The following is a 72,089-nucleotide window of genomic DNA, read 5'->3' on the forward strand; positions in this document are numbered from 1 at the left end:
GCTCCTTTGTTTACTCTTACTTAACATTTCTTACACTTCTTGTGTTTCCCATACAGTTGGATAATAATATTTCAAACACTTGCCATTGATTTTCTTGGGATGCACATATCCATTTAGATTTCTCAGATGGTATGCTCCCCCTGGCAAGACTCTATGAACTTGATATTGTCCTTCCCAATTAGGTGACCATTTGCCAAATTTATGGCCCTTGATTACTATTGGCAGTATTGTCTTCCATACCAAATCTCCTTCATTAAAGTGGATGTGCTCGACTTTCTTGTTATAGCTTCTAGTTGCCTTTTTCTTTTAGAAGAGGATATTGTTTAATGCCAAAATTCTGGCCTCATCCACTTGTTCAATCTCCAAGAACATGCTTTGATGATATTTCTTAGTAGGTAACTGGTCTTGACATTTTACCCCCAAGGATTTAATGTTAATTTCTGCAGGCAACACTACATCATGTCCTTATACTAAGGCACAAGAAGTGATCCCTATACTTGACCTTGGAGAAGTCCTATAAGTCCATAGCACATCTAACAACAAGTTATGCCAATCCCTGGGATTATCTTCCATAACTCTTTGTATTCCTTTTTTCAAAGACTTGTTAGATGATTCAACTTGACCATTTGCTTGTGCATAATAGGGAGTGGAATTGATAAAACTAATTCCAAATTCTGCTACGAAAGATTTCACCGTTTTTCCATCAAACACAGTCCCATTATCTACAGTTATGGTCTGAGGGATGCTAAACCTATGGATTAATTCTCTAATAAATCCAATAACCTCAGTCTGATCCATAGCCTTTTAAGGCTTAGCTTCGACCCATTTAGTGAAGTAATTTGTGGCCACTAGAATGAAACAATGATGCTTCGAAGAGGGTGGATATATTTTTTCTATCATATCCATTGCCCATCCTCTAAATTGCCATGGCTTCACTACGGCATGCAAATCAACTATTTGCACATGTCTTATCATGCCATGCTTTTGGCATGCCGGGCATCATTTTGCATACTCTATGCAATTCTTAAGAATGGTTGGCCAATAGTAAGAATGCTTTCGAAGCAAACATCCCATCTTCATACCAAGTTGATGGGCACCACGAATACCTTGATGCACCTCAACTATAGCAGTCAATGCTTCTTTTGGCCCTAAATATTCCAGCAGCAATCCATTTGCTCCCTTTTTGTAAAGAGCATTGCCATATACTATATATTGCATGGACTATAATTTAAGTTTTCTACTGGCCTTCGAAGAAGGGCCAGTTAAATATTGAATGATTAGATGTCTCCAATCATGCTCTTCTAAGTTATTCTTTTTAACTTCTACCATGATACCCCTTTTAGCCAAAGGTGGTATTAACTTTTGGTATGTTGCTTGACTTATGTCCACTTGGGTGCCATCATTTCTTCTGAAATTTGAGGCCTTCTAGGCTACATCATTGGCCTTGTGATTCATGAATCTTCGGATATAAGTCAAATTGGCTATCTGGAACTGAGAAAGCAAATCCAATGCATCAACATAATATAGTAACATGCTTGCACTTTGACCTTTAAAAATCCCCTTTACTTGGTTGATTACCAATTGAGAATCCCCAAATATATCAACTACATGAGCCTGTAATCCAATAAGTATCTCAAGTCCTATTATTAAAGCTTTATACTCAGCATGGTTATTGGAACAAGTAGTTTCATCAACTCTAAAACCATGTGTGGTTTCTACCCCCTGTGGTGATTTAATTACAACACCAATTCCAACCAAACCATTGGCTTTTGATCCATCGAAATACATTTGCCATGGCTCAACATTGACCATACCAAGGTCTATTATCTCTTGGCTTTCTATTTGACATGGATGATCTGCCAAAAAGTTAGCCAAAACTTGTCCTATTACTACCTTTTGGGGGGACATATTCTAAATGAAATTCTGATATAGCTAATATCAATTTACCAATTCTTCCTCTTGGTATAGGTCTAGATAACATGTATTTAACCAAGTCTGTGGTTGCAATTACCAAGACAATAGTAGGCAAAAGATAATATCTTAATTTTATTGCTACAAAGTACAATACTAGACACAGCTTTTCTACAACTAAGTATTTACATTCACAAGAAGTTAAAAACCTACTAAGGTAATAAACTGCTTGTTCCTTGCCTTCTTCATTGTCCTGAGCTAGAAAAACTCCCAATGAATCTTCTGTTGCAACAATGTATAACTTTAAGGGTTTATCCCTCCTTGGTGGCATCAACACGGGAGGCTTGGCCAAGTAGGCTTTAATTCCTTTGAAAGCAGCTTGATGCTTAGCTATCCACACAAACTGTTCTTCATTTTTTTAGCTTTAACAAAGAAGAAAATACTTTAGTTTTCCCTATAGTATTAGAAATAAATCTTCGAAGGAAATTAACCTGAGCAAGGAATTTTTGTAATTCTTTCTTACTTGATGGAGGTTTGGCCTCAATAATGGCTTTGGCTTTATTCTGATCAATCTGTATTCCCTTCTTATGCACTACATACCTCAAGAAATTTCCAGCTGATACACCAAAAGCACATTTGAGAGGATTAAGTTTCAACTTGAACTTTCTCATTCTTTCGAAAGCTGCTGTCAAGTGAACCAGGTGTTCCTCCATAGATTGGACTTTACAACAATATCATCAATGTAACACTCTAGGTATCCTCCAATGAGATCATGAAAGATAGTATTCATTGCCCTCTGATATGTTGCCCCAACATTCTTTAAACCAAATGGCATTTTAACCCATTCAAAGGTGCTAATATTCCCAAGACACCTAAATGTTGTCTTGTGGACATCCTCATATGCAATGCAGATTGGGTTGTAGCCAGAATGCCCATCCATCATAGACAAAATCCTGTGCCCTCTGAACTGTCCACCAATAGATCAACTATAGGCATAGGGTATTCATCTTTTAAAGTTGCCAAATTCATATTTCTAAAATCGACGCATACCCTTATCTTGCCATTCTTTTTAACCACATGCACAATATTAGACAACCATTCAACATACCTAGCTGTTCTAATGAAGCCTGCCTTAAGGAGCCTAAGAATCTCCTCTTTCACTTTTTAAACCACTTATGGGCTCATCTGTCTTGGTTTCTACTTGCGTGGCTTGAAATTAGGCTTCATAAGGAGCCTATGTTCCACTAATCACATGTCCAGTCCAGGCAGTTCATTATAAGACCACGTAAAATAATCCTTATATTGCTTTAGGACTACCAACAACTGGCTCTTGTCAATGGGACTTAGCCAGGCACCGATGTATGTGGGCTGCTATGCAAAACCTTCCCCTAGTTGTCTTCAATTATGTCTCTCATTGTCCTTTCAATACCCTCCATTTTGGTCATTTTTTTAACAACCAATTATTTAAAACTTGTCTTTTTTTAGAATGAGAATTGTTATGAAGAATTATTAAAGTTTGCATGGACAGGATATTGTGGTGTTGTTAATTTGATTTTTATTGATAAAACGGTTAATTATTTTTACAAAATTACAATAAATCATAGAATTTCATTGATTAAAAGAAATTCTACTCTTAAATAAATAACTTCGACAACAAAATCTTAAAACCTAGCTGTAAAAGATTTATTTGCTGCGAATTATTGCCCATTACCCAGTATGAGTTTTCTCTTATTAGTTCCAAAAAAAAAAAATGAAAATAAAGATAGATGGCAGGTGACCACTTTTTAGTAAAACAAAAATTGTATTTTAGAAAAATAAAGATTAAGGTTATGCTTGTTTAGGGATTGAGGAGTTTGTTGGATTGTTAATCTGTGAGATAACCCAATCTTAGGTTAGTAAAGTCACAGTTACTCTATTGACTCGAATTTTAAACCTTTGAATTTCTTGTAATCTCAAGAGATAGTCACATGAATCACTGACCAACTATCCTATACAGATAACAAACTAATTTAGATAACAACATAACACCCTACTTGATTTTAGCGATAGATTATGAAAAACATCACTAAATGTCACTTTTTTTTACGATTTTTTGATCTATACAAACACTTGTGAGATTTAATGGTATACATGTTCTTCTAATAATTAAACCATCGATTGATTTGATTTTTTAAGGGGTTGTTTGGAGTAAACTAAATAAGTCAATTTTATTTTTTTGATTTTTTTTTCTATATTGATTTTTTTTTCTAATTTGTCTTCTGTAGATGAATTTATAAAGTAAAAAAAAAAATTAAAAAATGGTTTGCTATTTTTTATTTATCTTTTTCAATTTTAGATTTTTTATAAAATGTTTTCATTTTCTATTCGTTTTGTCAAGCCAAATCTAGAAATTTAAAATTTTTTGAATTAAAAAAAAAACAGTAAAAAGTCTTGGTTTTTATGTCAGTAAATTTTAATTTTGCTTGTTTCCCAATTCAACCTTTAATTATTGCGGTTCACATTGATGTTCAAAGTAAATTACTAGTTATTGTGTTGAATAAAGTTTGTGTGTGTGGTTATGATGATGGTGTGTTCAGATGTTTTCAATTTATACTTGAATTTTCCTTTGTTGTTAAAGTATACATTCTTCAGTTGTTCTAGCTTCCACCAATGTAAAGTGAAATTGATTATCAGCTTTATGTTCCATGACATTTAGCATCACAATCACGCAGCTATGGGAGATTTGGAATATAACCCAACCAAGTCTGAATTTTTATACCATTTTTAGTGCAGAATGTTACATAATGTGGGTTTTAAACTATGATCTTAAAAGCATTACCTGGAACGATCCCATTACACTGGGGTGTGCTGAGATGGGGGGTAGACTAGGTTTAGCTCTTACCTTTATATGATTTGCAGAGAGTGGCTTCCATTGGAATTAGACTTGCAATCTCATATGCTTAGTAAATTGACATGTTCTTTTCAATTTTATTATTTAATTTTGACCATCTACTGGTTAAAATAATTATTAGCCATGTCATGCTAATACTGCTAAATGCTAATACTACTTGGTTAATCCTTGATTATAACTTTAATTTGAAATGTGTTGGAGAGCAGCTCAGAAACTCATACACCACTAGAAGATTCTCAGAGGAGATCACATAAGAAAAAGAGAGAGGATTATTTTCCTCTTTGTACCTGTATGGCTCTATTCTCCGCCTTGTTCTCATCTTAAATGAATGTTTCCCTCTCTTAATTTGCAGGTGATGGCAACCAGGGGTAAAGATAGAGGTGGGACTGGAGTTGTTAAGCATGTCATTCGCTCTCAAAATTGTTTGATTATTGAGGGGGAAAATCAGGTGAGTGGCACCTTCCTAAGCTGCTCGATTATATTTAACTTTTGTCTTGTAGACATATGGATGAGGTTAATATACGCACAATAAAATTTTAAATTTCATTATATTCAAATAACATCTTCGACAAACTTGCTACCCAACCATATGCATATTGAAAAGTTACTTCTCTCTTCATTCTTCTTTCATTGATTTTACTTTCTAGTACTTTCACTTTCCATAATTTTTTTGCCTTTCTAAGGCAGTAACCTGTCAACATGGGTTTTGTGTTGATTTTGCACCCGTTGTGTATGTTGTGATTTCTTGACTGCATATTGCCAGGGCTCACGTGTATAGTTCAAACAGTTCTATCAGTTATGAGAGCATTCAAAACATTCTCTTTGTTTATCATATTTAGTTTAGTTGGAAAATAAAAAGGCCATAGTTTCTGTTGGGCATGTCTGAAACTTAAGAGAATATTTGGAAGATGAGTAACTTTTGGATGGAATTCAATTTTGATACTGTCTCTGAATAGCTTCCACTCAATTGGAAACCTTTAGTATGGTCCTTGCTAACTTCTTGAAGGCCCCCAGTAGCTACTTATTTTGAAATTGTTCTTAAATTATAGTTTCTTGTTAGAGTACAAAATAATTGCTAGACTTTTTTTTGAGTATATAATTGTTTGACACTTGAATTTAAAAGTAGCCCTTGTTGTCATTTGTTCAAATCTAATTTTCATTGAAGGTCTAATGTGATGTGGTGGCTGGTTTTTGTTTATTTTTTCAGTTGGCCCCAAGGATCCTCCGATGGATCTGGTGTTGGAAAAGACATATGTCGCCAAAACGGGAAAGGGCATGCCTGATCCTATAAATCTTCTCTTCAATTTTATTGGAGACATTTAACATGGTGTAAAAATGTTGGAGATGAGTGCCTGTCGGGTGTTATAGAAGAATTCTTAAACACATTTATGTTATTTGAGTTTCAGTAAATGAAAAAAGGGATTGGTCTCTCTCTCTCTCAAACCATTTACATGTATTGATGAAGATTGCATATGTGAAAAAGCATGACTAAAAACAAAGATCAATTTTGTTTTTATGATTCAAATTTTCTAATTCAACTTAAAATAGAAGGGATTGAGAATAGTTATATTCATTTTTTTCATTAATGTGTAATAATTTTTTAAAATTTACAATTGAACAGTAATTTCACCCTGTTTTTCTTTTTCTTTTTCTTTTTCTTTTCTTTTTCTTTTTCTGTTTTCTTTTTTCTTGGACCCTCCATCCATAAAAAATTATCATATGAGTTAGAAATATCATAGTGTTCACAACTAATGAAGATGCAAAAATAGTTGACACAGAGTCACTACTTCAAATACACTATGTTTGGATTTATGGATTTTGATATAGGGATTTAAAAAACAAAAGGGAAATGGAGAAAAAATTTAGTTTATGTTTCATTCGCATCTCCCTCATCTTTTTCCTTTTCTTTTCAAAATCCTTACTCAAATCGATCATCCAAACACAGCCTTAGAGATTATTTTGTGAATGACTTTTGTTATACATGAATTGAAGGGGGTTAGGAATTCAAAATTGTAAAATAGAGTTTTGGGGGTCTAGGGTGGGCATTAATATTGTCTATGTTAGCATGAGAGTTGTTTCTGAGAGATTTTTCAGATTCCACCTTTATCCCTTTCTTAAATCTTTCACATCTCATAAAAAAAACAAAAAAAAAAACAAAAAAAACAAAACAAAACAAAAAAAAACAAAACAAAACAAAACAAAACAAAAAACAAAAACAAAACCCTTTTAGTAAGAAGAAAATACCCAACAAACCACAGATTCAGAATGACATGTTTATCTAATTATTCATATTTGTATAAAATTGAGAATAGTGTATTTTTCATCCCTTAAAACTATCAAATTACGACACGATATTCATTTTGGTCTATATGGTCATGAGGACTATAATTCATTCTCCAACCCCAAATTACTTGTAAAGAGTCTAAACTTTCGTAACTCCAAATTTATTTAATGGGAAAAACAAACACAAATGCACGCAAACTTGAAGGGCAGCAACCCTTTTTGTATGTGTGTTTTTTTTACAGGTGATCTTGCTATGTTCTCTTATTTTCCCTATTGTTTTTGTTGATTGTAATGCATTTCATTACTATCCATCAATAAAATTGCTCTTTTACATTGCTAATAATTTTTTTTTTTAAAAGAGGTACAAAAAAGAAAAACCTAATCCGTACCTTAGACAAGTTGAAACCTACCAACTCACAAAAAGAAAAAATTTAAAATCAAAATTAAAAATAAAACCAAAAAAATCAACAAAGCTAAACAACAAGACCCAACAAGATAAAAAAGAAGAGTGCTTTACTGATAAGTAGCATTTCTCTAAAAAAAACACACTTTGAATCCCAGTGGTACATATACACACCACAACTATTACCAACATTCCAAACAATAACCACCATGTTTCTATCAAGGAAGAGTCTTGTCACCATTTGGCAGTAATAAATTCAAGTCCTCCAGAGAAAAATGTAAGTTTTCATCGTAGAATGGTTCTTCAAATGATGTTGTAGTTGTTGCACTTGCTTACTGAAGCGCCACTTTTGAAAGAAGAGAGTCAGAGACAGAGGCAGAGATAGAGTCAAATTTTTCAAGAGTGGCCAATAGGACCCTCACTTGCCAATCTCATAAGTCAAGAACTTGCGTTGATTGACACTATTATCATTAATGAATTAGCACCAACTTTAATGATCTCACCACCATATATGATCGAGTCCCTGAATATATATGACTCAATGTTCTATAAGAAGTTGTTGGGGAATAAGATTTTAAACGCAAGTTAATTATAAAGTATCACACCTAGGATATCAAAACGAATTGCCTTTTAATCTATATAAGTCATGGCAACTCTTCACCACAGAGTTCATATCCTCTAGGACAGCGAAGAATGGATGATTAAGTGAAGTATGTTTAGTTTGAGACACTAATCGACCGAGAAATACAACATTTATTGATAACACTCTAGTACACAAAACACTTTGTAACGCCCTCAAAATAACAACATTAATCCCATCAATATAGACATGCATTGATATATAAAAGTTCCACGTTCTTCCACTTATCAGAGTTTCATTACAAAAAGTATTACATGTTAACGACAAAAGCAAATGCCCTAAAGGCTTATAGCTTTCCAAGTTAACACTTGATTACAACAAAAGAGTACTAACTCATTTACACATTAAGCCCTTGGCTTGAATTTACATGTAATACATCAAAAATAAAACGACAAAAGTGTGTCCGCCTCTAGCCTCCCAAGCTATGTCCTTGGAGGTGGCATGCTACCTGTACCTGGAAATGATATTCCCATATAGAGTGAGCCACAGCCCAGTAGAAATACACTAAACCAAATATGAACAATCACGAAAAGATTAGCAGTTGATAGATGGCCAACATTGATACTTTCTCTTATCACACTTTACAGTTTCATGACATGCAAGTCCATGTTACAATTCATTTTCCAATTCCTTTCAATTCTCATTTTAAAACCATGGCTCAGAACCTGGCCAAACAACTCATATCAGACAATAACTCATATCAAGCACTTCCCCATTTCATAATAGATAAGCATACTAGCTATATCACAAACCAACAGATAAGCATACAAGCTATATCATCAATTCCACAGATATGCATATGAGCACTATCACACTTCTAATGACAAGCATATGAGCTCTGTCAATACATCACTAGATAAGCATATGAGCTCTATCTACGGAGTCCATCCCCTATCTCCTCCCAGCAACATCCGGTTTAGAGGTCCATCCCCTATCTTCCCCTAAACCGTGGAGTACATCCCCTATCTCCTCCAACACAACACAATGCATATAAACAATAATTATACACATCATCACACAACACATAAATTTAACGTGTTCTATCAATCATCATACTCAATGACTCATTCCAGTGATTAGTTTCCGTTTGCCTAATCCTCATGCATTGTCTACAACAATCAAGACTATCCTCCACCGATAGCCCAAAGTAGTTATTTCTATATAGAAAATAAATGCAACAATGGATATATAATCAACATTTCAACTAGGTGAGCGATAAATAATCCAACTACATCCTTTAACCCCTTCCCTTTCCAATTTCCACATTCTCAATTCAATTCCTCATTTCCAACAATTAATTATACAAATTAATCAATCAATGTAATTAGGGCATTTTCCATAATTAACATTACAACCTTAGGTTCCATTTTCATTAATGTTTTATCATTAATTTCACTTTTTCCATGCCAAACATGCATCTAGGCTTTATTTAGCTAAAACCCCAACCTTTGTAAATTTACACCAAAGCCCCAAATTTTCACCAAATTACCAAACCAACCCCAACATCTCAAAATACTAAAATTTAAAGACAAAGCCCATAGAAAGGAGTAGGATATCCCTACCTCAAAGTTTGAGCTCCAATGGAGATGAAGACCAAAACCAAAATGCTTCAAATTCTGAAATTTTCAGATTAAAAAGTAGCCCTCGACGATCAACGCAACTTTCGTAAAGACCAAAAGTGAGCAAACAACTCTTACTAGATCAAATCTAAGAGAGAAGGGCCGGTTTTAGAGTGAGAAGCTCTGAAAATGGCTTTTTTGAAAAGTAAGAGAGAGAAAAGATCTTGAAAAAGTGATCCAAAAGTCAGATCTCGGATTTATATAAAAGTCACCCCGCTCGAGCGGCACTCACAAACTCCCGCTCGAGCGGCCAATCCCCCGCTCGAGCTCCGGATGCACACTCCCAGAACTTTTGCAGACAGGTCTCCCGCTCGAGCGTCCAACTCCCCGCTCGAGCGGCCAATCCCACGCTCGAGCGTCCAACACTGCACAGGAAATACTGGATGGGTGAACTTCCCGTTCGAGCGCCAAAACCCCCGCTCGAGCAGACAGGTCAAAACCTGGGCAACTAGTTTTGGTTTCTAAACTCAACCAACCTGTAACAAACCTGCCCAACACATCCTATAACCCAAATACAAAGTAAGAAAGGATGTACACCAGGTAATAATCAACTACTATCATCCACGGACACATGTCCGGATCACTGTACAACAAGGGTAAACCCGGGATCGCTATAACCTCCCCCCCTTAAAGAATTTCGTCCCCGAAATTTGGCACAAGTTCAAAAATAGATTTTGCCCATGTCCAACAATATTACAACATGGTATTTAAACATTTTGACCCATCACCGGTCAATTCCATCCCTTTTTAAGGGGTATCTCATAATGTATATTATAAGTGCATTATCAGCATGCGTCACCCTTCCATTTCCAACCATTTCTAGCATACATGGTTCACAATTCATATCATAATCAATATACATGATACAACTCCATTTCTACAATATAGCCAACATATGCAATATTATAATCAGCTCCCATATCAGGGTAAGTTATACAACATATTTCCATTAAACCAAAACATTATCAATGTTTTACAACTTAAGGCATATATAAAGCTCTTAAGTCCAACAATACTACAAAGTATAAATACAAGATTACACATCAATAAACATGTCCGGATATTTCTCGTGGACCTCCAACTCACGTTCCCAAGTGGCCTCCTCCACTCCATGATGTTTCCACAAAACCTTCACTAAAGGGATGGTCTTGCCACGCAGGACTTGATCCTGTCTATCCAAGACCCGAACTGGTCTCTCCTCATACGAGGCATCCTCATCTACCTCTAAGTCGGTCCAATCTAACACATGCGATGGATCCGGCTCGTACTTCTGAAGCATACTAACATGAAAGACGTCATGCACTCCGGACAATTGCGGTGGCAAAGCCAAACGATAAGTAACCTCGCCAATCCTCTCAAGGATCTCAAAAGGTCCAATAAACCGAGGGGATAACTTCCCACTCTTCCCGAACCTCATCAAACCTCGCCTAGGTGATATTTTCAAGAAAACATGATCACCTACCTCAAACACCAAAGGCCTCCTCCTACGGTCGGCATAAGATTTCTGACGACTCTGGGCTGTAACCAGCCTCCTACGGATAAGTTCAACTTTCTCCGTCGTCTCTCTAACCAACTCCGCACCCAACAAAGGTGCGTCAGCCACCTCGGCCCAACAAACTGGAGACCTACACGGCTGGCCATACAAGGCCTCAAACGGTGCCATACCGATACTAGACTGAAAGCTGTTGTTGTAGGCAAACTCCACCAATGGTAAGTGCCTCTCCCACGTCCCACTAAAGTCAAGGACACAACCCCGAAGCATATCCTCAAGGATCTGAATAGTACGCTCGGACTGCCCGTCAGTCTGCGGATGATAAGCTATACTAAAGGTCAACTTAGTGCCCAAGGCACTCTGCAAACTCTGCCACAACCTAGCAGTAAAACGAGGATCTCTATCTGAGACGATCGTCACTGGGACCCCGTGCAGTCTCACTATGTCCCGAACATATAAGTCGGCGAGATGGTCTACCGAATCTCTCACGCGTATAGGAATGAAGTGCGCCGACTTAGTCAACCGGTCTACAACCACCCAAATGGCATCACTACCCCGCTGAGTCCTCGGAAGACCTACAACGAAGTCCATAGTGATATGCTCCCACTTCCACTCGGCAATAGGCAGGGGTTGCAACAAACCCGCTGGCCTCTGATGCTCGGCCTTCACTTGCTGGCAAGTAAGGCACTTCGATACGAAAACAGCCACATCTCTCTTCATACCTCGCTACCAAAACTGGTGACCCAAATCCCGATACATCTTAGTGCCTCCTGGATGCACCGCAAGACGTGAATGGTGAAACTCTCAGAGTACTTCCTCTCGGCAAGACTCAAGCACAAACAAACGGGCTCGGTATCTCACACTCAGGTCGGGATACATCGTCAAACCCTTCTCAACCTTCCCACCTGAGATCTTCTCTCGGAGGGATTCTACCTCAAGGTCACCTCTCTGTGCCTCCAACACTCTAGTCACAAGTGTAGGCTGCGCAACAACAGAAAACAAGGCCGCAGCCTCAACGGATTCGCCCAATAGCACATCAAACTCACCAAGTGCACCCATCATCTCTCATTCCCGGATGGCAATACAAGCTACATCACTAATGGATTTCCTACTAAGGGCATCGGCCACAACATTGGCCTTTCCCGGGTGATAGTGTAACTCAAAGTCATAATCCTCAATGAACTCCATCCATCTCCTCTGCCTCAAATTCAAGTCTCTCTGTGTAAACAGATACTTCAAACTCTTGTGGTCTGAGAACACCTCGAACCTCTCACCATAAAGGTAGTGCCTCCAGATTTTCAAGGCAAAGATCACTGCTGCTAACTCTAGGTCGTGTGTAGGGTAATTCTTCTCGTGAATTTTCAACTGACGTGAGCCATAAGCAACTACTTTCCCTTCTTGCATCAACACACAACCCAAACCCTCTCGCGAGGCATCACAATAAACCGCATAACCCAACCCTCTCTCCGGAATAATCAAAACCGGAGCGGTGGTCAATCTAACCTTCAACTCTTGGAATGACCTTTCACAAGTCTCACTCCATACAAACTTGACCCCTTTCCTTGTCAATCTAGTCAACGGCGAAGCTAGCCTGGAGAAATCTTTCACAAACCGACGGTAATACCCAGCTAATCCCAGAAAACTACGGATCTCAAACACACTCTTAGGCTGTGCCCAATCTTGCACTGCCTCAGTCTTGGATGTATCAACAGACACCCCTTCCCCGGATACTACGTGGCCTAAGAATTTGACTTCCCTCAGCCAGAACTCACACTTCCCAAACTTGGCATACAGCCTATGGGCTCTAAGCAACTCAAGCACCACTCTCAAGTGTTCCTCGTGCTCCTCCTCTGAAGGCGAGTAAATCAGGATGTCATCCACGAAAAGGACTACAAAACGGTCTAAAAATTCCCGGAAGATCCGGTTCATCAAGTCCATAAAGACTGCCGGTGCATTGGTAAGCCCAAATGGCATCACCAGAAACTCATAATGGCCATACCATGTACGGAATGCCGTCTTAGGAATATCCTCCTCCCTGACCCTCAACTGGTGGTAACCCGATCTCAAGTCTATCTTAGAGAAACAACGGGAACCCTTCAACTGGTCAAACAGATCATCTATATGGGGTATAGGGTACTTATTCTTGACTGTAGCCCGATTCAACTTCCGGTAGTCGATACACAATCTCAAGGCACCATCTTTCTTTTTAGCAAAGAGGGCCGATGCTCCCCACGGCGAAACACTAGGGCGAACAAAACCCTTATCTAACAACTCCTGAAGCTGAGTCTTCAACTCACTCAACTCGGCTGGGGCAAAACGATAAGGTGCCATAGAAATCGGCGCCGTGGCGGGTACTAAATCAATAGAGAACTCTATCTCTCGATGGGGTGGCAAACTAACAAGGTCCTCGGGAAAGACATCCGAATACTCACAAACCACCCTCGGCAATACAATCTGGGTCTCATCACACTCACCACTCTCAAAGCTAGCAAGTAGACCACTAAGCTCACTCCGCCCTCGCGGATCGTACGTCGGTGGCAACACACTACCAACCCGATCCCCCAAGAAATGGAAACACTCCTCGCTCAAGGTACAAACCGTGACCCTCTGGCGGTAGCAATCAATAACAATTCGGTATGACGATAGCCAGTCCATACCCAAAATAACATCAAAGCCCTTCATGGGCATGACAACAAACGGAAAAGGAAGCCTATGGTCGGCGACCTCTATATCACAACCTCTAACACCTTGTTTCAAGATCAGTTCACCCCCAAGAGGTGACACTACACAAATAGGAGATGCTAATTGTGCTAACTCCAACTCCAAAACAGATGCAAATGCAGCAGATATAAAAGAATGAGATGCACCTGTGTCAATCAACACACTAGCAACCGAGTTGCAAAACAGAAAAGTACCTCTCACCACTGATGGAGCCGGTACTAAATCCTGCGCGGTAACAGCATACACGCGCCCCGTAGGCCCCTGGTCTACCTGCTCACCTCTAGGAGCAAAAGACTGCTGCACAGACTAGGATGACGAAGCTCCCGGATTGGCCCTCGAGGCCTGCACAGACTGAGCTGGCTGAAATCCCTGTGTCTGTCTAGAACCAGACGCTCCCGAAGTAGCACTCAACTGTGGGCAATACCTCTTCAGGTGCCCAGGCTGACCACACTGATAGCAAGACAAAGGCTGGCCCCTGCCCTGACTCTGGCCCTGAGGTCTAGCTGAAGAAGAAGCAGCTCGCTGACCCCCTCCCTTCTGCGGGCAAACCGAAGACTTGTGACCCAGTTGGCCACACGCAAAACAAGTCTGGCCTCCCTGACTACCTCTCCCCGAACCTGCACTCGGCACCGGAAAGGTCGATCTAGAAACTCCACCCTTTGACTGCTGAGGGTTATAACCCCCTTTGTGTCCTACCATCACCCTGACCATCTTGGCTCCTCTTAGAGCCTCTCTGCCCCTCATCCTCCTCCTGCATCATGAGCTCCATATGAGCTGCAGCATCTACTAAATGTCTATACTCTCGGATGTAAGACCCACCAACTCTCAGCTTGAGGCCCCGCCTCAACTTCCGCTCAAACTCATAGCAACGGCGTTCTTCGGACGCCACCAACTCAGGTGCAAACCTGGACAAACTAGTGAAAGTGGCCTCGAACTCTGCCACAGACATACCCTGCTGATTAAGCCGGCTAAACTGATCCCTCAACTTCTCCCTAGCAACTGCAGATAGGAACCTCTCCTGGAAAGCATTCACAAACGCTTCCCAAGTACCACCAACACGAGCCTTATCGTACTTCCACCATTGACCCGCATCTCCCTTCAGCTGGAAGGATGCCAAGGTCACTTTCAGTGCCCCGTCCTCAATGCCAAGCATCTCGAACGTCTTACTCATCTGTTCTAACCACTCGTCAGCCTTCAGTGGCTCCTTTGGATCTCCAACAAATTCGTCCGGATTAAACCGGAAGAATTCCCTCTTCAAGAAAGAAGGCCCTGCCTCAGCTGCCTGATTTCCTGCTCTGAGAATACCCAAAGCCCTTGCTACCTCTCGTGCCAAGGTACTCATAGCCTGTTGACCCACTGGCTCGGCCACATTGGCTTGGCCAACTCCCTCCTGCACTGCCGGAATATCATCCGGTAAGGGTACTTCCTACCTCGCAGGCCTACCACGCCTAGCACCTCTTCCTCGTCCTGACATCCTAATAAAGGTAATACTGAACATTAGAACATTCACAATGTGCCAAAACCAAACACTCACGTCCTAATGCATGGACAACAGTAATTCACTCCACGTAAGCACATAAACACATAAGCACTTACGAATTTCATTTCCGGATAATGACAGTCCCGAGGCGTTACTAGAGTTCCTGTTAGAAACAGCATTGATCAAGTGCCTTTCCAACAAGACTCATAGAAACCCAAGGATCCAATCAACATCCTAGAACTTAAATCCCATACCCACATAGTCACATAAGCATGTTATCAATTAAGCACATAGCATATGACACTACATCTAAGTCTCTATCAAGCGAGACAAACCCATTGTGATCCTAATCACTTCCCACGTTCCCAAAGTATTCGAACCCGGTACGCTCTGATACCAAGTTGTAATGCCCTCAAAATAACAACATTAAACCCATCAATATAGACATGCATTGATATATAAAAGTTCCACGTTCTTCCACTTATCAGAGTTTCATTACAAAAAGTATTACATGTTAACGACAAAAGCAAATGCCCTAAAGGCTTACAGCTTTCCAAGTTAACACTTGGTTACAACAAAAGAGTACTAACTCATTTACACATTAAGCCCTTGGTTTGAATTTACATGTAATACATCAAAAATAAAACAACAAAAGTGTGTCCGCCTCTAGCCTCCCAAGCTATGTCCTTGGAGGTGGCATGCTACCTGTACCTGGAGATGATATTCCCATATAGGGTGAGCCACAGCCCAGTAGAAATACACTAAACCAAATATGAACAATCACGAAAAGATTAGCAGTTGATAGATGGCCAACACTGATACTTTCTCTTATCACACTTTACAGTTTCATTTTCCAATTCCTTTTAATTCTCATTTTAAAACCATGGCTCAGAACCTAGCCAAACAACTCATATCAGACAATAACTCATATCAAGCACTTCCCCATTTCATAATAGATAAGCATACTAGCTATATCACAAACCAACAGATAAGCTTACAAGCTATATCATCAATTCCACAGATATGCATATGAGCACTATCACACTTCCAATGACAAGCATATGAGCTCTGTCAATACATCACTAGATAAGCTTATGAGCTCTATCTATGGAGTCCATCCCCTATCTCCTCCCAACAACATCTGGTTTAGAGGTCCATCCCCTATCTTCCCCTAAACCGTGGAGTACATCCCCTATCTCCTCCAACACAACACAATGCATATAAACAATAATTATGCACATCATCACACAACACATAAATTTAACGTGTTCTTTCAATCATCATACTCAATGACTCATTCTAGTGATTAGTTTCCGTTTGCCTAATCCTCATGCATTGTCTACAACAATCAAGACTATCCTCCACCGATAGCCCAAAGTAGTTATTTCTATATAGAAAATAAATGCAACAATGGATATATAATCAACATTTCAACTAGGTGAGCGATAAATAATCCAACTACACCTTTTAACCCCTTCCCTTTCCAATTTCCACATTCTCAATTCAATTCCTCATTTCCAACAATTAACTATACAAATTAATCAATCAATGTAATTAGGGCATTTTCCATAATTAACATTACAACCCTTAGGTTCCATTTTCATTAATGTTTTATCATTAATTTCACTTTTTCCATGCCAAACATGCATCTAGGCTTTATTTATCTAAAACCCCAACCTTTGTAAATTTACACCAAAGCCTCAAATTTTCACCAAATTACCAAACCAACCCCAACATCTCAAAATACTAAAATTTAAAGACAAAGCTCATAGAAAGGAGTAGGATATCCCTACCTCAAAGTTTGAGCTCCAATGGAGATGAAGACCAAAACCAAAATGCTTCAAATTCTAAAATTTTTAGATTAAAAAGTAGCCCTCGACGATCAACACAACTTTCGTAAAGACCAAAAGTGAGCAAACAACTCTTACTAGATCAAATCTAAGAGAGAAGGGCTGGTTATAGAGTGAGAAGCTCTGAAAATGGCTTTTTTGAAAAGTAAGAGAGAGAAAAGATCTTGAAAAAGTGATCCAAAAGTCAGATCTCGGATTTATATAAAAGTCGCCCCGCTCGAGCGTCAAACTCCCCGCTCGAGCGGCACTCACAGACTCCCGCTCAAGCGGCCAATCCCCCGCTCGAGCTCCGAATGCACACTCCCAGAACTTTTGCAGACAGGTCTCCCGCTCGAGCGTCCAACTCCCCGCTCGAGCGGCAGTCACACAAACCCGCTCGAGCGGCCAATCCCACGCTCGAGCGTCCAACACTGCACAGGAAATACTGGATGGGTGAACTTCCCGCTCGAGCGCCAAAACCCCCGTTCGAGCGGACAGGTCAAAATCTGGGCAACTAGTTTTGGTTTCTAAACTCAACCAACCTGTAACAAACCTGCCCAACACATCCTATAACCCAAATACAAAGTAAGAAAGGATGTACACCAGGTAATAATCAACTACTATCATCCACGAACACATGTCCGAATCACTGTACAACAAGGGTAAACCCGGGATCGCTATACACTTGTACACAATCACACACTAATACACTTCACTTATCCACTCACACGTACATTCAAGTACTCACACTTTGTGTCTTCCCCACACAAGACCTTGAGACACCGTACACTAGATAGTGCTTGACAACTCACTTTGGACTCACTCTTCTTTCACTCAATTGTCCAATTGTCCATTTGCTTAGTACATGCACTCATCTCATATTTATACTAGTTGAAGAACTTTGTTTATAGAATACACTCATATTTTCCCTACACTCTAGAACAATCTAGATTACTTTAGTACATATTAGAGCTTTCTATTCTTCTCTAAAATATTCTATAACCTTCCGAAACTTTCTAGATTTCTCTAGTTTTCTCCAAACTTCTTTAATGTTCCGAAACCTTCTAGGATATTATAGAATCTTCCGGATTTCTCTAGGTCTTTCCAGAATTTTCTAGATCTTTCCAGAGTATTCTAGATTCATGTGGAAACTTCTAGAATATTCTAGAGAGAAGATTCTAGAGAGTGAGGAGAGTTAGTGATGACTCTCAACAAAGCATGCACCCAATTTCAATCACAACACCATTGAAGCATTGTAAAATAAAAAAAATGGAAGATGATAAGTGCCATAACGTTACATATTTAGCCCGCTAATATACACTTTATTAGTCTGATAACGAGTTTTATTTTATAATTTTGTGTGATTTTGAGTGTTTTTATATATTTTGAGTGTTGTATACAAATTATTATAAATGATATATTTTCTTATATATATATATATATACTATAATCTATATAATAAGGGAAGAGTGTTTTTGAATTTATCCTAGAGACAATTGTCCCACTAGGACATTTTAACGGTCACGATTTATTTATGTATTTAGATGGACAGTTGAGATGAAAACCTTCTCTCTCACTCTACCTGAACTTCCCGCCCAAGAGCCACAAACTTTGCAACCACCCATTCTCATTTTTCGCACCTCACCTTTTCAAATTTTAAATTTCAAAACACACCCATTCGCTCCCTACGGAAGAGAGACCCATGCTCATGGAACTCTCTCTATAAACTCTCCTCTTTTTTTTTTTTTTCTTTTAGTGTCACTCCCAATTTTCAAGTTTCAAAACACCCACGCTCATCAAACTCTCTATAAAGTCTCCTCTCTTTATCTTTTAGTCTCACTCCCAATTTTCAAATTTTAAAACACCCGCCCTCTCTCTCTCTCTCTCTCTACCTTACTTCCCTCTCCGACGGTGATACATCTCTTTCCGACGACTCCCTCACGACCTAGCCATGGTGTTGCTCATCACCTCCTCCAGTCATCGCCACTGCACAATGCCACTTCCTCCAGTCATCTCTACCTCTGCTGTTCATCACCACTACCACCGCTCATCATCGTCGTTGCTATGGATGGATCGACATCAGGCTACTGCCAACATTTCTGGAGAGCTTCCCACTCTCCTCCCTGCCTTTTTAACTCTCCCTTCTTTCCCTACACACTGTCACACTGACTTGGAGAGAGAGAAATCACATCCACTGTGTTGTGTGGCTGTTTGATGCATTTGGGTCACTTATTTGAGTGTTGAGACATCTTTGATCACTGGAAGGACTATACCAATGTTTTGTGAACTGGGTTTCTGAGAGAAAGAGAAAGTGAGATTAAAGTGAAAGAGAATAGAAGGAAAATGAGAAGAGAGGCAGCCATGGATGAGATCTAGAGAGAGAGAGGAGAGAGAAGGGATGTGGTGTGGTTGGACGCCACGTCTGGCTAAGTTTTGCTTTAGTAGATGAGGGTTGTTTTGATAAGGAAAAATTGGAATGTGAAACTCTTTTTTTTTTTTTTTTTGATTTGTCCCCACTAACCAATGTTTGTCTTCCTCTTTTGAGAATTGACTCATCCATGTTTTCCATGTATAGAGAGATATATCCGAATCATATTCTTTGTCATCTTCTTCTCTTAATTTTTTAATGCACCTCCAATGACTAATTATGTTAAAGTTTACACATAAAATTAAGTGGCATTTAATTTTATTTGACAAGTTTCAATAATTACAGGGGTGTTTTATGGAGTTAGTTAAAATTTTGTGTTATCTTGCTGTTTGTGTGTTCTGTTTGTTTTTTATTTATATAGATTTTTTTTTATGCAGCTTATCGATTTGGATTTAATTTTTAAAAAAGTTTTAGGTCTGAAATAATAGTTGATCTTTATAAAATGGGTTTTGATTTTGGAAATATATTTTTATTTTCAATTTGATTTATGGAATGGATTTAATTTCTTAATGGAAAATGAGTGTTGATTTTTTATGGTTTTGAAAAAAACTTTTGAAATGGGTATTGATTTCTTGTGATTTAACAAAATCAAATCACAAATTTAAGATAAAATAGAGTGAAAAAAAATTAGAGAGAAAGCATGAACGAAAGAAGGGATTCATTGCCGCCTCCGCTTTGTGACTGTCCACCACCATTGACACTAGACATTTGAAAAGGAAAAAATTATGTTTAGCAAGATTATTAAATTTTTTTATAATTAGATATGATGTATATGAGAAAAAAAAATGTAAAATAACTATGAATTTGATATTATTTTAACTCATTTTGTCTTTTAATATTATTTTAATCAAAAAAAAATTTAAATACATACGACTCAAAAAAATGTTTGAGGTGACATTGTTTAAATACATTATATATATATATATATATATATATATATGAGAATTTGAGAAAAAAAAAATGAGAAAAAATGTCACCTCAAACATTTTGACTTTTAGCAATGAATTTGATAAATTATATTTTAACTTAAACGAACAACCATCGTACGATACTTGTTGAAGTCACGGCCGGCGGTGGTATTGCCGTAGATGGTGGCAGAAGTCTTATGTGTGGATTTTTATATTGCAGTGAAATTATTGTCATCTTGAACTGATTTATTATAATTGGTTTCTATAGCAGTGACATTATTATTAATTTGAATTGATTTTTTATAAAGGATGTAATACTAACATTAATAATTTATGTTAATTGATTTTTGTAAAGTATGTATACAAATATTATTTGCACCGTGCCTTCAGGCACGGGCATACTCTAGTATTATAATATAACATAAAGAAAATATAATAAAAAAATGAAAGTCACCCGTTTGTTTGTTTCTATATAAATATATATAGTAAATATATATTATAATATATTAAAAAAACAAGAAAGAAAAGAGAAAGTTTCCAACCACTTTATTGACTTAGCTACGCAATTATGCAGGCGCAATAAAATCATTTCCTCAGGCTCATGAACATAATCTCTGAATTGAAGACTGAACGCATATGCAGATGAAGTCGTGCGATCTGTTAATGGAAATCAATGCATCAAATTTCAACAATTTCAGCCACAAAATCTCAATAATACCAGCTTCTAAAGATTAGACAGTTTCAGGAGTGTGTAGTGAGCTCTATAAATGGGATGAACTGAATGTGAGAAAGGAGGGAGTTTTTGGAAAAGAAGTGGAGCTCGGTCTTGTATTTTGATGTAATTTTCTCCTTTTAGTTGTAAGTTTTATTTTCATGTTTGATTTCAGTGTGTATGTTAAAATAATTATGAGTAGTGAAATTATTCGCTAAGGTAAAGGATGAAGCCTCTTGTATGGTAGTAATTGAATATTTGATTTGATCATATTCCCTAAATTGAGGTTTTAGTGATTAATTGTTCTTGTCTCTTCTAAATTAATTCATTAAATTTCGGATATGAATTTAAAAGAGGTACAAAAAAATGTGGCCTATCTATGGAGAAGTTTTGCAGAGAGGGAAAGAGGTTCTCAGATGTGTTAATACAAAAAATTGCTGTCTTTCAAGCCTGTACCACCCATATCTTCTTCTTCGCCCTCTCAATTTGCTTGTACCTTTGTTGGAGTTTCCTCTTCGTGGCTTCCATCTTCAGTTCATAAGCTTCTGCATCATTGAAGCATGTTCTTTCACTTTCACTTTGGCCGGTTCACTGATTTTGCTGATCTCGGTGCTTTGCCTCGGACACTTTGCAATCGCCTGAGGGACAGAACATTGCTCATCTTTCTTGTTCTCAGACTCGATGCTTCTCTTTCTCTTGGGTGATTGTAATAATGCACTGATTTTGCTGATCTCGGTGCTTCGCCGCGGACACTTTGCAATCGCCTGAGGGACAGAACATTGCTCATCTTTCTTGTTCTCAGACTCGGTGCTTTCTCTTTCTCTTGGGTGATTGTAATAATGCACTGATTTTGCTGACCTCGGTGCTTCACCTTGGACACTTTGCAATCGCCTGAGGGACAGAACATTGCTCATCTTTCTTGTTCTCAGACTCGGTGCTTCTCTTTCTCTTCGGTGATTTAGCCGGTTCACTGATTTTGCTGATCTTGGTGCTTTGCCTAGGACACTTTGCAATCGCCTGAGGGACAAAACATTGCTCTTCTTTCTTGTTCTCAGACTCAGTGCTTCTCTTTCTCTTCGGTGATTGTAATAATGCGCTCTGGACAAGAGACAATTGCTTTCCTTTGCCGTGTGTGGGGATTTGGAGATCATGATCATGACGGTGATGATCATCATGATGATCGATCTCAGAATCAGAAAAATAATCTCCTAGCTCTTCTTCTGTATCCAAAGCAGAGTCTTTCACCAGCTCTGATACAATCCCATTCAACCAATCAACATCTCCATCATTCAAATCCATATCCAAAAAATCATGATCATCATCATCATCATCATGGGTACCGCAGTAACCTCCTCTGATGGGCTGCCTTACATAGAGTTTCTTAGCGATTCTATCTCTTCGCTCAAAAAAATCATTAGGTCGATACCGCGCTGCGACGTTGATGGGTGAATCAATCACAGTGAATATATCATCTACGGCTTCCAACTTCTTCTTCCAGGCCTCCATTGCTGCCATACTCATTCCCATCGATTGATTTACGCAAAAACAAAAAACCCTTTCGAAGGAGTAGAGAGACGGAACAGAGCAGTGAGGTTGTTTCAATCCTCTCTATCTATATGTATATATATATATTAAAAGTAGTATTTTTATGGATTTATATTTCTTTTAAAAGTAATATTTTTATAGATTTATATTTCTTTTATTACCTATAGAGTTTTATACCAACTCAAATTTCATATAAATTTTACTATTAGTGTTTTCATAGATTTATATTTTTACAAATTTAAACCTAATTTAAATTATACTTATTTTACCTATTTTTTATGGACTTTATTTGACAAATATTTTTTTCATAATAAATTAAGATAATCTAAAAACCTAATACCAATTGTAAGTTTCATGTTTTTCTTTGGAGTAAACTAAATAAGTCAATTTTATTTTTTTGATTTTTTTTCTATATTGATTTTTTTTTTCAAAATTAAGTCAATTTTTTTTTTTCTAATCTGGCTTTTGTAGATGAATTTATAAAGTAAAAAAATTAGTTTACTATTTTTCATTTTTAGATTTTTTATAATTTTTTTTCATTTTCGATTTGTTTTGTCAAGCTAAATCTAGAAATTTAAAATTTTTTGAATTTAAAAAAAAACAAATCAATAAAGACGAAAAAAAAATTCACCAAATAAGCAAACTCCAAACACCCACTAATTTTTTAATCCATTATCTATAAGGAAAATGTAATTGTATTATTTTTGTATATTTTATTTGGGGTGATAACAATAAAAAATAAAAAATAAAAAATCCAGAATGTAAGTCTTGCAAGAAAATAAATTTTCATTTTTTTATTTTGTCAACTTAAATTCTAATCTTTTGATTTGTTTTCAATTTAAACCAGTAAACCCTTTCGAGAACAAAGCAGTGAGTTCACGTAGGTTGTTTCAATCCTCTCTCTCTCTCTCTCTATATATATATATATATATATATATATTATTAGAAGTAGTGTTTTTATGGATTTAAATTTCTTTTATTACAGTTTTATACAAACTCAAATTTCATGTAAATTTTACTAATTAGTATTTTCATAGATTTATATTTCCTTTATTACATATAGAGTTGTATACAAACTTAAATTTTTTGCAAATTTTACTAATTTTACTTATTCTGTATGAAGTTTATAAAATAGTATTTTATACAAACTCAAACTTCATGTAAATTTTACTAATTTTACTAATTTTATATAGAAATTATAAAATAGTTTTTTTTTCCATTTTATATGGGTTTATATTTTCTTTATTACATATAGAGTTCTATACAAACTTAAACCTAATTTAAATTATACTAATTTTACCTATTTTATGTGGACTTTATTTGATAAATATTTTTTTTCATATATTTTTCATGCATAAACCCAATACCAATTTTAAGTTCATGTTTTTCTTCTTAATTCTTTCAAGGGTATTAGGATTTTTTTTTAATACTAAATTGCCCTTCTTTTTTTTTTCTTCTTCTTCTTATTTTCCCGTGCCCTATTCTATACTCAATATCAATTCTATATTATTCTATATTATGGATTTATCTTTTAAATTTTATAGTAATTCCATATATGAAATTGTACTGTATTCCTACATTATTTTATATAATCACAACTCACAAGAGAAAAATCTACACACCAATGATACTCTTGAGGAACCTCTAAACTTTGGATTGCTTGAGTTACTTTTTCAATTGTTGAACAATAAGTTTTTTTATATTATATTATAGATGATTAATCACCTCACACACTATGATATATTTATCATTCAGATACTTTCATTATTTTTTCTTTTTGGGTTTAGATATTATTATGTGATTCTTTTGTGGTTATTGTTTTTTGAATTTTTTTATATAGTTGATATTTTAATTTAATTAAGAGTGTTTTTTTACAATATTATAATTTAATATATATATATATCATATAAAATCATTATTTGAAAAAAATTATTAAAATTATTTTCTTATAACACACATTGTACCATCAAATATATTTGAAAAAACAAATAACATGTGCATTTCACGGGTCAACTGCTAGTTTATTGTGATTTCAGAATAAACTTATTAGTGTTTGAAAACGTTCAAACTATTTGCAATGCCCCGTTTTTTCAAAAATGCGAGTTATAAGCACCGCTAATATACACAAGTTTAGGTTTAAGTTTTTAGACTTTAAGATTTAGGGTTTTGAATCTTTATTTGTTTTTAATATTTTTTTTTTATTTTTAGATATATTTTTTTTTAATTTTTAGATATATCTTGATTAGATACATTTAAAAGTACAAAAAAATAATTAATTAAAATATAAAAATAAATTCAATAAAATCTAAAAATAAATTTTTAAAAATCAAACCAGATAGACACAAAAAAGAAAAGAGAGGGGGGGGGGGGAAATGCAACAATAAATCCCAAATCATAAACTTTTGAACCATTTAATCATGCCTTTTATCTTATGCACTAATAGGGAAATTCTATTTTCACACACCTAATTAACTCAGAGCACACACTTAATGAAATATTAATTTAATGACAATTATATCCTAAATAAAAATGATCACAATAGACATCCAACAACGTCCATTATATTATGTAGAAAAATTTTCTATACACATCTTTTAAAATAAAAAAAAATCTCAATATACAATTTTTAAGTTAAAAAAAAAAAATAAACCCTAGTTTTTCCATTGTTTGCTTTACTCTCTAAGTTTATACTCCATTGATGATAACGTTTTGTTATTAGAATCCACCATAATTCTTGATTTTTGTGATAGAACAGTTGCAAATCAATGAAAATTGAAATTCAAATAACAAAATGCCTGGTTACAACAAAAGAATCCATTGATGATAACAATATGCCTGGTTATACTCCATTGATGATAATGCTTTGTCATTAGAATCCACCATAATTCTTGATTTTTGTGATGGAAGAGTTGCAAATCAATGAAAATTCAAATTCAAATAACAATATGTTCGGTTACAACAAAAGCAGTTATGAAAACGTAAGTTTTTTTGTGCAAAATTTTTTTTCACAATTTTAATTTAGTAAACCAGTGTCGAAACATGTTACTATTTTCAGATATCAACTGTCGAAATTATTAATTCTATTTGGAACTCAAATTTCAACTTTAAGAATTTATTTCGAAAACCAAATTCTGAATTTTTTTACATGTTTCAGAAGTTAAAATTGAATACACCTTTTTCATTTAGATAACTAGTACCGAATAAGCAAAATCGAATTACTTCCAGAAAAAATGAGAGGTGATGAAAAATAAGAGATAGTTGGAGTTATACGTCTTCAATGGAATTCGATACAAAACAAGGTTGTTTCAAGATCTATGTTGATACTAGTCGATGCTAGTTAATGACTTTTTCGATGTTGACTAGATTGTTGATTGAAGGAATCAATTTGATGATGTAACCAGAAATCAAAGGAGGTAGTTTGCTGTATAATCTGAAGATTCATAGAGCGATTTCCTAAGGGATTTCTTGTGAAAGATATTGCTGTGTTTTCAAGGTGGGTGGAATAAAAAAATAGGTCTTCACCAATGATTCTTTGTGGAACAAATGGTTTAAGTTGTGTGTGTACATAGATGTTGGTTTAGGGTATAATTAGAACATGTGAGGTGTGGACTAAGGACAAAAACATAAATCCAATTTCATAAGGGTGTGCATTGAGAAATTATTTACACAGGGATAAAAGAGTGTGGAAATAGAATTTCTCGCACTAATAAGTCCCATTTGAGTGATAATGACATTGATGTCCCCAATGTTAGCACATGTTGTCCCAAATTTTATGGGTAAATCATGTTTGTGCCTAAAAAGCTTACTATAGTCTTTTCTGTTTTCTGTCCATCCCAATCAAAATGGAAGAGACGAAGATGGAAATTTTGTAGATTCGCAATGTTAATGGGTGCAGATTTCTGTGTTTGTTATTTATTTAGTTTTGGCAATGTTAAATCCCTCTCTTTGTGTTGCCAAATTTGACGTTTGGTTCATCGCAAACCCTAGAAATACAAATCCCCTATTTTACGAATACATCTTAGTCGCGCAATTAGGAGCGAGAACTACATCATTCCATCATTTGGGTTGACGTTACCGACATGTATTCGGCGTGTAAGCACTCCTCATTGCATCGGCGGCAGCAATTGTGTTGGTGGGCAATGGCTTCAGTTATTAATTTTGATGTTGTTTGATAACCCAAACCCGATTGTGTTGTCAACATCATTGTCTATTCTTATATGTAATGTTGGGTCGGTAATGTTATATGTTCGCATCATACTGTTGTTGTATGTGTGGTAATGTGGGTTTGGAATACATTGGGGTTTTCGTCGTGTGGTCATTGTTCAGTTGTAGGTTCTATATTTGTATATGCCAGTTGGTACGTTGTTGTAACTTTGTGTTGCCAAACAAATTATTATGTTGTGTAACTTTGTTGTTTGTTGGCTACATTTTGTCATCGTGATGTGGAATGTTTGTATTGACATGTGTAATGTGCACGTTAATGGTGCTCTTGTTTCTTGATATTCTTATCGCTGTTGGGGCCATCGTAGTGTAAGTTGGTGTTTTGGAGTCCCTTGGATGTTAAAGATGTCAATGTTGTAACTAGGTAAGACAGGTGTAATTGTTTAAAGTGGTGTTGTAGTTGTGGTGGTGGTGTAAGCTGATTAAAGTCAATTTGTTATTTGAGTCTTAAATCTCTATGTTTGTTGAGTATACAAAAATGTAGTGTCCTGTTGTAATGTAATTGTAATGGCCTCAAAATAAACCCATAATCATACAATCATGATACAAGAAAGAGATATCATATTCCCAACATCAGAGTATTTTTACAAGAGATATTACATGTTGACAACTGTTAGGTTTTATTCTTGGCAACCCCGTTTGACAAAACTCCTTTCAGTTGTATTTGTTTTCGCACTTTTTTATTTCAGTGAGGTTATGAGTGTTTAGATGCGAATCCAACCCAAATCGTGCCTTTGTCAATTTCCATGGATCAAAACCAAGGTTGTAATAGGATCAAGTTTTCCAGATTTTCTAATTTTAGTCGTCCCGCTCAAGCGGGACAAGGGGTGCTCGAGCAGGGATTGCAAGCTCACAGCATCTCTGCTTCGCCTGAAAAAGTACTGGATGGTGTGATTCGACGCTCGAGCGTGGAAACTTCCGCTCGAGCGTGAAGCCTGTATGAATCACACAATTTTCAAGCCTCCGCTCAAGCGGGAAGTCCCACGCTCGAGCGGACCGCGCGAACACAGATTCTATAAATTCGTGTGTTGGGTCAAATCTAGGATTACTTTGGATTTCTATAAGGAATTGGTTTTCTTCAAATCTAGGATTACTTTGGATTTCTATAAAGAATTGGTTTTCTTCCAAAACTAGGATTACTTTGGTTTTTCTATAAGTAGTTGGGTTTCTCCTAATGCTTGGACAAGTCCTCCAAATCTTCTTTTTGGATTCTAAGGTTTATATCTGGGGATATTTTGCTAGTTTTCTTTGATGTTTTCATTGAGTATTGAACTCATGGTTTAAGAAGCATACATCAAAGGTTTGTTTGTTTATTCTACACAAAAGAGAGAGTTGTTCTTCGGTGGATTCTGAAGAATTCGAGCCTGAAGCTTTGGTGGATTCCGGAGTGGCTCATCGTCAAGACAATTACGAGGTGAAGACGTGATTGGAAGAGACACATAGAGGTTGGTTCAATTCGGGCGTGGATTCGCTAGGTAATTAAGAGTATACCTGTGTAATTCCTTTATATCTTTTTAGTGGATTGTTTTGTGGCTGTTGCCCATAGTTTTTTTTATCACAATTGGAGGTGTCCAATTGTGGTTTTTCCACGTAAAAGTCGTTGCGTCGATTTGTCTTGATTATTTGATTGAGATTGTTATATACTGCTTAAAATTGATACATAATCACAAATCAACATCTAGGGGATTTCTAGATTTTTCAATTGGTATTAGAGCAGGTCGTTCTATTTTTTTTAAGAAAATATATCTTTTAGAACGAGATCTTGCTTGATTTGTGATAATGGATTCAATTCGTGAGGGAAATTCTATGGTTCGACCACCCCTACTTGATGGATCCAATTATTCTTTTTGGAAAGCTCGGATGAGATCGTTTTTGAAATCTATAGATGAAAAAGTTTGGCAATCTGTCATGAATGGGTGGACCGAACCAACAATTACTGTCGATGGAGTAACTTTCCCCAAACCAATTGAAAAGTGGGACACAATTGATTACCAAAATAGTAGCTGGAATAGTAAAGCTATCAATTCTCTCTTTTGTGCTATCACACCTGAAGAGTTTAGTCGTATTTGCAATTGTGAAGTCGCAAAAGAGGCTTGGGATATCTTACAAACTATTCATGAGGGCACTCCTTCGGTGAAACGCTCAAAACTTCAAAGGCTCACATCTAGTTTCGAAAACCATTCAATGAAAGATAGTGAGACCTTTGATGAATTTTATGCGAAGTTGAGTGACATTGTAAATTTTAGCTTCAATTTAGGTGAAAAAATACCAGAATCCAAAGTTGTGGGAAAAATTTTGAGATCCTTGCCCGATCGGTTCCAACCAAAAGTTACGGCTATTGAGGAGGCTCAAGATGTTGACAACCTCAAGCTAGATCAGTTGGTTGGAAATCTCCAAACTTATGAGGCACATAGGAATTTCAAAAAGAAACAAAAAGATATTGCTTTTAGTAGTGCTCATAGAATTGGAGAGGATTCTGATAAGGATTGTCAGATAGATTCCAAGATTACGGCTGCTTTTGTTAAACAATTTAAAAAATCCTTTCTGAAAAAGAATCCTAAACTTTTAGAATCTACTCATACTCATAAATCTAAAGGCAAAGATAAACTCAAAATTAATTCTATAGCCAAAAAGGAGAAAGGAAAGATACAAGGGAACTCTGAAAGAGTCCAATGCTATGAATGCCAAGGATTTGGCCACTTTGCTCAAGAATGCCCCACTCGGTTGAGGAAGAAGAAAGCCCTCGCTATCACTTGGGATGATGAATCAGAATTTGATAAAGATGAAAGTGACAATGAAGATCAAAGTGAAGAGGGACATAAACAATTCCTTGCTTTCATGGCGGCTTCTGAAACTGAAGGACTCCGAAGAACCCAGTTGAGAATGCCACTGATGATGAATCCTCAGGAAGTGATGATGAAGAGCTTGAACAAGCTTATGAAAAGTTGTATAAGGAATCTCTTAAGTTATCCAAATTGAATGACAAACTCACTATGAAACTCAAAGCATGTGCAAGTGAGAATGTCAAACTAAAGGAAGAGATTTCCGAGGCTAGGATTGATGCCATCAAGATAGCTAATGATCGACAAGCTCTTTCTGCAAAACTCTTGACTTGTGAGACAGAGAGAAATGAGCTTCAGCAAATCTATGCAACATATGAAGAAAAAATTGAAACTCTCGAGATGTCTTAAGTTGCTTTGGAAGAACTAATGATCAAGAAAGAGGAAGAACTCAAGTGTGCCATGGTTACCATTGGTCTTTGGAACAAAGGATCAAAGACTTTGGACAATATCATTGGGTCTCAACAAATTTGTTCTGACAAGAGTGGCATTGGCTTTGATGATAACAAAGAGCAAAAACAGAGTGCCTCTACATCTCATGATACAAGAACTCAAGGAAAGGGAGAACAAAAAATTCAACATAAGGATGGACTTCTCAAACTTCCTAGAGTTGGTAAGGGAAAAGAAAAGAAGGTACAACCTGTACACCCTATTTTTATTTGTCATCATTGTGGTATGCATGGTCATATTCGCCCTTATTGTTATAAGTTGCATGGGAGAGTGTATTTGCCTAGACCTAAAAATTTGAAGTTGGAAGTCAAGTCGAGACGGGTTCCCATTGCAGGGGAAAGGAGCCACAATGTCAAGACACCACCCAAGAACTGCAATTCTCACAACTTTGTTCGAACTAAAGCAGTTTGGGTGAGAAAACTTGACTTGTGTTAATTTGTTTTGTCATTTTAGTTTTTGGGTTTCTGTGTGTTTTGTTTTTTTGGTCATTACATGTGTGCTTGTTCATTTTTTTGTCTTGCTTTATTTTTGAAAAAAAAAAATCCCAAAAAGATTTTCTTAGTATGGTTTTGCAAGCTTGAAATTTTTTAGTGGTCCTTGGTGAATATTGGAATTGATGAGTATATCCATTTCATGTTAATATATGTGTGCTTTCTGTGGTCATTACTCATTTTGGAGTGCGTGTTTTTTGATTAGTATGTCTCATTCTGTACACACTCTTGGATTAGCAAATTTTGGAGTCTTCCGCCTTAGCGATTTTTTTTTATGGACTTCTGGCATTGTATCTTTTGCTTTTCTAGAGGAATTGACCTATATTGGCATATGTTGGGTGATGTTGAGTCTCTTAACCATCCTCCATCTTTTTGCATCTCCACGACTTTCCCCTCAATTCTTTGCAGTCTAGCCATGAGGAAAAGGCTACCTCAGAGTCACCAACCAGGCCATCCTTATTATATCCATGCTTCTCTGGTTCGGTTTCCATACTCTTGAGTGTGTCAGCCGCCAATGATTGTGCAAAAGAAAAAGAAAAAATATGCAAAAGAAAGAAAAAATGTGCAAAAGAAAAAAGAAAAAAAAAAGATTCGTTAATTGAGGGAGAGCCTCCGCCTTTACTCACCAAATACCCCTTGATTCTTAGTGGTTTGACTTTCCTTTGTCGTGCTTAGATTCTCTTGCCAGAGGCTCAACTTTCAAATCACTACTATGATTGAATCTAGTGTTTGTCGAACTCCAAGAGTCACACACACACCTTTGTCATGGGATCTATGCTTTTTACATAATGCATCACTTTCTTTCATGAGGAATTTTCTACAGACTGTGCACATTGTGTTTACTAGTAATTGTGCTTCTCGGATAATCTTGTGTGCTTTAAGGTACAAATTTGAAATTCCTTGCTTGCTCCACCATATTATTTTTTGTCTTTTTCTTCTTGTTCACTATTTTCAGTGTTTGTGGTTGCTTTTAATGAAGGGGAGTTTGGTTTATCTTGATTTGGGTTGGTAAGGGAGTTTGGTTTTTCATTGCAAGAGTTGTTTAGCATGAACACTTTGATATGTTTGGTAAGGGAGATTGGCTATATGTTTTGCATGTTGCTATGCACTGTTTGCCCTTCTTATATGTTCATGGTATTTACATCGTCATATCATTGCTTGTGTGGTTTATGATCTTGCTTTTGTTGTTTGAGAGTTGTTTTTCATGAGTCTTAGTTTTCATCTATTCATGTTTTCCATCTCATGTTTCAAGATAATCGTGTCATATGTCTATTCCTTTTTCATATACTCTTGTGGGACTAATAGTTGTTTTCGAGATTGTGGCACCAATGTTTAGAATTTTATTTGTTAGATGTGTTTTGTCACGGCATTGCCAAAGGGGGAGATTGTTAGGTTTTATTCTTGGCAACCCCGTTTGACAAAACTCCTTTCAGTTGTATTTGTTTTCGCACTTGTTTATTTCAGTGAGGTTATGAGTGTTTAGATGCGAATCCAACCCAAATCGTGCCTTTGTCAATTTCCATGGATCAAAACCGAGGTTGTAATAGGATCAAGTTTTCCAGATTTTCCAATTTTGGTCGTCCCGCTCGAGCGGGACAAGGGACGCTCGAGCGGGGATTGCAAGCTCACAGTATCTCTGCTTCGCCTGAAAGGGTACTGGATGGTGTGATTCGACGATCAAGCGTGGAAACTTCCGCTCGAGCGTGAAGCCTGTATGAATCACACAATTTTCAAGACTCCGCTCGAGCGGGAAGTCCCACGTTCGAGCGGACCGCGCGAACACAGATTCTATAAATTCACGTGTTGGGTCAAATCTAGGATTACTTTGGATTTCTATACGGAATTGGTTTTCTTCAAATCCAGGATTACTTTGGCTTTCTATAAAGAATTGGTTTTCTTCCAAAACTAGGATTACTTTGGTATTTCTATAAGTAGTTGGGTTTCTCCTAATACTTGGACAAGTCCTCCAGATCTTCTTTTTGGATTCTAAGGTTTATATCTGGGGATATTTTGCTAATTTTCTTTGATGTTTTCATTGAGTATTGAACTCATGGTTTAAGACGCATACATCAAAGGTTTTTTTGTTTATTCTACACAAAAGAGAGAGTTGTTCTTCGGTGGATTCTGAAGAATTCGAGCCTAAAGCTTTGGTGGATTCTGGATTGCCTCATCGTCAAGACAATTACGAGGTGAAGACGGGGTTGGAAGAGACACATAGAGGTTGGTTCAATTCGGGCATGGATTCGCTAGGTAATTGAGAGTATACCTGTGTAATTCCTTTATATCTTCTTAGTGGATTGTTTTGTGGCTGTTGCCCGTGGTTTTTTTTATCACAATTGGAGGTGTCCAATTGTGGTTTTTCCACATAAAAATCATTGTGTCGATTTGTCTTGATTGTTTGATTGGGATTATTATATACTGCTTAAAATTGATACATAATCACAAATCAACATCTAGGGGATTTCTAGATTTTTCAACAACAAAAGTAAATGCCTGATAGGCTTATAACTTTCCAAGTCAACACTTGGGTTCAACAAAAATAGAGTTCTAACTCTTTATACAAAATAAACCCTTGGCTTGATATACATGTAATACAAATGATAATCACAAAAAGATAAGCCTTCAACTTCTACAACATCTCGAGCTAAGACATTGGAGCGTCATATCACCTGCACCTGAAAATGATGTCCCGTATAGGGTGAGCCAACGCCCAGCAGAGATATGCTAAACATAATACGATTAATAACTAAAACATTAGTATTTGATAAATGTTTAACTCATACCACCAACGCACAACACAATCGAATTCCATGACAGATATGTCCACATTTCATTCCACCTTCCTTTACTTATCAAATTTTCAAGTCATAACATGGCTCAGAACCTGGCAAAAAATTTAATAAGACTAGGACTCATATTAAAGCACTTCCTTTTTAAATGAGATAACAACTCATATCAAAACACTTCCATACTTCACAATAGATACACATATTTGCTGTATCAGTGTCATATGAAAACACTTCCATACTTCACAATAGATACACATATTTGTTGTATCAATGGAGTCCATCCCCTATCTCCTCCCAAATAATATCCGGTTTAGGAGTCCATTCCCTATCTCCTCCCAAACCGTGGAGTACATCCCCTATCACCTCCTACACAATACATTGTATATAAACAATTATCATATGCATGATCAATCAATACACGTATTTGATGTATTATTTCAACCGTCATATTTAATGACATTCAATCGATTAGTTTTAATTCACCTAATCCTCATGCAGTGTTTACAACAATCAAGACTATCCTCCACCGATAGCCCAAAGCAATTATTTCTAAACAGATAATAAATGCGTCAAGAGATAAATTATAAACATTTTCAAAAGTGAGCGATTAATAAATCCAACTCCACCATTCGATCTCTTCTTAAGCCAATTTCATCATTTCCATCCCAATTTCATATTTCACAATTAAAGTCATTAATTACACTAATGACCCAATGAAACCCAAATATGACATTTTTCCATTTTCTTTCCAATATTGACCCAATGGTCCAAATATTATTAATAAACATTCACAACCTCATGTTAAGACCCATATACACATATATAGTTCAAAAGGAACGAAACCCCTCTTTTCAATATTTCAAATCTCAAACTCTAACTTTCCCATATCAAACCATTTATACAAAATGCCAAACATCTATGTTAAAGATCAAGAAAATGAGTAGTTATCCCTACCTCAAATGGAGAGACCCAAAGGAATGATGAAGAAAATCAAAAACGCTCCAAACTTCAAGATTTTCAGATTGAAATGAAGATCAAGGCAAGCTCCACACTTTTTGCAAAGGAACTACGGAAGAAGATCACTCAAACTAGATCAAACCTTAGAGAGAAGTTGAAGTCTAGAGTGAGAAGCTCTCAAGTTTGGGTTTTGAAAAGTTAGAGAGAGAGAAGGTGCCGAAAAAGTGATCCAAAAAGTTGTTTTTTGGACTGATATACAAACAGGTAGGCTCGAGCGTGGAATGCCCCGCTCGAGCGTCAGACACAGACTCACACTCGAGCGTCAAAAGCGACGCTCGAGCACCGAATGCACACTTCCAGAAGTTTTGCAGTCAATGGTCCCCGCTCGATCGTGAAAGTGGATGCTCGAGCGTCCGATGACCTGCAGAACATAATACTGGAAGATGAATAATCACGCTCGAGCGTCAAAACGCCCGCTCGAGCGGAGAAGCAACAACAAAGGTCCCGCTCGAGCGTCAAAAGCCCTGCTCGAGCGTGAAGGCCAAAATCTGGGCTTCAACTTTTGGTTTCTAAACACAACCAACCTGTTCCCAACATGCCCAACACAGTCCAAGACTCAAATATAAAGAGTAAATGATAGAAATGAGAATAAGACAACGACCAACATCCACAGAACCGAGTCTGGAATACAATAAACAAGGAAGGGAAAACTGGGATCGCTATAACCTCCCCCCCTTAAAGAATTTCATCCCCGAAATTAGTCACAAGTTTCAAAAACATGCTTGCTCAATTCTCAACAATATTACAATTCAATATTTATCAACCTGACGCATCACCGGTCATACCATCCCTTCTAAAGGGACAAATTACAACATATTCTACAACATGCATTATCAATATGCATTCCTTGAATTTCAACGAATTCCAATACCATGTTACACAATTCTATAACATATTCAATGCCAACTATAGCGATCCCGGTTTTCCCTTCATTGTTTAATTGTATTTCAGGCTCGGTTCCATGGATGCGTTCCTGTCTTTTTCCCGTTTCCGTCCTTTACTCTTTGTATATGAGTCTCGGGTCATGTTGGGTAGGTTTAAAACAGGTTGGTTGTGTTTGGAAACCAAGGGTTAGTGTCCATTAAATTTTCATAATGGTTCATTTAATATCCTTATTGGTGGTTACAAACTTGTCCATTTAATATCCTTATTAGTGGTTCATTTAATGCCAACTGGTGTCTTTTCATATTTCTAACTAGTGTTCATTTAATTCTAGTTAGTGTTCATTTAATTCTAACTTGTCCTTTCATTTTCCAATTAATGGGCTTTAATAACAACCTTTCAATATCACTTGTTCATCTCCCTTTTGATTTCAAAACCCTAGAACCATATTCTCTCTCTCCCTACACACCTTCTCTCTAGGTTTTCATCTCCCTTTAGTGTAAACCTATATTAAGTCCTTTGTAAGAAAGGTAGAGTGGGTTGAGGGCTTCATTTTAATCTGAAAGTTTGGCGATTTAGAGCACTTTGGTTTTTGGCCTTCATCTTCTTCATTTGGTCTCTCCATTTGAGGTAGGGATTCTCCTCGTTCTTTTTCAATACTCCGTCTATAGATAGACATGTGGTAGTTTTTGCATTGCATAAAAATTGTACCATGTTGGATTTGTGAAAATCATGAGATTGAACCTTGGGTTGGTCGTTAAATTTGGGTTTATTATCATTAGTTGTGGTTTGAGCTATTTGGAGTGTTAATTAGTAGGTGGTTGTTGAAAGGAGAGGAAACCCTAATTTTTATTTGATTTAATAAATTAATAGAGGGGTTTTGATCTTTGGGCAAATACTTAGGTATTTTGGGTCTTAAATGTGGTTGTTGTTGTTGTTGTTGTTAATTGAGCCTTTTTGGGTCAATATTGAGAAAAGAGGAAGGAAAACCCTAATTTAATGATTATGACTTACTTTGCATAATTTATTTGGATTGGCTTTGAGAAGAATGTAGTGGATTAAAATGGGTTATGGCTTTATTGTCCTTGAAATTGGTTTTGTGGAAACAAAAGGAATGAAATTGGTTTTGTGGAAATAAAAGTGAGGGAGTTGGTTTTGTGAAATGGGAAATGTGTTTTTGAAACAAACATGAAAATTAGATTATGGTATCTTAAACTACCATGTTAATATTGTTGATGGGTTTGTGATCTCATGATAATTGGGTCTGCTAATAGATGTACACTACACATGCATCTAGAGGTTTTGTCGTTGGTCATCGGTGGAGGATGACGTAGTTGGGTTAAATTGTCGTGTGTGCATTACACCTATGTGTTCACCTACTTTAACACATTGCTGGTATCTTGATAGTTTATGTGTATGTTTTCCACATGTTGGTTATGCGTTGTTGTATTGTGATTGTTGGTGTTATACCCCGCGCTTATAATCATAGGTACCATTACCTTCTAACTAGCGCCTGGAGAACTGAATGCGCTGAGAATCTAAGGTACCACACCCTTCCAGCTAGCGCCTGGTAAAATGGTATGTTGTTGAATGGGGTGTATTGTTGGCTAACTATGCACATAGCTAGTAGAGTGAAATTGGTTGTAGTTATTTCAGTATATCTTTAGCTTACTAAGTACATGGCTAGTGGAGCAAAGTGGGATTGTTGTTGTTTAGTTGTAACTGAAAATATCATGGATTTGATTGGCTACAGTTTGGAGAACCGAGTTACTCCATTGGTTGATTGTGTACATGTTGGTGGATTGTAAATTTATATTTTTTACAAAGATATGCATGTGTAGTTATGATAGTAGTGGAAACAAACCAAAATGTCTTTTTTGTCTTTTGGAAAGTGTGAAGGAGAACGAATGTTTTAAAGATAAACATGTTTTGAAAAGGTATATCTGTGTACGTATTGAAAATGGAAGAGAGTATCGGGCTTAGTGAGATTATTTCCTAAGTATTTGTTAATGTTACGAAAGATTGGGAATGGGGGTTAATGAAAGGAAAAAGGAAAGACAAACCACTTGTAGCGTAGAATGAAACGGTTGTTTTCGAGAAAAGTATATGTATATATATATATTGTATAAACTGTCACATTACTATTCTAGTATGAGAATGAGTGTTCATGATCATAGCTATCTGTAAGTTGTTATTGTTAAGGATCATGTTGAGTTCCCTACTGGACTATATGTTCATCCCACGTTGTTGAAATCTTTTCAGGTATTAAGCTGGTTGAGCCACAAGAATTGGAGCTACTTATGTGTTGGCCACGGGGCCTCTTTGTGTTGGCCGAATGCCTTATATGTAAAAGGGTTACACCCTTCTTATTGACTTTTTAATGATGTAAGCCCAAGGGCAATTTGTTTAGTGTGCTCATGTTGTATATAATTTGCATACGAATGAGAGAATCGTTATTTATTTCCATTTGTTGAACCAAAGAGTTTTTTTTTCCATGTTATCTCTAATATTGAATTAAACTAATGAATTTGGTAATGATTTCGAGTAATAAAAAGTGGGGCGTGACAACTTGGTATCAGAGCGAGCCGGGTTTGAATACTTTGGGCTCCTGGGAAGTAGTTTTTACTACAGTGGGTTTGCTACATGTGGTGATGACATTGCATATAGTTAACATGAATGTTAGGACTTGTTTGTTGCATTTATATGAGCATGGGATTAAGTTTTCTGGATAGTACTCGTAGCCGGTGAACTTGCTTTGAGGTCCTCTTGGAAACACGCCTGATCAACGTGGTTTCTGATGGGAATTCCTTGAGAGTTCCGGGATGAGTGACTATCTTTATGGACTTGATTCGATTATGTGTTTAAATGTTTAAATGTTTATATGCAATAGAAATGTATGCTTAGGGTGGTAAGTTTATGCCTCGGGGAAGGCTGTTGTGTTGTGCACTAAGTGTGGTTTTGTTTTTGGACTTTATAGGATGTCTACACCGGGGAGCATGAGATTTGTATCTTGAGTTAGAGGGAATGGTACCGGTGTGTTGATTAGTGTTTTAGGCTTTGCTAGTTAATGAGTTTGTTGTGATCCCATCAGTTATGTATTTGGGTGGTGTTCGTATTGTGACTTGTTATCGGTTGGTGACTATGTGTGGGTGAAATGAGTTAGTGGTGTTATTGGTTATTGGGTATGGTTTGTGAGTGGGAAGAGAATTTCTTGAGTGGATGCTGACGGCAATCTTTGAAAGGAAAATCAGTTTGTGTCCTCGGATAACGAGGGTAGCATTGGTTAAAATTGTCATTTGTATTAGGGATTTGGTGATTGAGGTTGACCATGTCAGTCTTGAGTTTGAGGAGAAGGCTTGCTATGTAGGCTTAGGGGTGAAGACTCCCTTAGAAGCAGTGTTGGTGTGGTTCAATTTTAGGAAATCCGGTGAGATTCCAAAATTTGGGGGTTTCTGTAGGGAACTCCGTGTTTGGGGTAAATGGTTTTCAGTGGCACATCAGTGTGTCGTTTACTAAGTGTGGTGGTTTATTGAGTTGATTAGTCTACTTGTTGGCATCGGGTTATGGTTGGCATTGGTCACCTTGGGGATAGTCTTGATTGTTGTAGACGTTGTATGTTGATTAGGGAAAACTGAAACTAATCGAATGTGTTATGTCGTTGAATGTGACGGTTGGAATAATACAGCAAATATGTGTATTGATTGATCATTGTATATGATAAGTGTTTAAATACATTTCTTATGTGTATTTGTTTGGGAGGAGATAGGGGATGTACTCCAGTGTGTGGGAGGAGATATGGGATGTACTCCACACACATATGTGCTCATGCGCTTTATTACATTATATATGTACCTTTGTTTGGGAGGAGATGGGGGATGGACTCCACTGATATAGCAAATTTGTGTATCAACTCGGCTAGGCAATGGGCCATGTTATGATTTTAAATTGATTAAGTAAAGGAAGGTAGGATGAAACTGCAAAATCATGAATTTCTTATGCCTTATGTGTTGATAGCAAGGTTGCTATTTCTATTAACTATCATTATAGAAATGTTATGTTTTATGTTGGTTGTGGCATCACCGTGTGAGTGGTGGGTGTCATGTTGGAAATAGATTGGAACATAAATTATTCCTAGTGTTTTGGCCTTCTAAGGGCAATGTTAAAAAGGAAAATGTTGAGGATTTGATTTAATTTGAATGTTATGAGAATTTCCAAACGAGTAGTTTTTGGCAAATAAACTGGAGATGTTTATGTATTATGGGTAACACTGTGTTTATGAAAAATGTTTATAAAACTTTTGAGTTTCGCATGGAAAATGCAAAATTTATTTTTGAATGTCAACGTTGAAAATTTGATTATCTTTGAGAAATGTCTCATGAACAAAAGAATGGTTTTTCCTATATTTATACAAAAGATTTGCTTTGATTGTGTTATGTGAAGTTATGAATGTTGAGTAGTGACATAGCATGGAGCGCTAGTCGGGTGTTTTGGTGATTTGTTTCGGGAAGGGTTTGGTTTTGTTGAGGCTTTTGTGCCTGAGTGTAGCCTTTTGAAAGGTGTTTCCTTGGTAAGCCCTTTCTTTTGTGAGAGTTAACTGGAGGTTTGTGGTGAGAATAGTTTCTTTTCTAAGTGCTCGGGTGTTGAGTGCTATGTGATTAGTTGGCCTTGTGTTTCTGGTGTACTCTTAATTTCGGGGACGAAATTCTTTAAGGAGGGGAGGGTATAGCGATCCCGGTTTTCCCTTCATTGTTTAATTGTATTTCAGGCTCGGTTCCATGGATGTGTTGCTGTCTTTTTCCCGTTTCCGTCCTTTACTCTTTGTATATGAGTCTCGGGTCATGTTGGGTAGGTTTAAAACAGGTTGGTTGTGTTTGGAAACCAAGGGTTAGTGTCCATTAAATTTTCATAATGGTTCATTTAATATCCTTATTGGTGGTTATAAACTTGTCCATTTAATATCCTTATTAGTGGTTCATTTAATGCCAACTGGTGTCTTTTCATATTTCTAACTAGTGTTCATATAATTCTAGTTAGTGTTCATTTAATTCTAACTTGTCCTTTCATTTTCCAATTAATGGGCTTTAATAACAACCTTTCGATATCACTTGTTCATCTCCCTTTTGATTTCAAAACCCTAGAACCATCTTCTCTCTCTCCCTACACACCTTCTCTCTAGGTTTTCATCTCCCTTTAGTGTAAATCTATACTAAGTCCTTTGTAAGAAAGGTAGAGTGGGTTGAGGGCTTCATTTTAATCTGAAAGTTTGGCGATTTAGAGCACTTTGGTTTTTGGCCTTCATCTTCTTCATTTGGTCTCTCCATTTGAGGTAGGGATTCTCCTCGTTCTTTTTCAATACTCCGTCTATAGATAGACATGTGGTAGTTTTTGCATTGCATAAAAATTGTACCATGTTGGATTTGTGAAAATCATGAGATTGAACCTTGGGTTGGTCGTTAAATTTGGGTTTATTATCATTAGTTGTGGTTTGAGCTATTTGGAGTGTTAATTAGTAGGTGGTTGTTGAAAGGAGAGGAAACCCTAATTTTTATTTGATTTAATAAATTAATAGAGGGGTTTTGATCTTTGGGCAAATACTTAGGTATTTTGGGTCTTAAATGTGGTTGTTGTTGTTGTTGTTGTTAATTGAGCCTTTTTGGGTCAATATTGAGAAAAGAGGAAGGAAAACCCTAATTTAATGATTATGACTTACTTTGCATAATTTATTTGGATTGGCTTTGAGAAGAATGTAGTGGATTAAAATGGGTTATGGCTTTATTGTCCTTGAAATTGGTTTTGTGGAAACAAAAGGAATGAAATTGGTTTTGTGGAAATAAAAGTGAGGGAGTTGGTTTTGTGAAATGGGAAATGTGTTTTTGAAACAAACATGAAAATTAGATTATGGTATCTTAAACTACCATGTTAATATTGTTGATGGGTTTGTGATCTCATGATAATTGGGTCTGCTAATAGATGTACACTACACATGCATCTAGAGGTTTTGTCGTTGGTCATCGGTGGAGGATGACGTAGTTGGGTTAAATTGTCGTGTGTGCATTACACCTATGTGTTCACCTACTTTAACACATTGCTGGTATCTTGATAGTTTATGTGTATGTTTTCCACATGTTGGTTATGCGTTGTTGTATTGTGATTGTTGGTGTTATACCCCGCGCTTATAATCATAGGTACCATTACCTTCTAACTAGCGCCTGGAGAACTGAATGCGCTGAGAATCTAAGGTACCACACCCTTCCAGCTAGCGCCTGGTAAAATGGTATGTTGTTGAATGGGGTGTATTGTTGGCTAACTATGCACATAGCTAGTAGAGTGAAATTGGTTGTAGTTATTTCAGTATATCTTTAGCTTACTAAGTACATGGCTAGTGGAGCAAAGTGGGATTGTTGTTGTTTAGTTGTAACTGAAAATATCATGGATTTGATTGGCTACAGTTTGGAGAACCGAGTTACTCCATTGGTTGATTGTGTACATGTTGGTGGATTGTAAATTTATATTTTTTACAAAGATATGCATGTGTAGTTATGATAGTAGTGGAAACAAACCAAAATGTCTTTTTTGTCTTTTGGAAAGTGTGAAGGAGAACGAATGTTTTAAAGATAAACATGTTTTGAAAAGGTACATCTGTGTACGTAATGAAAATGGAAAAGAGTATCGGGCTTAGTGAGATTATTTCCTAAGTATTTGTTAATGTTACGAAAGATTGGGAATGGGGGTTAATGAAAGGAAAAAGGAAAGACAAACCACTTGTAGCGTAGAATGAAACGGTTGTTTTCGAGAAAAGTATATGTATATATATATATTGTATAAACTGTCACATTACTATTCTAGTATGAGAATGAGTGTTCATGATCATAGCTATCTGTAAGTTGTTATTGTTAAGGATCATGTTGAGTTCCCTACTGGACTATATGTTCATCCCACGTTGTTGAAATCTTTTCAGGTATTAAGCTGGTTGAGCCACAAGAATTGGAGCTACTTATGTGTTGGCCACGGGGCCTCTTTGTGTTGGCCGAATGCCTTATATGTAAAAGGGTTACACCCTTCTTCTTGACTTTTTAATGATGTAAGCCCAAGGGCAATTTGTTTAGTGTGCTCATGTTGTATATAATTTGCATACAAATGAGAGAATCGTTATTTATTTCCATTTGTTGAACCAAAGAGTTTTTTTTTCCATGTTATCTCTAATATTGAATTAAACTAATGAATTTGGTAATGATTTCGAGTAATAAAAAGTGGGGCGTGACACCAACAATATATTTGCATTTTCGAACATAATTGACATATGCAATGTTAAAGTAAACTTCCATTTTTTCAAGGCATATTCAACAATTTCCATAAACCAAAACATATACAATGTTTTCCAACTTAAGAAATATTCAATGCTCTTAAAGTTCATCGATACAACAAAATTCCCAATACATAATTAAACATTAACAAACAAGTCCGGATATTTCTCACGGACCTCCAACTCACGTTCCCAAGTGGCTTCCTCCACTCCGTGATGTTTCCACAAAACCTTCACCAAGGGTATCGTCTTGCCTCGCAAGACTTGTTCCCGCCTATCCAAGACCCGCACCGGTCTCTCCTCATACGAGGCATCCCCATCTACCTTTAAGTCGGTCCAATCCAATACATGCGATGGATCCGGCTCGTACTTCTGAAGCATACTAACATGAAACATGTCATGTACTCCGGACAACTACGGCGGTAAAGCTAAACGGTATGCAACCTCCCCAATCCTCTCAAGGATCTCAAAGGGACCAATAAAATGATGAGGCAACTTCCCACTCTTCCCAAACCTCATCAAACCCTGCCTAGGTGATATTTTCAAAAAGACGTGATCACCCACCTCAAATACCAAAGGCCTCCTCCTACCGTCAGCATAACACTTTTGATGACTCTGGGCTGTAACAAGCCTCCTACGGATAAGCTCAACTTTCTCCGTTGTCTCTCGAACCAACTTCGGGCCCAACAAACTGGAGACCTACACGGTCGGCCATACAAGGTCTCAAATGGTGCCATACCAATACTGGATTGGAAACTGTTGTTGTAGGCAAACTCCACCAAGGGCAAGTGCCTCTCCCACGACCCACTAAAGTTAAGAACACAACCTCGAAGCATATCCTCAAGGATCTGAATAGTACGCTCAGACTGCCCGTCAATCTGAGGATGATAAACCATGCTAAAGGTCAATCTAGTGCCCAAAGCACACTGCAAACTCTGCCACAACCTAGCAGTAAAACGTGGATCTCTATCTGAGACAATCGACACTGGGACCCCATGCAACCTCACTATGTCCCGAATATACAAGTCGGCAAGATGATCTACCGAATCTCTCACGCGCATAGGAATAAAGTGCGCCGACTTAGTCAACCGGTCTACAACCACCCAAATAGCATCACTACCCCGCTGAGTCCTCGGAAGACCTACAGCGAAGTCCGTAGTGACATGCTCCCACTTCCACTCGGCAGTAGGCAAGGGTTGCAACAAACCCGCTGGCCTCTGATGTTCGACCTTCACTTGCTGACAAGTAAGGCATTTAGACACAAAAACTGGCACATCTTTCTTCATACCCCGCCACCAAAACTGGCGACCCAAATCACGATACATCTTAGTGCCTCCCTGATGCACCGCAAGGCATGAATGGTGAAACTCTCGGAGTACCTCCTCTCGGCAAGACTCCGGCACAAATAGACAGTCTCGGTATCTCACACTCAGGTCGGGATACACAGTCATACCCTTCTCAACCTTCCCACTTGAAATCTTCTCTCGGAGGGATTCTACCTCAAGGTCACCTCTTTGTGCCTCTAACACTCGAGTCACAAGTGTAGGCTGTGCAACAACAGAAAACAAGGCCGCAGCCTCGACAGATTCACCCAGAAGCAAATCAAACTCGCCAAGTGCACCCAACATCTCCCACTCCTGGATGGCTATACAAGCTACATCACTAATAGATTTCCTACTAAGGGCATCGGCCATAACGTTGGCCTTTCCCGGATGATAGTGCAACTCGAAATCGTAATCCTCAATGAACTCTGTCCATCTTCTTTGCCTCAAATTCAAGTCTCTCTGTGTAAACAGATACTTCAAACTCTTATGATCCGAGAACACCTCGAACCTCTCACCATAAAGGTAGTGCCTCCAAATCTTCAAGGCAAAAATCACAACTGCTAACTCTAGGTCATGTGTAGGGTAATTCCTCTCGTGTATTTTCAACTGCAGCGAGCCATAGGCTACCACTTTCCCCTCTTGCATCAGCACACAACCCAAACCCTCTCGTGAGGCATCATAATAAACCACATAACCCAAACCTCTCTCCGAAATAATCAACCCAAGAGCAGTGGTAAGTCTAACGTTCAACTCCTAGAACGACTTTTCACAAGTCTCACTCCACACAAATTTGACCCCTTTCCGCGTTAATCTAGTCAACGGCGAAGCTAGTCTGGAGAAATCCTTCACAAACCGGCGGTAATACCCAGCTAATCCCAGAAAACTGCGGATCTCAAAAATACTCTTAGGCTGTGCCCAATCTTGCACTGCCTCAATCTTGGATGTATCAACAGACACCCCTTCCCCGGAGACTATATGGCCTAAAAACTTAACTTCTCTTAGCCAAAACTCACACTTCCCAAACTTAGCATATAGCTTATGGGCTCTAAGCAACTCAAGCACCACTCTCGAGTGTTCCACGTGCACTTCCTCAGAAGGTGAATAAACCAGAATGTCATCCACGAAAACGACCACGAAACGATCTAAGAATTCCTGGAAGATCCGGTTCATCAAGTCCATAAATATTGCCGGTGCATTGGTGAGCCCAAAAGGCATCACCAGAAACTCATAGTGGCCATACCGCGTACAGAATGTCGTCTTCGGGATATCCTCCTCCCTGACCCTCAACTGGTGGTAACCCGATCTCAAGTCTATCTTAGAGAAACAACGGGACACCTTCAACTGGTCAAACAGATCATCCATATGGGGCATAGAGTGTTTATTCTTAACCGTAGCCCGATTCAATTTCCAGTAATCGATACAAAGTCTCAAGGCACCATCTTTCTTCTTAGCAAAGAGGGCCGGTTCTCCCCATGGCGAAGTACTAGGGCGGATAAAACCCTTATCTAGCAACTCTTGGAGTTGAATCTTCAACTCACTCAGCTCGGCTGGGGCAAAACGATAAGGTGCCATGGAAATCGGCGCCGTACTGGGCACTAAGTCAATAGAGAACTCAATCTCTCGATGAGGTGGCAAACTAACAAGGTCCTCGGGAAAGACGTCCGAGTACTCACAAACCACTCTGGGCAATACAGTCTGGGTCTCATCACACTCACTACTCATAAAGCTAGCGAGAAGACCACTAAGCTCACTCTGTCCTCGCGGATCATACACCGGTGGCAACACTCTATCAACCCTATCCTCCAAGAAATGGAAACAATCCCCGCTCAAGGTACATACAGTGACCCGCTGGCGATAACAATCAATAACAGCCCAGTATGACGATAACCAGTCCATATCTAAAATCACATCAAAACCTGACATAGCCATAACTACAAAAGAAAATGAAAGTCGGCGGTCGACGACCTCTATATCACAGCCCCGACACCCTTGTTTCAAAATCAACTCACCCCCAACAGGTGATACAACACAAATAGGAGATGCTAGCTGTGCCAACACCAACCCCAAAACAGATGCAAATGCAGCAGATATAAAGAAATGGGATGGACCCGTATCAATCAACACATTGGCAACCGAGTTGCAAAACAAAAGGTACCTCTCACAACAGATGGTGTTGGTACAAGATCCTGCGCAATAACAGCATAAACGCGCCCTGAAGGTCTCTGGTCTACCTACTCACCTCTCGGAGCGAAAGACTGCTGCACAGACTGAGACGATGAAGCCCCATTGATTGGCCTTTAAGGCCTGAACTGACTGTGCTGGCTGAAAAATCTGTGTCTGCCTCAAACCAGACGCACTAGATGTGCCACTCAACTGCAGGCAATACCTCTTCAAGTGCCCCACCTGAGCACACTGGTAGCAACAGAGCTGCTGGACTCTGCCCTGACTCTGGCTCTAAGGTCAAGCCAAAGATGAAGCTGCTCTTTGCCCTCCACCCCTCTGTGGGCAAGCTGGAGACTTGTGGCCTAGCTGACCACATTTATAACAAGTAATGTCTCCCTGGCTGCCTCTCCCAGAACCTGAACTCGGCACTGGAAAAGTAGATCTCACAAAAGCACCTTGGGGCTACTGAGGGTTAGAACCCCTTTGCCTCCTACCATCTCCCTGACCATCTTGACTTCTCTTGGAGCCCTTTATTCTCTCCTCCTCCTCCTACATGACAATCTCAAGATGCGTTGCGGCATCCACAAGGCGTCCATATTCCCGAGTCATGGACCTAGCAACTCTAGTCTTAAGCCCGTGCCTCAGCTTCTTCTCAAACTTACGGCGTTCCTCAGACGCCACAAGCTCAGGAGCAAACCTGGATAGACTGGTAAATGCGGCCTCAAACTCGGCCACTGGCATACTTAGCTGCTTGAGCTGACAAAACTGGTCCCTCAACTTCTCCCTAACAGCTGGAGACAGAAACTTCTCCTGGAAAGCATCTACAAAGGCCTCCCATGTGCCACCAATACGTCCTCGAACAAACTTCCACCACTGACCCGCGTCTCTCTTCAACTGGAAAGATGCCAAGGCCACCTACAAAGCCCCGTCTTCGATGCCAAGCATCTCAAATGTCTTCGACATCTGTTCAAGTCACTCATCAGCCTTAAGTGGCTCTTTCGGATCACCCACAAACTCGTCCGGGTTAGACCGGAAGAACTCCCTCATTAGAAAAGAAGGCTCTGCCTCAGCAACATGGGCCTGGACTTGATTCTCAGCTCTAAGAATGTCCATGGATTCCCTCAATGCTCCTGTCATCGCACGGGCTAAGGCGCCCATGGCTTGCGGACCTACTGGCTCGGTCACATTGGCCTGACCAACCCCCTCCTACTGCGGCGGAATCTCATCCGGTATAGGCATCTCCTGCCTCCTAGGCCTACCTCGCCTACCACTACGTCCTTGTCCTGACATCCTAATAAAGGTAACGAAGAACATTAGCACATTCACAAATGTGCCGAAGCTATAATGCTCACGTCCTAAAGCAATGGACAACAATAATTCATTCCACCTAAGCACATAATCACATAAGCACTTACGAATTTCATTTCCGGATAATGACAGTCCCGAGGCGTTGCTAGAGTTCCAATTAGAAACAGCATTGATCAAGTGCTTTTCCAATAGGACTCCCAGAAACCCAAGGATCCAATCAACATCCTAGAAACTAAATCTCATACCCAAGTAGTCACATAAGCATGTTATCAGATAAACACATAATATCACACATAACTCTTTAGCAAGAGAGATAAACCTATTGTGGTACTAACCACTTCCAACGAACCCAAAGTATTCAAACCCGGTACGCTTTGATACCAAGTTGTAACGCCCTCAAAATAAACCCATAATCATAAAATCATGATACAAGAAAGAGATATCATATTCCCAACATCAGAGTATTCTTACAAGAGATATTACATATTGATAACAAAAGTAAATGCCCTATAGGCTTACAACTTTCCAAGTCAACAGTTGGGTTCAACAAAAATAGAGTTCTAACTCTTTACACAAAATAAGCCCTTGGCTTGATATACATGTAATACAAATGAAAATCACAAAAAGATAAGCCTTCAACTTCTACAACCTCCCAAGCTAAGACCTTGGAGGCAGCATATCACCTGCACCTGAAAATGATGTCCCGTATAGGGTGAGCCAACCCCCAGTAGAGATATGCTAAACATAATATGAGCAATAACTAAAACATTAGCATTTGATAAATATTTAACTCATACCACCAACGCACAACACAATCTAATTCCATGACAGATATGTCCACATTTCATTCCACCTTCCTTTACTTATCAAATTTTCAAGTCATAACATGGCTTAGAACCTGGCCAACAATTAAATGAGACTACGACTCATATTAAAGCACTTCCTTTTTAAATGAGATAACAACTCATATCAAAACACTTCCATACTTCACAATAGATACACATATTTGCTGTATCAATGTCATATGAAAACACTTCCATACTTCATAATAGATACACATATTTGTTGTATCAATGGAGTCCATCCCCTATCTCCTCCCAAACCGTGGAGTACATCTCTTATCTCCTTTCACACAATACAATGTATATAAACAATTATCATATACATGATCAATCAATACACGTATTTGATGTATTATTCCAACCGTCATATTCAATGACATATTCAATCGATTAGTTTTAATTCACCTAATCATCATGCACTGTCTATAACAATCAAGACTATCCTCTGCTGATAGCCCAAAGCAATTATTTCTAAACAGATAATAAATGCGCCAACAGATAAATTATCAACATTTTCAAAAGTGAGCGATTAATAAATCCAACTCCACCATTCGATCTAATCTTAAGCCAATTTCATCATTTCCATCCCAATTTCATATTTCACAATGAAAGTCATTAATTACACTAATGACCCAATGAAACCCAAATATGACATTTTTCCATTTTGTTTCCAATATTGACCCAATGGTCCAAATATCATTAATAAACATTCACAATCTCATGTTAAGACCCATATACACATATATAGTTCAAAAGGAACAAAACCCTCTTTTCAATATTTCAAATCTCAAACCCTAACTTTCCCAAATCAAACCATTTATACAAAATGTCAAACATCTATGTTAAAGATCAGGAAAATGAGTAGTTATCCCTACCTCAAATGGAGAGACCCAAAGGAATGATGAAGAAAATCGAAAATGCTCCAAACTTCAAGATTTTAGGATTGAAATGAAGATCAAGGCAAGCTCCACTTTTGCAAAGGAACTAAGAAAGAAGATCACTCAAACTAGATCAAACCTTAGAGAGAAGTTGAAGTCTAGAGTGAGAAGCTCTCAAGTTTGGGTTTTGAAAAGTTAGAGAGAGAGAGAAGGTGCCGAAAAAGTGATCTAAAAAGTTATTTTTCGGACTGATATACAAACAAGTACGCTCGAGCGTGGAACACCCCGCTCGAGCGTCAGACACAGACTTACGCTCGAGCATCAAAAGCGCCACTCGAGCACCGAATGCACACTTCCAGAAGTTTTGTAGTCAATGGTCCCCGCTCGAGCGTGAAAGTGGACGCTCGAGTGTCCGATAACCTGCAGAACAAAATACTGGGAGATGAATAATCACGCTTGAGCGTCAAAATGCCCGCTCGAGAGGGCAAGCAACAACAAAGAGCCCGCTCGAGCGTCAAAAGCCCGCTCGAGCGTGAAGGCCAAAATCTGGGCATTAACTTTTGGTTTCTAAACACAACCAACCTGTTCCCAACCTGCCCAACACAATCCAAGACTCAAATATAAAGAGTAAAGGATAGAAATGAGAATAAGACAACGACCAACATCTATGGAACCGAGTCCGGAATACAATAAACAAAAGAGGGAAAACCGGGATCGCTATAGTAATTAAATTCTCATGTTACATAATGATTGACGGGTTGCAAATTCCATGGGGGGTATGGTTGTGTGGAGTTCATTTTGTTATGATTTTGTTTCCGATGGTGTCATTTTGGTGTGGTGTAGTCATGTTGATGTGGTTGTAATCCTTGTTGGAGGTGTGGAATGGTAGTGTTAGTTGTTGAGTTGGTGGTGTCGTACTGATGTGAAGTTGGTGGGATCGACGTGTGCGTTAAATGTTAATGTCCCAATGGTTTTTATAAGTATAGCATCATTGTGCTGTAGTTGTACTAATTGCGTCATTATGATGTAGTAAGGCTCCCATTACAACGCCAACATATACGGAAATAAAACGGAAAAAAAATGACATTTGACATGCCAATTAGAAAACCAACTGTGCGTAAGTGATGTTAAGAGCGTACAACACACAAACACCATATCACACCAACAGTTAACACACACACAAAAAAGAGAGCATCATAATAAGAACATAAATCAACAATACAACACCAATACCACGCACAAATAAACATACAAACGTAAACAACAAACAACCAAAACACCTTGTTACAATACGATCGGCGCAGGCAACATCAGAGCAAACCCAACAACCACCATTTAATGAAGGGTCATGCATTCGAATATGGTCACCACCAGAAAAGGAAACATAGCACAATCAATAACCCAACACTCTCTCCTCCCAACAATCTAATCAATGTTAAACAATCAAAACCCCTTACACGATAACATTGCCATTCCTAGCCAAAACCAAATCACCCATTTAGAAAAATATATCACACAAAGGGTATTCATGTAAACTCAAATGGAACCAAAATCAACTAAATAAAACTTACCCAAAAAATAGAACTAATTGGTCCATAAAAAAACTCTCAGGACTAAATGGTTTAACTTTCCTCCATATAGGATTTATGGGTAATTTTTTCTTTAAAAAAAAGGGTGAAATATAACTCACTCTATTTAGTTTAGAGTTTTCAAAAATAATTTTCTAATTTTTCAATTCTTATTTTTATATTTTTAGTAATTTTTTCAAAATATTTTAATCAATTTTTTTTTTATTTTTACTTTTTAGATCTACTTAAATCTTGATATATTAAAAAGTATAAAATATATATATATATATATATATATATTTAGGTTGTTTCAATCATATATATATAGGGTTTTCTATTTTATAAGGGTTTGTATTTCTTTATTACATATAGAGTTCTATATAAACTCAAATTTAATTTTAATTATACTAACTTTATCTATTTTATATGGACTTTATTTAATATACATTTATTACATATAGAATTCTATACAAACTCAAACTTAATTTAAATTACAGAATTGTAGGATCTCATTTTCTTCATTTCTCAATTGAAATCATTTTCTAGGAGAATGAGAAACATAACAAATAATCAAATGCAGAACCAAGGTAAAAAAAAATAACATAAATAAAAATTTTGGGTTACATATGAAAAAAGAAAAACCTGAATAATTAGCGTTTTCATAGATTTGAACATGTATTCTTCTCTTGGATAGGACTCTCTTGTTTGTCCGGGTGAGTTTAATTTCATTACAATCACAATTTCTTATTTTATTTATTTATTTTTCCATTTCATATACACATTACACACATATATGTATATGCTTATTTATATCCAATACATGTTTTGCAATTGAGAAGTCTCCCCCGCTACCATGGATTCTCGGTTGAAGTTAATACGATCTAATCTATTTCTCAGAACAATATTTGACCTGATTTGATCTGTTCATTTTTTTTTTTGAATCTATTTTTTTGTTTTTGTTTTTCTTTTTTGTATCTGTCTACATCTGCCCAAGGTAGCTTTTAATCATTTTTTTTTTTTGATGTTGTTATTGATAATGAAGATGATGATGATGAACAGACAGGATTTGGTCATGTAGTTGTTAATGAACAACTGATAGGATTTGAACAAATAGGAAAACTTATAAATTTAAAAAGGATTTGAATAGATAGTCAAAAATTTTGGATAGATAGAAAAGTATTCGGACAAATATTTAACCAAATAAGGGAAGTTTGAATTGAAAAGATTAAAAAAATTAACAGATAGGGAAAAAAATTGAATAGATAGGTAAAAAAATAGAATAGATATGGCAAAAAGTTTGAACAAATAGGAAAAAAATCGAACAGATAGGAAAAAATTGAATAGATAGAAATTTTTTTTGAAAAGATAGGGAAACAATTTTGAGCAGAAAGGAAAAAAATTTGAACAGATGATCAACGAAAGTCAACAGATAAATTAAGAGGTAAAATTAGAAACAAAAAATCCTTCAAAACAAATAAAAGGATTTATCAATAACAAAAATGCTTGGGACCCTCATGACTTCCAAAATAATGTGGACCAATCTTGTGTTTTCGTTTTCGTTTTTTTTATTTCTTTTTCTTTCCTTCCTAGACCAATCACAAGTAAGTGGAGATTGTGTTTTTTGGGAGTCTGTAGCATTGTTGTTATCACTAAACTATTTCATAAAGGGTGAATCTCTACTAATAAAAAAATATCCATTGGACCTAATATCTTATACACTACTTAGATTGGATTTATCACCAATTTACTCAAAAATAAAATATAAACTCCTAAGTATTATACATTAGTAAACGATCCTATCTAATTAAAAATTTATTTTAAATACACTTTAAATTTTTATTTTATCTTTGAAAAGTGGGAGTCAGTTCTTATGGTAATTTTTTTTTTAATCAAGATAAGGATAATTATCTATAGTATTTTCTTACTTATCTTTTACAATGACTTCGTGCTTGTCTTTATTTAGTATTGTATGTCAACTTTCATTACAATTTTTAATTGATTGTTTTTAAATTTTTCGTATATCCTTCATCAAATTTTGTGTACACACATGGTGCTGAGTTTTTAGATCTTTGTCCATGGAGTCCTAGCTCTCTCAGTATTTCTCTATTTACCATTATAGCAAAAGATCATCAATATGGTTAATTGAATATGATGTAACACTGGTTCCAAAAAAGAATATGATGTAATATGGTTATGATTCAATGTGTTTTCATACGAACACATAGGATGCCCCTATAATAGAATTTTGACACGCAAGCCTTTTTTTTTTTTTTTTTTTTGGACAAACAAGTTACTACACAACTGATCCAGTAGAAAATAAGAATCAACAATTAACATGTAAAACAATTTCTGATCCAGTGGAAAATTTTATATTATAAATTAGAGCCAAAAAAAAAAGAAAAAGAAAAAAAAAAGGGACTAAATCATGATTTTGAAAATCGGACCAAACCGATCGATCCGATCTATTGACCCGTCGACCAGCCCAGTTTCTAGTCCAGATTATCTCACAAAACTGTTTGTATTGAAAATTTGGTTTGACAAAAAAAGGACAAAATCATGATTTTGAAAATTGGACCAAATTGGCCGGTCCGATTTGTTGACCCGTCGACCAACCCAATTTCCAGTCCAGATTATCTCACATAACTGTTTGTATAGAACATTCGGTTTGGAATAATTGAATCGCTGGTTAAACCGACAACCCGCTTAAAAACCCGTCCATTAAACCGTTGGGTTGACAGTAATAGACAAAATAAAGATTCTACTGAGCTTGTGTTTTTATTGGAAATAACTGTTCTTTTACTTAAAGCGAGACCTCAAATCCCAAATATTGTCTGCTCTGAAGATTTTGCCCAATCACCCATTTTAAAAAATCTGTCTAGCAGTTAGTCTATTAAAGAACTAAAAATATTTAATACACAAAAACAAAAACAAAAAAATCACGAATGTATAATAAATGTTAATATTTGATTTGTCACTCATTTAATTGTATAGTGTCTATCTTTCTTACCATATCATTGTGAATAAATTTAAAAATCTAAATTGTAAGCCTATAACTAAATTATTTTTTATGAATTATATATATATAAATTGTGTAAGTTTTTTTGGGGGAATAAAAATTTGTGTACGTTTAACATTGAATCATAAGCAACATCATTTGAAACGTAGGATTGAAATTCATTTTGGTGACAAGTCATCATAATAGATTTGCAACTCATATAATTTTGGCACGTAATCAAACACTACAACTTATCTTTATAAATGGATTATGATACACATTTTTCAAAGGTGTATATCATATGTATTTTATAATTAAAAAAGAAAATGATATAATTTTTTATATTTTTGAGTCATAATTAAAAAAGTTATAATCAAATACTACATGAGACATAACCAAACATATCAAAATAATGTCATAACTAAAAAAAATGACATAACTACATATACATATTGTAATAAATATATATTATAAAATTCTCCTTATAAAGTTTGTAACCAATAACAATTTAGATCATAACTTGAATATATATATATATATATATATAAAGTATAAATTACAAATATACCCCTTGAGGTTTGCTTAAAACACGAATTGCCCCCTGTGGTTTGGAAAATTACAAATACCTCCCTATTATAATTTTTTATTTAGTAGAATTAATTGAAAAAATGAAATTTCTAACTTTCACCTATACAATTGTTGGCTTTTTTGGCTTTTGAGGGTTAATAGTGTAATTTAAGCATGCCAGCAAGGATAAATTAGTCCTTACAAAATGTTAATTGCCAACCAATTATCAAACGATTGTGTTTAAGTTTTTTTAGCCTCAATGAAGAGGACTTTTACTGGTGGCTTGTTTTAGGAGGAATTTATAAGAAATAACAAGTACAATTCAAAAACTGAATTTCATTAGGTAAATAGGAACTTACAATGAAATGACTCAGCCTTGAAAAGGTTGCAGTAATGACTACTTAAAACTACTCCTAGGAAATGAGGTGCAGTATACGAATTGAAGTCCGGAAATGTGAAGAACTGGAAAGAAATATGAAGTAAATAAACTAGTTTCTGGATTTGATTTTGGGTCCAGCATTCTAGGGCCTTCTCCTCTATTTATACTTTCTAAAGGTACTGTCGAAATGGGCTTTCAACCGTCGAAATGCACTTCCACAATCTCTGGTCATGGCTTCGCACAATCAGCTTCCACTACACCATTCCTTCAGTTGGGCTTCCCCCTCGTATTTGAATTCGAACTTTTGAGTAACCATTGGGCCATGTTACACCGCGCCTTCTAACAGCTTCCATGAAACGCAGACCCACCATTATCAATATGAACTGCCATGTGTCTATTGTTGGTTGGAGACTTGCATTAATTCCCCAAATCACCCTTCACGAGCCATATGTTAAGCTACGATTGGCCTATACAAAATATATAGCCAACATTTACCCCCTGCACTAATATACCTAATACTTGGTGATATTAGTGGATCAGTGCACTTTGTCCCCGTCCTAGGACATGCATGGATTTGGCTGAAATGTAACCGCCTTCTTAGAAATGAAGCACTGAACTTCATTAAATCCTTCCTTACGTTTTGAACATTCCCTCCATTATCTTTGAATACGAAGAAACTGATACATCTCCAATGGCCAATCAAGCCGTCTCTTACATTGACCGAGCATATGAAGAGGTATTTGACAATGATGACCGACCTCAGAAGAACCTTCATGCATTTGTTGGCCACATTTATCCACCCACATTTATCCACCCCCATTTATACAAGTCATGGAAGCTTTTGCACCATATGAACCTCTGGACCAAACTTTTGCATAAATGGATCTTGGAAGTTCTTTATCTTCTACAAAACTCTCTGTTTGGGATGAAGTTGCTTCATCGTCCTCTAGAAATACTGGTTGGGATGCTTGGCCCATACCCACTCAACCTCAAACAAGGGAATGAATCCACCATCGATTTCCTGAATTTGATGATCCCATTGCAATTCATCCCTTCATGCATTGTTCTGTAATATATCCATACGTCCCCTTTGACCGTCTTCGCAGCCTTGAAGACAACTTGCTTTCGGCATGGTATGCTTCCACCTTACCGTCCAGACTAGTGCGAAGGACTCCACACCCTGTTGAGGCCTTAGGAATCAATCCTACCTCCTACCCAAAAAAGCAAAAATCTGCTCCTCTGATTGGCTAGAATGTGTGAACAAGCCTGAGTTCCCACCTTCATTTGGAGAGGACCCAACTGCTCTTTCCCTGCCCTCCAATCCTAACTGGGTTGAAGAACTGAAACTCACCCTCTTTGTGAGCTAGCATTTTGCTCCCTACCAAGCTCCAGTTCTTCTTACTGCTTATCAACAGTATAGAGCCTAGACTCTGCTTGTTGCTTTCTCTCATTTATCCTTTGAGGTCCTTCGAGATGACACTCCTCACAAGAACTTGTTGTGGTCCTGTGATATTATCTCTCGAAGCCACATCCTTAACCCTATAGCTCAGGCACAACTTCATACTTTCTTGGATTAACTTCCTCTTCTACTCAACTAGCACACAAATGCATCTACTACTAGTGAGTTATTGGAGAACACCTCTACTACTCGTATTCTAATTCAGTATGAAATAGAGAATCTTATTAAAGAATATGAAGACTTTAAGAACCAAGATTCAGAGTATGGAGAAGATGCCATTATGGACGATGCACATGGGAAAGGAGGAATGGATGAAACAAATAAGGCTCTTAAGCAAACAGAATTTGAAATGAAGACCCAACAACTCTTCTTCCAACTAAGGGCTCATCAGTTAGATAAACCAAACTTAGATAGGATAGAAGATAGGTTAGGAAAAGAGTATGTATACAAAGTTTCATGATCTTGTGACTTTGTCCATTCCTTATTTTTATGAAATTGAGAACGAAACCAAGTAGGTTTTCCAAATGTAAATATTGCATATCAATAAAACTGGGTTCTCCCAATCTCATCTATCATGATCTAGTTTTATATTCCAATTGAATGATCGAATACGTGGCGAATATGAATTTATTCCTTACTCTGTCTATGTAATCTGTGAATAACAGCTTCAAAGCAACCAACTTGCTTTGATGCCTAGTTTCAAATGCTTCGAATCATAAAATTCCTCATAGCAGTGATAGTATTTGTCTTAGGTTTTGACATTCTAATCGTTTGGTTAATATAATCTGTGTAAATAACAGCTTTGAACTAACCAATCTTGTTTCAAGGCCTGGCTCAGGTGTTTCGAAGCATGAAATTTCTCTTAAGAACGGCCATATTTGCCTTCGAAGGGTCTTATATAAACAAAAGTGTAAGTCCTTTGGCCTTTGGACTTTCTATATTGCTTATCCAAGAACTGGTTCCATAGTGCTTATGTATGCTGAAAGAATAGGCAAGAACCATATTCTAATCATAGGTCACTACAAAGATCCCTTCAAAGGAAACTTCCTTTGTTCAAAAGTCTAAAAGCATACCTCTAGGATTCTTGAAGTGAACAAATCTCAACTATGGTTGAATTAAAGGTATAAGACTAGCTTCGAAGCCAACTTCCTGTTTTCAAAGCTAAGCTAAACATTTGAAAACCGGTTTCGAAGCCAACTAACAATTTTTTAAGCCAAGCTTGGTGTCTGTAATGTGTTTCCCTCCTTCATAATGTATCTACATACTGGTTCGGAGATAGTTTTCTTCCTTGTGTTCTCAAGGATCACACATGGGTTGGAACCTGAGTCCGTTTAACCCGTTATATTAAATGTGTAACTTTGTACAGAAAGGTTTTAAACCACCTCTTCTCGCGCTTTATCTGAACGCTTGTCTAGAGTCTTCTTTTTACTCATGTTGCTCCTACCTACAGCTCATTGCCCTTCCGTTCACTTTCTTCTTTCAATCCCTCGCTAATGGCTTCTTCCAAAATACCAGTCGTCAAGCATGTGAGCCCATCTATGGCTTTGAGGAGAATCATCAACAAAGAATGTGACAAATACAAGGCCGGTGAACGATGTGCTATCGATGGGTGGATGTTTATTCCTCGTCACCATGCTCAAGGGGAGTTTGTTCTTGGACCCATTTTCATAGAAGCTCTCACCCAACTCTCTGCTCTGTATCCGCGCTTAGAGGATCAATGCCTCATTTACAAGAGTGCCCTTAATTGGGGAAGCTGGAAGATGAACCATCCCCATCTCTGCTGGCCCACATTGAGGCCAGAATAGGAGGACTGATATGACTGAGTTGTTCTTTCCAGGGCACTGGACCTCCAAGAACTCTGTCTCCTCGACGCCCTTCGATTAGCCAGGTTTTCCATTCTTAAAAACCCTTTTCTCGTACTTGCTGCACTTTGTTTTTGGAACCCAACTTTCAATTTTTCCAATTCGGTGTGACATGATGGCCCCCACTATCCTTGACATGTGCCATCTTCTAGGGTTATCACCCGCTAGTACTCCCTTTGGTCCTGATTATCCTTATCTTAATGTTCCTTTTTCTATTTCCCCTCTGACCTCTTCCTTTAGTGATTTATTAAAATCTAAGAATAAAATGGAAGGTCCTGTGACTGATCGGAAGAAACTTGATTTATTAAAATCTAAGAAGATAGCCTTAGCTCCTTATGTACTGGGTCATGTATATAGAGCTTGCTCTAAGTTTTGTGAGAAACCTCTAGATACCAACCAAAGGGGACCACTCTGGGTGCTGTAACTCTACGTTTTTGCTCACTTCACTTACTTGCATTCCAAGTACTTAAGATTCTTGATGCAAGACTCTACCACCTAGGGAATGAAGTATACCAGAGTTTCACTCTACCCTTCTACCTTTGCTTATTACCTTGCTTTCTTCCATCAACTATCAGCTTCCTCTCTTTTTACTTTTTTTGGCCCTTTTGCGGCTAACATAGGGCCAACATGGTTAAGGACTTTCCTAGCTAACAACACCTGTTCCAACCCCATTTACAAAGATATGTAGGCCTCAATTTTGATTCCAAGGGAGTTCTACACTGGTACCTTGAACTTTCGAGCTTCTAAGTGTATTACTGAACCCTACTGCCCTGCCCAATTTGCTAGGCAATTTGGGCTTACTCAAGGAATTCATTTCCCTCTCTGAAGCCAAACAAACCCCAATCTTGCAACCAGAGAGCTAAAAGTACCAAGAACCAAACTGGATAAGGCAACTTCCAAGTTGGTACAAGACTTGGTCGAATTCAGTTTCACTCCCTTCATCCCACACGGCACTTCATTGAGGAGGTACTAGAATTGGTGGACAACTAATATGGAGGTGCTCCTGGCTATCTCTCCTCAGGATCTGTGGGTAAGGCTAGATGTGACCTCTCAAGCTAAGTCCAAAGAGACTGAGACCACTATTATTGCCTCCATTGCCCCTGTCATCCCAGCTCTTACTCCTGTTGTCTCAGTGTCTACTCCTGTTTCCTCACCTCCTCCTCCTCCAAGAATCACTAGGGCTATTTCAAAGAAAGGTATGCATTTCTATTTTCCCTTTCTCTTTCTTTTATTTTGCCTTGCTTATTTACTTATAGTTATGCTCTTGGTGCAGGAGCTCCACAGGAAGGCTCTCCTCAGAGAGTTCAAGCTTTGAGCATTCTTAAGGGCAAGCATCAACAACAGAGGAAAAGAAAACTCTTGTTTGATCCTAAAGAAGAGGCACCTGGAACTCCTGCAGAAGAGGAGGAAGCAGAAAAGGAAAACGAAACTCCACTTAAAAGGAGGAAGAAAATGGCAATTTTCCCTTCTGACTTTACTGAGGACCTTATCCACGAGGCAGCTAGCAAAGCAATGGAGAAGGAGCAATTGAAAGAAATCATTGTTTTCTAAAGGTCCAAAAAGAGGAGGCACCAGCAGATGCTAGGGGATGAAGCTGCTGCTGTTGCTGATGCTGATGTATAGCAAAAGAGCCTGCACGGAAGAAGCAAACTGCTAAGCATTATTCCCTTCACAGTTCTCCACACAACACCACTGCCACCTCCGAAGCTGGTAATTTCCTTCAATCCATTTTGATAACTTTCCTTTCTAGGATAATGATTTCCCTTTCAAGGATTCTATCATAGAATTAACACTTTTCTTTCTTTCTTGACATGCAATAGTAGTCACTCCAGCTCCTTCTCTTTCGACACTAGCTTTCTCTATTTTGCATATAGAGGAAAGGCCATTAGCAACAGCCTCAGAAAGGAGAAAGAAGAGTAACACTGTGGTGCCCATAAGTGTAAAGCCATTCAGATGGTACTTCTACTTCCCAGCTCTATACTTCACATGCCTTCTTCCCTTTCTTCATTAAGGCCAAGCATCTCAATTTCTTTATGCCTGGGCCTTACTCCATATCTACCCCATCTAACCTTTCCCTTATCTCATTATACTCCTCCTATACTCCTGGGCATCCCTTTATCACTTGAGAGAGCCCCAATTGCCACTTCATCTTTAGTAGTAGTTGGTACTCCCACAGAAGGCACTGGTAGCTCATCTATACCATCCAGCTCCAGTCCCTTTTCTCTAGACTTGCTGATAGCCAAGACTATGGACACTGCTGGGGAATCCTCCACTCCCTCTCATATCCTCATGCAGCCATATCTTTATTTAACTAGCGATTCTTTTTCATTTCCAATGTCAGAAGAAGAGATAGACATTTTTGAAACCCGACTGGCTAGCCTATTTGATATACCTTCCACAACTCAAACAACCAACAGTGAGGCTGAACCATTAGTCCTTGCTGAATCCTTTCTGGAAATTTTGTAGAGTTCCTCTATTGCCAAAAGAGTCTCTTTGCCTCTAATGGACTTGGGCACCTATTTGGAATTACTGACATTATTCTCAAGGATCCCATTTGAAGCCTTACAAAGACCCATCATTAAGAATGGTTTCCTCCAATGTTGCAAAGTTTTTTAGCAGTCTAACATGACCTTCTCTAGCCATTTATCTCAAGCAGCAGCTACTATAGATTTCTACATCAATATTAGCCACATGACCAAGGCTGCAGAAGAGTTGCTGCTGAGAGACAAGGAGTTTGTTTCTAATATACATGCTGAAGTGTTCGAATTAAAGGGACAACGTTCATATGCCTCTCAATTTCGAACCCAACCCTTAGAGAAGAAAGCCCAACTAGAAAATGAGCTAGCAGTAGTTAATCTAGCCTTGGATTGAAATGCTAAAAAGTTGCAAATTACTAACCAATGACTGGCTAACAGAAAGTAGGACATGGCTACAACCATTCAGTTGTTCCTATCCCTTAGGAGTAGAGAATCAATTATAAGGAAACAACTGAAACATTGTATTGATTCTTGGGCCAATTTGTGGCTGCATGTACTTAGTTCGTTATGAAATGAAATCCTTATTTATTACTTGAGTGTTTCATGCTCTTTTGTTTACTCTTACTTAGCATTTCTTATACTTCTTGTGCTTCCCATACAGTTGGATAATAATATTTCAAATACCTGCCACTGATTTTCTTGGGATGCACATATCCATTTAGATTTCTCAGATGGTATGCTCCCCCTGGCAAGACTCTATGAACTTGATATGGTCCTTCCCAATTAGGTGACCATTTGCCAAATTTATGGCTCTTGATTCCTATTGGCAGTATTGTATTCCATACCACCTCTCCTTCATTAAAGCTGATGTGCTTGACTTTCTTGTTATAGCTTATGGCTACCTTTTTCTTTTAGAAGAGGATATTGTTTAATGCCAAAATTCTGGCTGCATCCACTTGTTTTATCTCCAAGAACATGCTTTGATGATATTGCTCAATAGGTAATTGGTCTTCACATTTTATCCGCAAGGATTTAATGTTAATTTCTACAGGCAACATTGCATCGTGTCCATATACTAAGGTACAAGGAGTGATCCCTGTACTTGAACTTGGAGAAGTCCTATAAGCCCATAGCACATCTAACAACAAGTTATGCCAATCCCTGGGATTATCTTCCATAACTCTTTGTATTCCTTTTTTCAAGGACTTGTTAGATGATTCAGCTTGACCATTTGCTTGTGCATAATAGGGGGTGGAATTGATAAAACTAATTCCAAATTCTGCTACGAAAGACTTCACCATCTTTCCTTCAAACACAGTCCCATTATCTACAATTATGGTCTGAGAGATGCTAAACCTATTAATTAATTCTCTGATAAATCCAATAACCTCAGTTTGATCCATAGCCTTTTAAGGCTTAGCTCCGACCCATTTAGTGAAGTAATTTGTGGCCACTAGAATGAAACAATGATGCTTCGAAGAAGGTGGATATATTTTTTTTATCATATCCATTGCCTATCCTCTAAATGGCCACGGCTTCACTACTGCATGCAAATCAACTATTGGCACATGTCTTATCATGCCATGATTTTGGCATGCCTAACATCCTTTTGCATACTCTATGAAATCCTTAAGAATGGTTGGCCAATAGTAAGAATGCTTTCGAAGCAAATATCTCATCTTCATACCAGGTTGACGGGCACCACAAATGCCTTCATGCACCTCAGCCATAGCAGCCAATGCTTCTTTTGGCCCTAAACATTCCAACAACAATCCATCTGCTCCCTTTTTGTAAAGAGCATTGCCATATACTATATATTGCGTGGACTATAATTTAATTTTTCTACTGGCCTTCGAAGAAGGGCCAGTTAAATATTGAATGATTGGATGTCTCCAATCATGCTCTTCTAAGTTATTCTTGTTAACTTCTACCATGATATCCCTTTTAGCCAAGTGTGGTATTAAGTTTTGGTATGTTGCTTAACTTATGTCCACTTGGGTGTCATCATTTCTTCTGAAATTTGAGGCCTTCTGGGCTACATCATTGGCCTTGTGATTCATGAATCTTCGGATACAAGTCAAATTGGCTATCTGGAGCTGAGAAAGTAAATGCAATGCAACAACATAATATAGTAACATGCTTGCACTTTGACATTTAAAAATTCCCTTTACTTGGTTGATTACCAATTGAGAATCCCTAAATATATCAACTACATGAGCCTATAATCCAATAAGTATCTCAAGTCCCATTATTAAAGCTTTATACTCAGCTTGGTTATTGGAACAAGTAGTTTCATTAACTCTGAAACCATGTGTGGTTTTTACCCCCTGTGGTGATTTCATTACAACACCAATTCCAACCAAACCATTGGCTTTTGATCCATTGAAACACATTTTCCATGGCTCAACATTGACCTTACCAAGGTCCATTATCTCTTGGCTTTCTGTTTGACATGGATGATCTGCCAAAAAGTTAGCCAAAACTTGTCCTGTTACTACCTTTTGGGGGGGACATATTCTAAATGAAATTCTGATAGAGCTAATATCCATTTGCCAATTCTTCCTCTTTGCATAGGTCGAGATGACATGTATTTAAACAAGTCTGTGGTTGCAATTACCAAGACAATAGTAGGCAAAAGATAATATTTTAATTTTATTGCTGCAAAGTACAATGCTAGGCACAGCTTTTCTACAACTAAGTATTTACATTCACAAGAATTTAAAAACCTACGAAGGTAATAAACTGCTTGTTCCTTGCCTTCTTCATGGTCCTGAGCTAGAAAAACTCTCAATGAATCTTCTGTTGCAGCAATGTATAACTTCAAGGGTTTATCCCTCCTTGGTGGCATCAACACGGGAGGCTTGGCCAAGTAGGCTTTAATTCCCTCGAAAGCAGCTTGATGCTCAGCTATCCACACAAACTCTTCTTCATTTTTTTAGCTTTAACAAAGAAGAAAATACTTTAGTTTTCCCTATAGTATTAGAAATAAATCTTCGAAGGAAATTAACCTGAGTAAGGAATTTTTGTAATTCTTTCTTACTTGATGGAGTTTGGCCTCAATGATGGCTTTGGCTTTATTCTGATCAATCTGTATTCCCTTCTTATGCACTACATACCCCAAGAAGTTTCCAGTTGATACACCAAATGCACATTTGAGAGGATTAAGTTTCGACTTGAACTTTCTCATTCTTTCGAAAGTTGCTGTCAAGTGAACCAAGTGTTCCTCCATAGATTGGACTTTACAACAATATCATCAATGTAACACTCTAGGTATCCTCCAATGAGATCATGAAAGATAGTATTCATTGCCCTCTGATATGTTGCCCCAGCAATCTTTAAACCAAATGGCATTTTAACCCATTCAAAGGTGCCAATATTCCCAGGACACCTAAATGTTGTCTTTTGGACATCCCCATATGCAATGCAGATTTGGTTGTAGACAGAATGCCCATCCATCATAGACAAAATCCTGTGCCCTCTGAACTGTCCACCAATAGATCAACTATACATAGGGTATTCATCTTTTAAAGTTGCCAAATTCAGATTTCTAAAATCGATGCATACCCTCATCTTGCCATTTTTTTTTAACCACATGCACAATATTAGACAACCATTCAACATACCTAGCTGTTTTAATGAAGCCTGCCTTAAGGAGCCTAAGAATCTCCTCTTTCACTTTTTAAACCACTTATGGGCTCATCTGTCTTGGTTTCTACTTGTGTGGCTTGAAATTAGGCTTCATAAGAAGCCTATGTTCCACTAATCACATGTCCAGTCCAGGAAGTTCATTATAAGACCACACAAAACAATCCTTATATTGCTTGAGGACTACCAACATGGTTCTTGTCAATGGGACTTAGCCAAGCACTAATGTAAGTGGGCTGCTATGCAGAACCTTCCCCTAAGTTGACTTCTCCCAAAGGGTCCTATACTTGAGCACTTACTGATGCTTCCCTTTTGACTTCTTTTACCTTCGAAGTAACCTCTTCATTTTGTTCTACTCCCACCTTATCTGGTTCAACATCTTTACTTTTTTCCTCATAGACAAAATTTGTCCATAAGGCTTTTTTTTCCTGTATTTCTTGGACTTTTTATCAATATCCAATGCACAGTACTTATCAAGGGCCAAAGGCCTGGCCTTTTGTTGCTCCTAGCCAATCACCATGGCTTTCCTGTCTTGTTCCTGCACTTTCTAGACTATTGACTTACGTCCAATGCTGAAAACTTGATTAAGGCCAAGGGCTTGGCTTCTTAGTCCTGATCTTCTTGCCTATAACTAGGCATCATTGTCATAGTTGGTGAGGAACTCTTCATTAGCACTCTCCTGCACTAAGTGCTTCAGATGTGCTACTTTCTCATCAGTCGTCACTTTAGCTGTTCCATTATGTTTCCTCAACACACTGAGTGGTGCAACCCCTTTAGTGTATAGCTTAACCTTAGCAAAATCAGCACAAGCAATAAAAGACTGCAGATCGACAATGGTTTCCTCTGTTACCCCATTGCACAGAGCTAATAGCACACACTTGTTGGTGTGGATCCAATCCCTACCAAGCAAAGCATTATACTTGGCATTACTGTCTATAACAAAGAATGCTACCATGCAATCTCTGGTTCCCACACTTAGGTTGATAGGCAAAATGCCTTGAGCCATTTGTTTATTCCCAGCAAAATCAGCAATGGTTGTGCTAGTTGGGATCAGTCTAGGGTTTTTTTTTTCCCAACTTCTTCAACAAGGACCTTTGAAGCAGGTTTACTGCTGCACCATTATCCACTAACACCTGTTCATTTGTATCTCATTGAAGTAAACGTTGATGTACAAGGGCTTAAAGTGCTGGGTCATAGATATTGTGGGGCACTCGAACGGGTATGAGAGGTTAATGCTTACCTCTTCACTTTCTTTATCAGTTTCCTCTAGCTTGGCCTCTTCTGACTCATCTTGAAACATGCTGGCCTGTGGATCTTCACTAGAAACTAGAATGGGGTCATTTTCCTGGCCTTCTTGATTTCCCTCGTCAACTTGGAATTCCTGTGGCAGCACATATGCCACATTTACTGGCACTTGAGGGAATGAGCCAAACTAAACTACTGGCTATACTTGTTTCCCTTCCAAATTAGCTTGTTTTGCTACCTTAGAAGCATCTTCCATGCTGTATTTGGTACCTTTGTGCTAGCAGGTTCCTTTGAAGTAGCCTATTGGTGATCTATCTCTGTTGGCTTATCAACCAAAAAGGTCTGTTCAGACATAAAGGCCTCAAACATTTCATCTTCAGCCAATGTTCTCTCTTGGCCTAGCTCAATCCCTTCATCTGTCTCATCATCGCTTTCCATTAAGGCCTTCTTGAGGCCTGCTAAACTGGATCTTTCTTTGGCTCTCAATTTAGCATGAACTTTAGCCAATTGCTCCATGCTAGCACTCCTCTTGATCTTAGGAACATGCTTCAAACCTATCCCTCATTTGTCTGGTCTTTTGCTTGTGTCATGGAAGTGCTTACTCCACTTTCTTTTACATCCCTCTGATTTTGGGTGTATCTTAGTTGGATCTTCTTTCTTTGAGACCTAGAAATCATAAGAACCATATCTGGCTCCCTTGTTTTTAGGTTCTTTAATAACACCCAATTGTTAGGAGCCACCAATTGAGGTTTGATCATTCTTCCCTGGTTTCTAAAAGCCTTTCTTTGGGTAGGCATTTCTTTCGCTTTGTTTTGCATGTCAAACCAATCTGGAACTCTTTGACCCATGAGCCCACTGGTCTGTCTGCTGGATTTGCTGTCCCACTCTTTAAAGCAATCTTCAAAGCAATCCTTGCAGAGCAATCATCAGTCCTGGTCCCATGCCTTGCACTGAATCCATGCTTCTTTTCAGGCTAGTTATCTACCATGTAATAATTGGGTGGCCTAGTTTCACAAAGAGGCCTCTTACCCTTTGATTGCATCCTGGTGTCTAGTACACCAGCCAAAGATGAATGCTGTCTAGGACCAGTTAGATATTGCCTTTTGTTCTAGGTGCTAGCTGGTTTTTGATCCTTCTATGCATGTTTATAAAACTACTTCCCATCAACTGAGAGCTTGTTCAGCCATTTGTAAACTCGTCATGCATCTAGGACACATCCTCTATACTACAACTGCATTGAGGGAGTCATCATCCAGTGCATGCTAGTTCTTGTTCATATTGTTGCATGCTTATGTTGTCTTGCATTGAATATGCATACATTAGCATTGTGCATTGTGCATGCCATTAGCCTTATTAGGTTGTTCATGTTGCATGCTTGTGTTGCATTTTGTTTGGAATAGGTGTTAGTCCAAACACGAGAAACGAGGGACGTTTCATACTTAAAGTGATGAAACGTGCCTCAATTCTCGGTCGCCGACGCTCTTGATCATGCATGATAGAGTTTTAGGCTTTATGTGTTTATTTGTGCATTCATTTCATATTGAATTGTGCAACTTCGCCTCTCGGCCATCATGCATTGAAATGTGTGATTGGTGGCCCGAGGATCGAGGACCACACTCCCTTGAGCTCATGAAATGATAGGGAGGGTGGTTGTGCACACATATCTTGCAAATACATTGCCATGCCCTTTCTTGCTCTCTATTGCAGAAAATTAGAGCTTGGCAGCAACAACTGGTTGGCCAGCTAGAAAAAATAGCTGGCCGACCACTTTTTCTAGCTTTCAACAAAGAAAGTGGTCGGCAGGTGGCTGCAGAGACCAAAAGGTGTCGGCCACCCTCCCACAGGACTCCCAAGGTGAAGTTTCATCTTTTTGGAGCTTGGTGTAGTGTTCTGAGAACAAATGAAAACAAAGGCAAATCGGGGCATCGCATTGGATTTCCAAACGAAGCGACCGGGCATGCATAAACTCCTCGCCTCGAGGCTCCTATTTTATTGCTTTCCTTAGGTGCCATGCTTAGATGGCTAGCTTATGCTTTGTTTTGTACTTTAATAGTTAATGCGTTAGCTATTTCAATTTGTTTTGTAATAATTAGTTAACTAGGATTAATTAATTAATTGTGTTGTAATAATTAGTTTAATTAGCTTAGGTTAGCTAGTTAGCTTCTTATTTTTGTCCCTCCCTTAAGAGGGCACATTGTTGTAATAAGCGTGCGTGTGTGTGATGCATGTCTTCCAACCCCCATTTCTTTCTCCCTTTTACTTAACCACTTACGATGGTTAGTTTTAGGGCATATTTCATTTAGCATACCTTATGCTCGTATGCGTGCATCCATTCATCTGTTTTGCATGCACCGGGCTCGGCGCATCATACAAACCAGCATTGCATTTTCAATACCTATTTGAATGCATGTATCAAGTTGCATTTCACATGTCATTCAAGAATAGCCGAGCCTATCTTAAGAACATTTTTGCATGTGTCGCATTAGTCATCTTAACATGAACTAGGATCATACATAATTTCTAACTAGTTCTCTGTTTTGGCTCGGAGTACACTGTGAGTGTTTACGCTTTAGCATACTGCATGTGTGTTAATGTTGCCATGAAAGCATGCTTGCCATGAGGCTAACTGCTTACTTGATTAACTGCCTGAATGCCTATGGGTGAAGGTTGGATTACTTGGATTGGAACAATTCATTAAAATCCCTAATTTAGCCTACTTGCGAGTAACAAACTTCAAACCATTTTCAAACAAACTAGCATGCAATGTTTTGTTCCAAATTAGGCGATCTAGTCTATACTTGTATGCTGTGCGCATCACGTAGTAAGATTAGCTAATTAACTGGAATAAGAGCACATATGTTTTCAAAAACGAAATATCATGCTTAGTACACGCCGATCTTTGATCAGGCGAGCGGGGGTGCTCATTGCATGTCCTTCCCCTCTCGTACCCAAGTTCCCGAGCTGAGGCAACTTTGGTGATGATGGACACGTGGCCTTAGGCACAAGTCAGGGTTTCCTAAATTGCCCCAAAATAAAATATTTATGTGGCGACTCTGTATTTGGCAAAGCAATCCATGTTTGGCACTTCTTTCTAAAAAATTAGTTTTCCAAAACGATTTGCCGGATTTGGACTCTTTGGTGATTTATCGGTCTTACACCGCACATTGTAAGATTAGATTCAAAACTGTGACATTTGAGTCCGAACAGTAGTAGCTTAGAACAAAACGAGATTTACGCCGCTTCCCTCGCGGGCGCGCGGATGTCGGAGAGTTCCCGGGAGCACGTCTACACACACGCTCGCTCGAGCAAAGCACTTCACTTTCTCATAAATTTTGGGTCTGGGAAAGAAACCTGAGGACTCTAAATTCTCGCTCAAGCACAAGAAACCTTGCTCGAGCGAAGGAGAAAATTTCACAAGGCTCACTCGAGTGAAGAAGCCAAAATCAGGGCAATAACAATCTAGACCAACTAACAACCAACCTATTCCAAATGCGCCCAACATGTTCCAAAACCCAAATTCAAAGAGTTAAAGGAGGAAAACAAGACATGGATACTATATTCAACCACGGAACCCAAGTCCGGAATATAATAAAGGTCAGGTCAAAACCGGAATCGTTATAGCATTCGCCAGTCGGTAACATTAATTAGTTTAATTAAATTTATTAACTATTTATTTTTTTTATTAATTATTTGTGAACATATAATAATTATTATTTTTTACTCATTGTATTGACACATTATTTAAATTAATTGTTAGTTTTTATATATTGTTTTACTTACACTACTATGGATTCTAATATTTTTAATGTTTTTGTCAATGTTGATACATATCCTACACAATATGAATCTGTTGATGTAATGCCCCAAAATAAATACAATAAACCCATCTCATAAACGGTGGTATAAGTGAAACGACATACTTTCATTAATCAGAGTTTAATATACATTCATAACAAAATGGAAGTTACACAGATAGTCATATGCCTGGATGGCTTACATCTTTCCAAGCCACTGCTTGGGTATAACAAAGGTGAGTCATAAGCTCAATACAAATAAGCCCTAGGCTTGTATAAATAAGCAATACAAAATACAAGCAAGATAAACAATATGAGCTTTCAGCTCCACAGTCCTCCCAAGCTAAGCACTTGGTGGAGGCATAGCACCAACACCTGAAAATGATTTTCCCATATAGAGTGAGCCAAAGCCCAGTAGAAATAATCCAGTACAACATATGAAACTTAACGAATATATAAGGGTAACATGCAATTTCAATGTCATTGATAAACCGTTTCATAATGCTTTTGTAAACCATGCAGTACCAACTGTATTATTTCAACTCATGACATCAGTTTCATTTCATTCAGACAACCAAACTGAGAATACAACTCAATAGGTCTCTAATCAGTACTACCATCATACAACACTTCTATTTGCCATTTTACGGATCCTCTGTCCGCAGGAATCAGCACCCATATATATATATATATATATACGCACGGTTTTCGGGACTTTCACCTTGGACACACAGGCCAACTTAATTTAATGGAGTACATCCTTTATGTTCTCCCAAACATGAAGTACATCCCCTCTCTTCTACCAAACATGAAGTACATCCCCTTTCTCCTCCCAAACATCATACATATACAATGTATTTAAAGACACAATAATCAAATTCAATGACAATGGATGAGAAATTACTTTCAATTTACCTAATCCTCATTCAATTTCTACAACAATCATAGTTATCCTCCACCAATAGCCCAAAATAGATATTTCTAAACAAATATATAATCTTCAAGATAGATAAACTATCCACATTTCCATAGGTAAGTGATAATACACATTTAACTCCACCATTTATAAAAATATCCATCCAATTTCACATTTTCAATACCAATTCCATTTATTTATACAGAATAAATATTTGAGACATTTTAGGAAAAACTCCATTTTCTTCCGAAATATACCCAAATATCAAAATCAATAATTTTATTACACCACAACCTCATATTCACTCCCATAACCATTGTTAATACATCCATTTGTAAACCCCTCTTTTGATTTTAAACCAAAACCCTACGTTTGTTCAAAATCCTCCAAAATCACAATAATGTTTATAAAAAACAAATAACTAAGTTAAAAGTCATATAGGAGTATAGAAAATCCCTACCTCAAGTTTAGAAGACGAGCAAAGCGAGGAAGAAACTTTAAAGATGCCAAAACCAAGCTTTGTTCGGACCAAAGTGAAGCTCTTGAGACGCTCTACCTCTTTCCCAAGGACACTAGGGTAGAGAAACCAACGGATCTAGGTGAAAATGTAGAGAGAGAATGAGTTTAGGGAAGAAACTCTAGATCTAGGGTTTTTAGAAAGTTTAGAGAATGAATGAAAGTGAAAAAGTGATGTAAAAGGTCATTTTCATGAACTGATATACGTACAGTCTGCTTAAGCACAAGAAGTGACACTCGAGTGTAGAATGCACACTCCCAGTAGTTTTGCAGACAACAGACCAACGCTCGAGCACAATAAAAGTTGCTTGAGTTGATCTCGCTCGACCGCAGAAAGAACGCTTGAGCGTAGAATACACTCTCCTAGTATTTTTGCAGACCTGCCAAAATACTGAAAGTTTGCAAAACCCGTGGAGGAGCAAAAATCTAGGCAACAAAAGTTTGGAAACTAAGTAACCAACATAATCCAAACGCAACCACAATAATTCAATAGCCAAATTCAAAGAAGTATAAGGGAAATAAGACATGAACAACAATACAGAGCCATGAAACCCAAGTCCAGAATATCAAATGGGTTGGGTCTAAAACCAGAATCACTATAATCTCCCCCCCTTAAGGCATTTCATCTTCGAAATTTCAAATCAAGCTTTAAAGTTATGTTTAAACCAAACACAATAATGATAATTAATCAATTTCAATTTCGCGACCCATTCTCCTGTCATCCATTCTCATCAACTCGATACACAAGTTCCAACATTGAAAGTACAATCCACATTTTCTGAAACATACACAATGTTTATATTAAACCCGCGTTTCTAAAACATATACAATGTTTCCATATTCTCAAACATATACAATGTTTTCATATTTCATTATCATAACAAACTTTCAATATATGCTCAAACATCAACAAATAAGTCTGGATACTTCTCACGAACTTCCCACTTACGTTCCCAAGTTACTATGTGTTTGTGTGCAATAGTATGATGAAAATGTACTTTCAAGCACAAATATGAAGAGAAGATGCAATATAGAGATAAAAAATGTATGTATAACTCTTAGCCAACTTTTTCTGAACCTGGAGAAGGGAGTGAGGGCCTCCCTCTTATAGAAAAACAAGCAACAAGCTTGTTGAGGAAGCTAAGAGCTCTGAGCCATCCCTCCACATGTATGGAGGATGATTTCTGTGCTCACCAGCTATCACAGTTGGCAAGAAAAGATCTTCAGAATGGTACAGGAAAGCTACCAACCACTTGAAGTGATCGGCCAGCTACTTCCACTGGTCGGCCGACCACC

This window comes from Camellia sinensis, chromosome 4 (assembly GCF_055761805.1).
Source record: "Camellia sinensis isolate YWXY chromosome 4, ASM5576180v1, whole genome shotgun sequence".
NCBI lineage: Eukaryota > Viridiplantae > Streptophyta > Magnoliopsida > Ericales > Theaceae > Camellia > Camellia sinensis.